The sequence below is a fragment of the Xiphophorus couchianus genome, chromosome 11 (genome assembly GCF_001444195.1).
Source record: "Xiphophorus couchianus chromosome 11, X_couchianus-1.0, whole genome shotgun sequence".
Lineage (NCBI taxonomy): Eukaryota > Metazoa > Chordata > Actinopteri > Cyprinodontiformes > Poeciliidae > Xiphophorus > Xiphophorus couchianus.
In genome coordinates, this window is record NC_040238.1 from 2,890,161 (window position 1) to 2,962,249 (window position 72,089).

The following is a 72,089-nucleotide window of genomic DNA, read 5'->3' on the forward strand; positions in this document are numbered from 1 at the left end:
GGGCCCATGGGAGGGGGGGCCCATGTTTCCTCTTCGGGCTGAGCCCGGCCGGGCTCCATGGGTAAAAGCCCGGCCACCAGACGCTCGCCATCGTGCCCCCCCTCCAGGCCTGGCTCCAGAGTGGGGCCCCGGTGACCCGCGTCCGGGCGAGGGAACACCAAGTCCAAGGTTTTCCTTCATCATTGGGGTCTTCGGGCTGCACTTTGTCTGGTCCCTCACCTAGGACCTGTCTGCCTTGGGTGACCCTACCAGGGGCATGAAGCCCCAGACAGCATAGCTCCTAGGATCATTGGGGCACTCAAACCCCTCCACCACGATAAGGTGGCAGCCCATGGAGGAGTATTGTGAAATCTTGACCATAAATTAACTTTGTTTGGCATTGTTTCAGTTCCACACGTGGTGTATTTAGCTTAGGCCTAATGTTGACTGTAGCAGGCTACCTAGACTCTGTTCAAGGAGGGACAGAAGCCATAGCGATAGCAATTTAGACTAAATTTAACGAATATAGGAAAGGCATGCAAGTTCAAAACCAGGTTTACAGATGCCAATAAGCTGCATTTCCCTCCCAATTCTTTTTTTCTTTTGCATAATGACCAGTTGTGTGCACCACCTACTGACTGTAGCATTGACTGATTCACTGATTTGTGAAGTAGAGTAATCGTAACAGCTCTTTTTCTTCATGTTGGCCGCATTTTCTGTACTATTTATTTTTCTCATTTTCAGCACTGACCTTACTTGAAGGGAAAACTTGAGGCTTACAAAAACTTTGTATTTTCTGTCCTGGAGGGTTTACTAAGAAGCTGGTTCAGTTGTAAAGCAGGTTAAGTTAACCTTGTGCTATAGGTAAAGCACCTAATTTTCTTAACTAAATGATGCCTGCAGGTATATCTATTAGCATGTTTAATTTTGCCTGCACTTGGTTGTGTACATTATTTTAAGTGTATTTGACAAGTTTACCAAAATATAAAAAATGTCATTCAAACTGCAGTTGCTTTGTTTTACTTTTTACTTGTACTTTTCATTACATTACTTGAGTACATCCATTTTTACAGTAATTTCCATACTTAAGTACAAGAAGTTTCAGATACTTTAAGACTTTAACTCAAGTAACATTTCAGTCAGTGACTTCGACTTTTACCAAAGTCATATTTTGGAGAGGTACTTGTACTTTTACTTGACTCTGAGATTTCAGTACTTTATACAACACTGGGTAAAATTATATAAACTGTTGCTGGTGTTGGTTAACATGTACTTTAGAAAATCTCCAAACAGTCCCATTAAACTGTCCACTGACTTGCATGTAAGTGCTTTGGGGGTATAAGCTTTCAGTAAAAACGTACAAGGACGTTCTTTATTGAATCCTAACAGCAAATAGTTAGATCAGTACTTCCAATCATGCAGCTAAGACCTGTGTGGTTCTGTTTGTTAGAGGTTAAGTAAACAAACACAACTGTCAACAAAAAACAATTCAAGATCAGATATTTTATATTTTGGAATATGCTCAACAACATAGCAGCCTTCTTGTTAATTATAAATTAAATCTTAATTCAACCTTTCCCTCCACGAATTTACATTGCTTTGTTTCACAAACATCCCAACTCTTACTTAACACACATTATGACTTCAGTGAATTTTCTTTCCTTATACTGCTTAACAATGCAGATAATGTTGTGGAAGGAAAACAAACAAACATTTGTTTTGGTGAGATGGCAGGATCCATCCATCCATTTTCTGTTCACCCTTTGTCCCTAATGGGATCGGGAGGGTTGCCGGTGCCTATCTCCAGCTACGTTCCAGGCGGGAGGCGGGGTTCACCCTGGACAGGTCGCCAGTCTGTCGCAGGGCAACACAAAGACATACAGGACAAACAACCATTCACACACACACACTCACACCTAGGGAGAATTTAGATAGACCAATTAACCTAACAGTCATGTTTTTGGACTGTGGGAGGAAGCCGGAGTACCCGGAGAGAACCCACGCATGCACAGGGAGAACATGCAAACTCCATGCAGAAAGACCCTGGCCGGGAATCGAACCCAGGACCTTCTTACTGCAAGGCAACAGTGCTACCAACTGCGCCACTGTGCAGCCATGAGATGGCAGGATGATGGTACAATTTACTTCAGCAGCCAAGGTTGGGAAAATGAAAAATTTAGCTGTTGAAATCTCTTTGCAGATAATGGAATAATCCATCACCATTGCTCTCTCTCTTCATTGTCCTCTCTCTCTCTCTCTCTCTCTCTCCCATTAATGGGATCAGGCCCTAGAAATAGACTTGACAAAGCAAGCATAGATAAGAGGTTGTATTGTGTAGCATGTAAGACTTCAAACATTTATTAAAACATTAAATTCAGAGGCGTTGTCGTTATGTTTTTTTTTTTCTTAATATGCAGTTAGCCAGGTCTGGTTTGCCACTTTGTATTCATTTTTTTAACTAATTGGTCAAATATTCAACATTTTTGTCAAAATTTATATTCAAGATTTTTGAGTTTTATTTTTTTAGTAAATATCTTGCTTCTTTTGGTGATTTGAAATGTTATTTTTTTAGTTAACACAGTTTTATGCCATACTGGTTTCAGCTACTTTTGTGCCATACTGGTTTCTCTCTGTTCACACATGCTACAGGTTTGGTTCACACCACCTGCAACTAGTCAGCTGTCATTCTTCCTCTGTATGTTATATTTCATGTTCTGCCTTTGTTCACTGTGAGATTGGTGTGCCTCTTCTGGCTGTCATCCTGTCAAATTTATTTGTACCTTCAACCTTTTTTCTCTTTGATTTTTTCTCCAACAGCAGCATCTTTGTTCTTCCTCTTAAAAAAGCCCAAAGTATCTCATCCACCTGCCTCCTGGTTTTGAAACATGCATTTGGGTCTTTCACCCAGATGTCACACATTTGATTAAAGTAAAAATAAATTGTCAACAATTTATTCAATAGAAGGAAGAGATGATTAATAATTAACTATATTTAAAAAGGTAAATATCTTGGGCTGCCATATCAAAGGGATCATTAATTTGGTGATTTGGTTGCTTCTGAAGTGCCAGACATTTTACTTTACGTTACTTCAACATCTGCAGACATGGTCTAAGAATCAGAGAAATAAAAGCACTTCTTTTGAATAATATCATTCTGTGTCTTTCTTAAACAATAGAAGAAAATTACAGAAAAATGTATTCAAAAACAAATTATCATTTATAATTTTTGTAAAGTTGCTGTAACACCACTGCCACACTGGTGTTTCTGAAATGCTTGTTATCTTTGTTGAATGTGAAGAAATCAGGTTGGGGTAAATGCAATATTCAACAGACATTTTGTGGACGTAAGAGGAATGAGATGATCTCAACCTGAACATTTAAGCTATGGAAGCAGCAGTATAAATGCAGGAAACTCATTTAGAGCAGAACATAGTTTTTACATGCATATTGTGCATCAGTTCTCCTACTACACCCTACCAGAAGTAACTAAATAGACCAGCAGTGATGCTATCTTACTTAAAGAACCCTACTCTACCTCATTAAGTGTGTGTGTACCCCTGTTATCTTCAGAAAAGTCATCCACACAAGCACTGTTTTTCCACAAAGATATTTATAAGACAAGCAGAAGACTTTTCCATTTGATGAGGAATATACTACTCCCATGGCATGTGCTCTCTTTTAGATAGGCCCCTTTTTCAATAATTGTTTTCACTTTGACACCAGGCATATTTCCCTGTAGGGCAGGTTCACAACAGTCTCATATCAGTTGTAATCCTGATTTCATATCAGATGCTCCCCACACTGACCAGATCCTTTGTTTTTCTTTGTAAGTTTATGCTCCTCTTCCTCTTTGCTGGTCTAAATGGAATCACACAATGAACTGGAGCTACCATTTGCACTAGCATTAGCAGCATTTACAGCAACAAACTTTGTAACTGTATTTTAACTGTTTCCGACTGCCTGCAGCCTGAACATTGGTAATTGTTGAGTCAAAAATGATATTTTGAACAAAAACCTATTTGAACAAAACAAGAGTCCATAGTTAAATGAACAGATCAGAATGTTCCAAAGTGCCCCTGGTGTGCTGTTTGTATTTCTTGTGAACAACAATGAGAGAATCTGAGTGTTTTCCCTTCATATCTGGTATAGACTCAGCAAGTTGTTGTTCAGTTCCTGATATTCAGGCTTGTGGTGAGATGAAATAAAAAGACAAGAAAAACTCTCTGTTAATAAAAGGTTTACAGTCTATTAAAGTACTCCAGGTGAGGACTGTATGTGTTCTAGACGACATCAGTGCACCAACCTTCGTTTATGTAAAAGCAGATTCCACTTCCTCTCTTTTTCCCCTGAGAGCTCCGGGCTGAGGATCAGCTGGAAGTGTGTGGTCCAGGGTGTGTTTTCTGAAATAAAACACTTATTGGGGATGTTGAACAGAGAGACAACAGTACATAAAAACAAACAAACAATGGAACAATTTGTAACAACATGAAAATTCTAATCTACAAAAATGAACATGGAAAGTAACATAAAACATAAAATGTAAAAAAAAAAAAAAAGTGGGATAAAATATAAAATAATGGCAGGCAATAGAGGAACTTTGCAACATTTTACACCCCAGTAAAATGGAGCAGACAGCAGAAAAGAAACCTACTTTAAGCTTTGAAATCTTTTGTTATCCCTAGTGTCACTTCATCTCAGCAGCCTCTAAACACAGCACCTCTGCAGTTGTGAAAGTATTTAAGGATTATTTTGATGGCTGTGTTCCCATCTCAGGTATACACTTTATTTTTTGCAGTGGTGAATGAAGTAACCACTGTAGGACTCTGTTTTTAGAACTTTTAGATATTTGTGTTTCTAAAAAAGGATATTTCCAGTGAGATTGATATGACAGCAAGTGACATAAAAATAATCTCATCATTTAACAAATTGTCAGGAAAGTTTTAGAAATACACCTGTAATTGTATCTGATAAAACATAGATTATTTTTGATTTTAATCTATTAAAGTCAGAAAAGGATAGTGATATTTCAATATTTTATTTCTTAATTTTTGTTTTATTATTGAAAGAGACCTTGCTTAGTATTTTCTTAACTGCATCTTCAACAGCACTACAATCTTTTGGCATAGTATCATAGTTTATCTGGGCTCTGTCATCATGCAGACAAGCAAGTGTAATCAAAGGCACTTCTGAAGAAGAGCAGTTGATTTAATAATCAGTTTGGGCAGGAAGAGATTGCTCTGTGGAAAAGAAAAGAGACTAAGGAGTATACGTTCAAGGAAAGCTCTGTGGTTGTGTGTGTCGCTAAATAGATGGAACAGTGCAAACAGAAGGAGGGAGAAAGCAAGACCTGAGGGATGCAAAGGTGTGTCGGGCAAATCAGGCTTAGAGGGGAAGGAGAGGATATCGGGATCAAGGACTGAACATAGGAGGAGAGGAAAAAATGGAGGTTAGGGTGAGTGAGAAGGTGAGTGTCAAAGGAGTTGGAAGCCATTATCTTCCTTCATGATGTTACAGGAGTCTGTTTAGCTCAGTGCTGTCAAGATTTATCATTCAACAGCAAAGAAAACAGCAGGTTTTTTCATTGTGTTTTCAGAGAATTGACAAGTAGGCGTACGAAGCAGCAATATATATACAGTAAGTATTATGGCTGATGCTTATAGTCTGGTACTATCTGACGGATAGCTGGCAGATTCCATTCCAGACAGGAGCAGACAATTTTTTTTGACAGTTTTTTGTGGAGGAGCATTACCATTGCAACAACACAAACATCTGGGCAAACTGGCCAAAAGAAATTCAGCTGCGTTTTCTGTGCCAACACAGCTGAGATAGATGTCCTTAACAGCTGCAGTATGTCACTTTTCTGAAAAAAATAATAAATATATAAAAAAGATTTTTACATATTTGTTAAACTTATCCTTATGTTGTGATATTATAATATGAGACAGAAGAAATGTGAAAAAATTGAGCTCCTCTGAAATAAACAATTCAGAGTAAGGAGGAGCGTCTTAGCGAGGTTAATCACGTTTGGTCAAAGCCCCTGTATGGCTTTCTGCTACACTACAGCTGGTTCACTTTAACATAGCCTGCAACGATTGCTGAGGCTAGTTAGCATGGGTAACCAATGATGGCAGATAAACAGTGGTGACAGTTTTAACAAATATGGAAAAAACATATTTTTGTAAAAGTTGCAAAAATATTAACCATTAGTGACTCAAGAGCAAGAAAATATTACACATTGTTCTGGAGACTGCCCACTTTATCCAGTTTTGGGGTTTTTATTAACTGGGCTAACAGTTTCTTAGACTTAATGCAACATTGCCACAAAGAGCTAGTCTAAGGTACTTCTTTGTGTCACAACAACAGCATTTAGTATTAATGATTATTGATTATTCTCTACTACAAAGGGACAGTACAGGTTTGGACTGGTTGTATTAAATCACAACAGTTATTAAAGAAACAAGCAAAACAAAGTGAAGGAGGTTTTAATCTGAGCTGAAATCAAGGCTTATTCTTTCCAGGACTCTGTCACAATATTGCAAATCTCCCTTATGTTTTTATGTCATGTGAGAATCTAAAGCTTCAAGGAAATAACATTGTAATGTTACAGCACTCATAATTTAAACTTCTGTAATTTAGTCCATTTTTAAAATAAACAAATATAGTCTCTAAAAAAAAATAGTTTAAATTACATCACCTTTTGGGAATGTGAGCTGAATTTCATTTATCCTGAGTTCAATCTCTCAGGAAGCTGATATGGTGGAGGTCATCTGCAGCACAGAGTCCCCCTTCAATAAGGTAGGAGGAACAGACTAAACTTTGACAAACATGTGCTGTGGTGGCCTCTGCTTGGCCAAACTAAATCACTTGATTTAGTAATTCTAGAAAGGGCTTGAAAAACCGGAGAAAAAAAAATCGGAGAAAATGAAAAAAATAATTTAATTTAAGATGAAACGTCAGTATCAGCCTGGAACTCAGTTTTCCTGTTTATTGTCCAAAAATATTTCTTGAAGCTAAAGTTAATTTCTGCTAAGGATATTGTCAGATAATACAAGTCTCACTTAACCCATCATTTAGCTTAACAGCAGATTGAACCTATTAGTATTTTTTTTGTTCATATATGGCTTTTTCTTCCTGCTGCCTAAGAGGCTTATGTTTCATGAGATCTATTGAATCAGCCTTTGCTGATCTTGCTGCCAAGATTTGACCGTCTTGTGCAACAAGATTAACAATACCAATCACTACACTTTGCATACAGTGCCAATAGCTTTGCCTGTGCTGTTGAAATTATTTCACTCACTAAGTTTCACATTTTCCTGCTTTCTTGTGTGAAAATCTTGTGGGCAAACAAACCCGAGGTGCTAACCATACTGATAGTTAAAGTGTAACATGTTTAAAATTTGCCTGAAGCGCAAACATTCCCACAAACATCAGCACAGACATTTAAATAAACATGTTCAAGCAGGCATGTGGTTTAGCAGATGTTAAAAATGGCAACACAGCTGTGTCACACCCTTCCCCTTCAACATGCTGTAGTTTTCTATTGTTTTACACAGATTTTGCACAATTTTGCAAGTCCTACATTTTTTAATTATCTGTGTTTATTTTACATCAGGCTTAACTTTCTGCATTAGACCTTCGTTACATGTTTACCAAAAATAAAAAATAAAAATCACGAGTCCTTCGTCTTATTTCAGCCTTCTACTGTTGAGCTTGTTAAATCCTCATTCTCATGTTACTCCCACAGCACATTTTGCCCCTGATGTTTTGTTTTTGTGTGTAAGGGGCTTCGGCGTCTTGTTCTCAGCTTATCGCACTGGATTCAGGAAGCGATGGAGAAGCTAAAGATGCAAAATGTGCGGGCAGACAACAGGCTGAGAGATGGTAAGCTGCTTTTTGTTTTACTGGAAAGAAAAGAAAAATTGAGGGAACAACAAGGAAAAGAACTAGCGGGTTGCAAAATTGCAAAAAGCATATAGCTTGCCTCATATCTCCATGCTCTTGCCTCATAGTTACTGCTTCTGCTTCTTTTTTATGACAAATTAGTACTGCAATACTTTTTCTTTCTTTTCAGCACTGGTATGATGATAAATCCAGCAAATCCAAAGGTTTTGCTTCCTACCTCTTTAAACAAATACCTCTGAACTAATCTATTGCCTGTATTGTAGATGATGAAGGTATTGAGAGTTTTTGTTTCTAATCAAAAAATGGAGCTATAGGATTCAACAGCCTCTAAATTTGAGGCTGCTCTTTTTCTGGTTATTTCCTCTAACTTATTCTGGCTGTGCTTGATCATGTGCTTGTGCTTTACAAGTACTATGATGTCCCTCTAGACATCATCAGTGGATTTATTTGTGGCCCATTACAGCCAAAGGCATGCGATCTGCGACATAGCTGAAATTGCATTTTCTTCTCAATTGCCCTCAGACAGTCGTGGCTGTAAATGTAGAAATTCGTTATTGCATGACTTTCATTGATGATGTTTTTGCAAAGAAAAAATAAAGCAGGACAAATAAATAAAATAATGCTATATGTAGGCCTCGAGTAGAGCACACAATAAGTCCTCCTTATATGAATCTGAAACTTTTGACAGACTGAAGCACTGTGAATGACTCTAGGCACTAAACACCATTATTAGGCCAATTACTGTGCTAGATGGGAACAGGGCAAACAGACTCAGCACGACAGCAAGACTGAACAGCAAAAGTGACACCTCAGGGAATTCATTTACAAAAAAATATTGCCAAAATCATGAAGTAGATTTTTTCTTCCACCTAATATGGAAGAAAATAGTTGGCAGTAGGGAGGGAAGTCTGCGAAAGATGTTAAGGAATTCTTTTTTGTGTTAAATAATTCTTATTTTTTTAATATTTGGTTCAGGTAAGAGTTTCTTTGACATGAAATCCTGTACATAACAGCAATTTGCATTCAAAATCTTTATTTTAGCTTTTATACTAAAGTGAAAGACGATGGCTCTTTTATGTCTGCAGGGATTTCTTGCTGTGCTTTGGGGAATGTATCTAAATACCCAAAATTGAAGCTTATTTTTGAATTTTGACCTTCATAGAAATATTTTGTTGTGTTAATTTAGCTTTTCATAAATTCTATGCTTTCCAACAATTCAGTTATTTTTAGGTGGATTTCTCTTTTATATTAAAATTAAAAATCAGTTATAATTTTAACCTTATTTGTGTATTAAGTTTATGTTCCTGTTCTTCTCTCTGACACTCCGTGGTAAAACCTGTGTTTTACCACGGAGTGTCAGTTTAAATAAACAATATAGAAGCCACTGATCCCCAATAAAAAGTTTCTAATGGCTCTGTTCAAATTAAAAAAATAGAGTACAAAGTAGAAATGGTAAAATGCTCTCATTACATTTTTCTTAAGGAAAGTGAAAGAGATGCCAATATGTGTGGCAATAATGGTTTTGTGAGAACAACTGAATGCATGTACTGAAATTAAAGGTTGTAATTATACTACTGCAGTAAAGGAAGGTTTCATTTGAAAGCTTTTTATATAATTTTATTGGGAGTGCTAATGAAGGTGGAGGGTGTGGGTGCATCTTCTAATTTTAAATACAAAGATACACAGAAAGATATTTCGATTTCAAGGGACAAGTAATATTTAGAGCACCAACATCACCGACAATAACAAGCGTTAATCTAAAATGGGATCTTTTTCGTTAGGAGATTAATTGTTTTTGATCTTTTCTTTACACCTGTTTTGTTTTTGGTTGCTTTCAGAGTTTATTTTATGACAAAGCTGGATAAGGATTGTGTGGATTTTTTAGAATCACAATCTTTTGTTGAATGTATATATAACAGTAAGATTGATTTTGATAATTTTATAAGACGCATAAATGCAGACTTACCGGTTCTGGTGTTTAGAATTTCTTTATTTCACACTGCTTGACTTCCTTTGGTTTGCAGCTTGTTTCGTGCCACTGCTGTGCTTGTATTGGATAAAGAATCATCTATGTGGAGCAGAATAAACTCCCTCCACTCGAGTGACATCTGCCACCCTTTCTTTGCGATACAGCCAGACACTCTTGAAATGAAATGCTCCTTGAAGGCTTAGAAAACCATCAGATGGGAACAGAGGCAGCCAAATGGCTGTAACATAAACAAAGGCAATTCAACCAATTTTTTAAACATAATAAATAGAGCACTATTCCTCTAGGATTTTACTTCTGTTCACCTTCCCACCTGCACATGCATCTGCTGCTAAATAAGTGCTAACTGTTAAATTCCTCTCCAAGCTCAGCTGCTTGAGAAATGATTTGAATAAGTTTTGATTTCTTTTTCTATTTCCTGCCTGATCCAATTTTCTCTTTCTATGAAGGTCTTGTACATTGTGGCATACCTCACAGCTTACTTCATTGCTCAGGTTTCCAGTCTATTACATTCAAAGACATTCCCAGCTTGAGAAATTTTAATTCCAAGATTTACCCGGAGTTGTGCATTTGTATGTGCCATCCTTTATTAAGGCAACAGGAAAGATTTATATATTCCCTCTTTGCCTGATTCATTACATCAAGTGCATGGGGAATAAAATATATAAAAATTGCTTTCACTCTTGAAAACTCAAATGTAGCAGCAGTGGAGTTTTATTTATAGTTGTTTAGAGTTTTTAAAGCTGGAGATGTTGGAAAAATACATGTGACATGTGACTTCAGTCTGTTAAGTCTCAAGAGTCCTTGTTATTGTGCAAGAAGAAGAGCAGTGCAATAAAATGAATCACTGCTGTCATCACATTAACATTGTCTGCAGTATTTGCAATAGCATACACTGCTAGGTCTGGATGTAATATATTGTCATGCAATAAAACTGTGTCTCCCCTCATTGATTTTTGCCACTTAAATAGACCTTTACTGTCCTTTTTACCAACTTCTGTATATATATAATTGTCAAAAAGATCAGAAAGGTTAAGGAGAGTCTTGGAGACATTGCTATGATGAAAAAGGAAGATGAAACTGGGGAAATGGGGGTAATTATAAGCAATATCATCAATATCATATTCAGCATTAATAAGTGATGCGCAGTCCTAACAGAAAATGTTCACTGTTGGTGATTTAAGTATTTTCTCTCACCATTGAAAAACAGCTCTAGTATGCTGTTAGCTTGGCTTGGGCTGCTATAAGAATTTCACAAAACCTTCAGCCACCAAAAGTAAAATGTAAAACATGATCTAAGTGCTTTATTAAAACAGAAAATATGCATAATAATATGACATCTTAATTATTTCAGTAACAAAGATATTTGTAAACTTGCTTCTATGTTATTTAATTTTCAAACAGACTTAAATAACACATGTAGAATGATACTTGCTAGTGTTTCTCTCTTACATATTTCATGATTTTAGATATGGAAATTAATATAATGACTGTAAGGTACAAGGCCAAACACAATAACAAAAGCTTGTAAAATACTTGATTTAAATATTTTAATCTGCTCAGGGTGTGGTCAGTCCAGGATTATATCAGCAAAATAATCAAACTGGGCTGTTTTTAACTGTGGTAACTTTAGAAACCGTATTAAAAACAGATTTTGCATGAAGTTACAGTTCATGTCAAGAATATCATGGCCTAACTGCCTGTGTTTGTATCTTGAACCTCATTTTGGTGGTTTGCAGAGACAATTAAACATCATTTCTGAGAAGGGATTTATTTTTAGAGGTGAAATTAAAGGGGATTGAAGTGGTCACAAGAGCAGGCTTCGGTCACACTTCAGACATTAGTTCTGCATACCGTTTAAGTTTTCATGGGAGCTGTACACCCATTGTCATTAGTACAGAGCTAATTAAAATGAGATAGGAAACCAGTCCCATTGAAATATCAAATATTAACTTGACTCTGACTTGCAGAATCCATCATTTGATAGACACCATAATTAAGATAATGAAATTTGAATGTGTTAGCAGTTCTATTTAAACCACTGATACTGAGAATGTTTTGGGGCAGCAGTCTAATTTAATTATATGTTAAGGGTTTCAGTTTTGTCATCATTAAAGTGTTTTAGGAAATTTTGACAATGTGCACATTTGGAATTGGAAAGAAGACATGTGTTAACAGAAGCAGAGGTGAGCCACCCAAGTTTCCAAGTTTGTGAATCTTGAGCAGCGTCCTCCAGTTCTTTCTGTGAAAAAGATAATTGGAAATCCAATCCTTTCAGAGATTCTGACGTTGTCCTCCAAGCCTTCTTCCCAGCTGGCTGTGCCTTGAATACGTCTCAAGAACAGAGAACATAGTGAATCCTTATCAGGTTTCTAAGCCACCTGAACTGATGTGACCTGCAGAGCCCCATGGAGGAAGCCTCCCTCGCTGAGCTGTGCATTGAATTCTCATTTATGAAAACAACAACCAGGACAAGAAAGACAGTGGGGCTTTCATGAGTCTGGCATTAATGCTCAACAGATCTGACTCAATGGAAACGCTGCTTTCTGCATTCCCAAATTAGATTCCACAAAATATCCCAAGGTATTAAAATTTCCAGCTTATGTTTAAACTGCAGTAGCAAAGTCAAACTGGTTTTTATAAAAAGCTCTTCCACTTTACTTTAAAACTGAACAAATATCCAAGAGTATGGATTGCTGACCACAACAGGGAACAGAGAAATGACATCTGACAATGGAAAATAGATTTCTTTAGAGTTAATTTTTTTAATATAATAAAGTATCTTTTTTCCTCATTATTGAAATTCTTTAATAACTGAAAACAATATGTCATCTGCACTATCTGAGCACTGAAGAGAAAAAGGGGATGACTGGTGTGAAAAATGTACTGTAAGTGGGTGCTGAAAATTATATTACAATTTCTGCTGAGGTGGGAGGGGGGGAATAATGGAGATAATAGAATATACATGAACTGCTAATGTGGAGACACTGAGAGCCAGATTTAGTGGCAATTATTAAACCGAAAGCGGCACGAATCCGGCACATTAAACAGTTCCGTCTCTGTGATGCATCCAAAACAATTTCTTGCCTGAGTAGGCATACATGCTTGTTCGGCAATCTGATTAAGATGACTCTCGGTCAGGAAAGAGACAGGAGATCGTATCTGCCTGCTCTCAGTACACCCCCTCTCCCTTCCCTTTTTTCTGTCAAACTTCATATTCCCACTAATTTTAATAACTGTCATCTAAAACAATAACTCTGAAATTTAACTCTCCATGCGTGTAGTGTTTTTCTGAAAAACTGGGTATTAGAAATGCATGAAAACTACTACCATAGCTGCTTTTTTAAAAACTGAGATTAATGGCAAGAAATATTTGTAAACCAATTTTAATTGGATATTTCCATAATGCATGAATGTATGAAGGGACTTTGAGTGCATACAGCATACTGTAGTATATAGTGAAGATAAATGCATTGACTCTAATCTAAACAGTCCTCATTTGATCTAACTCTAAAAGCTTTCACCACTAGGAATTCAAAAGTAGGCTGAAACCTAACATGAATGTCTAAATAGTTGACCCACACTTGCAGCACTACTCAAAGCAAAAGTCAGACCTGTTGTGCCTCGAGGCAATTATGGAAGTGACAGTCTGAAGTTACAGATGTGACTGTTGAATGTAATTAAGTCACTTAAAGGGAACTGTTGTTTTCGAATGACCTGCAGGATAAAGATACTAATTGCTTTCTTTGAAAGTCCATCAAAAGTCTGTTACTACTTTAACATTTTTTCATAAAGAAATTTTACTCAGGAGGGAATGCCTAAGTAACTGTCTGAGGTGATCAAAATGACTCAAAGATTTTTAAACAAATAGGAGAGTTTTACAGTGTAATGAGCAAATGAGACTTTTATAACCATCTGGGATCATGTCTTTGGATTTACATCAAGAAATTGTATCTCAAACAATGTTCCTAATTGGGCCTGAAGAGAAGCACTGCCGCCAGCCTTTACAGGCAGATAAATGGTATCATCACAGGAAAACAGTTGAATGTAATGTGCTTTTAAAGTAAAGCCAGCCTCGGTGCAAGAGCATGATTATATAGATGATCTGTAGAGCTCTTCTGTCTTCAGGTGAGTTTAGATGATGCAGTGAGAAACTTGACTCCACACGTTACTTCAGCTGATGGTGTGTTCAAAGGTGATTACTTACCCTTGAGAGACTCTGTATTTCCAAGAAATTACATATTGCAACATGTGTAACAGAACTGCAACAAGAATTCAACAGGATGTTATAAAAACAGTCTTACTATAAATGGCTTACATTACTTTTGTGTGTAGTTCAATTACAGGTCAGTGTTTTTTGGCTCTTATTTATGCTCTCATACCAAATGATATATTGTAATGACTCCATCTATTTTACCTTCTTCAATTTCTGAGGCTTTACATTGCATACAATGTGCCCTTTGTTACACTGTCATGGATCAGTAGGCCACATGAATTGAACTGAGGCCTCATTAATTGTAGGTAACACATGGATCTTTATTATAGAGACAAGTAAAAATGTCTTACTAGAAAAAGAGACATCATATCTCCAGAAAGGAAAAGTAAGCCTACTTGAAAAATTATTGGTTTCCAGGTATATCATTGGAGCCTTAATGTAGCCAACAGATTTAATGACATTTACTCGGGTTTTATATTTTGACTCCAGTCCAATTCCGGATTTTTTAAAAATGTGCTTTGGTATTCCAATTTTTTTGTTTGTTTTTTTGGTATATTCTACGTTGCTGAATCTTTCTCAAGTGTCCCACGTTTGCTGAAGGAAAAGGAATGGCATAAACCTTGTAAGGGCTCTACTATGGTATAAATTATGGCAATAAAAGTCAAAATTCTTGCAAAGCAGCTAAGATGAAAATTGTTTAAACATAAATTTTAATACTGCTTGTTCTAAATTTGATTTCCGTTGTTTTAACATTTGTCAGAGAGTCTCATGAATGATGTTCTTAGACCTTATACTGGAAATTGGCTTGATCTTAAACATGACCAACTTAACTTTTGGGTGTTTGTAAATAAATATTTCAAGTGGAAAAACCACACCAATAAAAATAATGCTTTTTATTGGTTGACAATGAATAAAGGATCTAGTGACATAAAATTTACTGCAAATGTGACAAACCAAGCAATCTACACAGACAGGGGAAAAATACTGAGTTCATAAATTAAAGCATAAAAAATCTTGACTACACAGAAATAAATCATACTTTGCTGGTTTATGGTGAAATTATGTTGCTTCTATTTCCAAATTATGGACCAAATGAGAGTAACAGAGGTTTAGAAATACATCTATAACCAATACTGTAAGTATGTCCAGACCTTTGTCATTATGTCAAAGGTCTAGAAATAGCTCGTTGTCTTTATTCATCTTTTTTTAATCAATTTGTTTCTCACAATACCTCAATAATGAAAAACCTTTTTACAGACCACCAATTAGGACTAAAATGAGAAATACACATTCTAACATGGTGTGTATTTATTTTTTGTACATGCAAAACCTGAACAAGAAAAATCTTACTAGACTGATATTTTAATTTAGTGGCATCTGGGTCTTGATAGACAGACATGTCTTCCTTAATTCAAATGTTTCATATAAAACAGCAGCTAGTTTCAAATGTTATGTTTATTTTTCAATACTAATGCACTTGGCTCTGATCCAGTGACAGTGCTGCAAGTACTTTACTCCCACACACACATGCACAAATTCACAGACTTTCTCACTATTTCGATCACAGAACTGCACACAGGTCCTAGATATTTTCTATTTCAGTGATCATAATTATTTGATGATGAAGCTTCTAGTTTCTCAACCACCCCTTTGTACACACGATCTAGCTGTGAATAATTTAGCATGAGGAGCTAAAAAGGTGGGTCCCTTAAAACAGCAGGTACACTCAAACTCTGGGGGCAGGACACAGAGCCTTTTTCATTCTAACTCTACATCCACCCACTGCTTACACACGGCTTTTCATCCGGACTCTCGTCCACCAAGCTGGAAATCAGTCCAATATTTTAATCCATCAATCCACACAGCCATCTCACCCCAAGGCAGCATCGTGTCAAACTAGTGCCATTCTACTCAAGAAGGGTTTTGTAGATGGACTGACGCTTTCTCCTCACCTCATCCTCAGTCATCTGCCATGGAGGAGTTTCAAAGGAAGCTGAACCAGCGCTATGAAGGCACCAAGCCCAGAAAGGCAAGTTATTTATGGAACTACTTTCTTCCAGCTTTATAGGTTTGAAGTGCTGAATCTGTCAGAGTAAAAAATAAGATCAACTGATTGTTATTTTTTCTGAAAAATAATTTAACAGATCTAAAATATCAGTGAAAAAAAACTTGATATTATAACTAAGAATGAATTTCTTAGTTTGTATCTGATTTTGACAAAATGCTAATTGGAACAGAGAAATGAAGCTCAGCCTTGTGTGAAAGCCCAGACCCCCCTCCTTCTTCAGAGACCAAACTGCTTTTTTTTCACTCTCATATCTTCTTCTATTTTAAGGCTACCTCTTGTTAATGCTGCATCTTTTTAATGTCAAAAAGCTGCTGAGCAGAGGAGCATAATCATACCTTTTACTCCCTGAAACTGTAGGTGAGGTTCAAGCTAGCATCCTCCTACAGTGGTCGGGTGCTGAAACACGTGTATGAGGACGGTCAGGAGCTGGAAAGTCCAGAGGAAAAATACCCTCACAGCTTTATCCACCGTAAAATCCCACCCAGCCACCTTGAGATGGAGCAGTTTTGCAGCTTTGAGGAGACTAATAGGGACGAACAAGGTGGGTTTTATTAGTGCAACATGTTTATGACTCTATTTTAGTTTGCTTGTAAACCACAGATATACTGTTTAGTTAAAACTGTTTTCCATATGGGAGCACATGCAGTACTTGCAGTTGGATTTTCATTTATTGACCTTTTGAATGATGTACATTCACATTGTATTTAACCTATAAACAAAATATTCACTCCCCACTTAAGGTAGGCACACTTGTTCAGATGGTTGTTAACATAAGCATTGATTTATTAACTTAAATGGCTGCTCTTCAATGTATTTAGACATCTAGACTTGGCAAAGGCAATTTTCCAAAGTTCACACTGAACTGAATGGAAAAGAAACGGGATTTAAGTGACTTTGAACATAGCATAGTTGTTGTTGACTGACTGTTCTGATCTGCTGGGATTTTTACACAAAACCCTCTGTTGGATTTATAAAGCTTGTTCTAAAAAAGAGAAAATATTCAATGAGCTGTTGTGTAGATCAAAATGCATGTCAGGGGTCGTCGAATGGAGCAGTGGATAGAGTGGATGCTCTGTCTACAGAGGCTGCAGACCGATGCGGCCGTCTCAAGTGGGAGTCCCGTCCTTGGTACCTTTATTACATGTTTTTCTTCCCTTAGCTCAGCCTCTTCCCTGTCAGATTACTGTTGAATAAAGGCCACTACTGCCAAACAACATTCTTTAAAAAATAATAAATAAATAGATAAAATGCATGTCAGATGTCAGAGGATATTTGACATACTGGTTCAACATGATTTGAAGGAAAAGTAGTTAAAACTACCATGGGAAGGAAAAACCACTTCTGGGATAAAACCTTTCAGTGAAGCTGAGGCTACATAGCAACACAGGCTCATTGGAAACAGATTGAAAAATCTTACATCATGTATCTATTCTACATTGTGTCAATACAGACATTTGGAAGTATCTCACAGGCCGAATATTATTGTGCAAGCCACATTTGGCTTGCAGGCTTGGGTTTGACACATACACTTTTAGAGCAACATTATGTTTGCACCAGAATTTGCCAGCTGAGTTTTGTTCATCTACACTTTTCCAGTTCAAGAATAATTCCATGTATCTGTGATCAAATTGTGTAGACTCACACCAATTTAAATCCAATTGCATGGTCTAATTAAATCTAATTTTAGTGAAAAAACAACAGTCAGATTCAGTCGATCTTAAAATACTGATTATTATTGCCTCATAATAATACTTTCAGTTATGCCAATAAACCAATTAGTCTCAATCTATCAAAGATCTGTCAGACTCATAATATATCAATTGATATATGATGATTAGAAGGATCAGTTATCGATATTTTTATTGAGCAATCTCAATAAAATAAATAAAAATCAATTAAAGAAAAATAAAATCAGGATAAAAACGCAACATCTGCAGTAAAAGTTTGACTTATTTACAATATTTATAGGTATGTCAATTAAGGAGTTTTAAAAAAGTTTTTGGACTTTTAAATGATTGAAATAAGATGTGAGGAGAAAGGAAGACAAATTACATTTGGTCAAAACAAAACAAGGATCTAAATCACGATTCCACTTCTGTGAACAGAGTTTTGCTTTGACCAGACTTGGAATTATCTGTGGAGAAAGAGAGTAGGCTTATTCAGATGTAAACTTTGAAATTATATATATACTGTATATGCCAACATAAATTGCTGACATTGCACCAATCTCACATTCTGAGCAAGCATCCCATAAATCATTTGGGAAGCTAAATGCTCCTAGCTCTCTGGTCAAAACACTTCTGGCAGTCATTTTACACTTTCTATGTTTTGCTTAATCTGCATATTAAGTGCAGCAAAACTTAAGACCTAATAAATTAATTCTTATTTCAGTTGGAAAAAAAGTAAGTAATTAAAATGAATCAATGGCAGTAGTTAATCAAATTCACTGAATCGCAAACCATGACAGTCAATGAGAATGTGCTAAACAAACTGTCATCACTTAGGAGAATTATTTCTTACTGAAGGAACACGAGAGAGAGAGGCACTCGCTCCCTTGCAGCTCTGCATAGACAATACATGGAGGATGGATTTCATCAATGAATGAAAAAATATATAATTTGTCTGTTTTACCTGTAGTCTCAGGTTTCTAACACTAAAACTATGTGATCAACATACACATACACATATGGATCTTGTATTAATAAACTTTTCTGAAAAACTGAATGCATTGAGTTATTTCCTTTGAACAAACATGGAGAGAGCTGATTTCACCATGTCATTAAATCTGCAGGCTTCCCTCATACACAGGAATGCATATGGCAAAAGTCAAAAGGAAAGATGACCTTCAGCCTTTAACTGAGATGGACAAGTCACAACCATCTGCTGTGACTGACTCAGGGTTCAAACTCTCTATGTTCAAGAAAATAAACCAAATTTATAGCAATAGTGTCTCTTCCAGATAATTAATCAGATAAGCTCTGAGCTTGTAAAATATTGTAAAGTATGAAAAACATGATATAGTTACAGGTAAAACACCTTCTGCAAATTGATTTGAATGAGCCAATGAAGGAAATCTAAAAATAAGAGAAATATGACCTCTCAATTATATTTGAGTTGTCAGTTTATTTTGCTTTACATGCAAATTATACTAACAGTCAAGATAAGCTCCTTACATTTAAATAGAAAACTCACACAAAAGGTGATCATGAGAACATAGCAGCAAACTGAGAATTGAATAATTACTTTCATATTTGAAATTGTTGATTTTCATGTTCCCTATTACTTTATTCCAAACCAGAATGCCACACACAGTTTATTAAATACAGTTTCATCCACTTAAATGAACAATATGGCTGTAAAATATCCCATTAGTTGAGTCCAGGCTGATAAAATTAAATCAGATATTTTTAAAGGCGGGGCTGCACAGTGGCGCAGTTGGTAGCACTGTTGCCTTGCAGCAAGAAGGTCCTGGGTTCGATTCCCAGCCGGGGTCTTTCTGCATGGAGTTTGCATGTTCTCCCTGTGCGTGCGTGGGTTCTCTCCGGGTACTCCGGCTTCCTCCCACAGTCCAAAAACATGACTGTCAGGTCAATTGGTTTCTCTAAATTCTCCCTAGGTGTGAGTGTGTGTGTGCATGGTTGTTTGTCCTGTATGTCTCTGTGTTGCCCTGCGACAGACTGGCGACCTGTCCAGGGTGTACCCCGCCTCTCGCCCGGAACGTAGCTGGAGATGGGCACCGGCAACCCTCCCGACCCCATTAGGGACGAGGGTGAACAGAAAATGGATGGATGGATGGATTTTTAAAGGCTAAATAGCAAGAGGCAAATTAGGATTTGTGAGAGGGAAGTTGTATTTTTTAACTCTGAAATTTCTGATGCAAGTTGTCAAGCTATGCTAAGATTTTCCTTTGTTTTGTTTGCTTCACTCAGGTTTATATCCAACAACAGGACTCATTGCCCAAAGAATAAATGTATACAGAGGGCTGAGAAACTACAAGCCTGCAGGTGGCCAGACTGTGGAAACAGAGGGTGACAGCAAGGTAATAAAGCTTGCTGTTTGGGATGAGAAAATGGAAAATACATTTCTTATTTGCCTGAAAGTCTAAAGTTTTAAGCACTTTCTTGATTTATTTTTACTTGCAGGAATCTTTCACTGCAGATTTACCTTTGATTGGAACTTACAAAAGTTTCTTAAGTGGTTTTAGGCATTTTAATCAACGTCCAATAAAATCTGATTTAGTTGCGCTAGAAAATCAACAAACAAACCAACAAAGTAGAAGTATTGTCACATGAAACTTTTTTAGAATGTGTTATATTGATAAAAAAAATATGTATAAAGATGATGAAACACAAAGAGCAGGGAGGAATACATTTTTCAAAAATTATTTAAAAAAATTTGACTCATGTACAGTGCTGTAAAAAAATTCTAACACACCTTGAACTTTTACTATATTACAATGACACACCTCATTTTATTGGGATTTTGTGTGATATACAAACATAAAGTGTTGCTTCCATCAGCTTGTAAAGATAGAGACTCACTCTTTTGCCCAGTATTCTTTGTAAAATAGGAACAAGAGCATCTGTGACCATTAATTTTGGTGTCTTGCCAAAAGTTCTTCAAAAGATTTAGTACTGAACTTTGATCTACACTAAACTCTAACACATCAATAACCTTTGAACTATTTCTTTGTACAGTTATGCATGAATACAGTCAAAATTATTCATATATTTGGCAGATGTACTAGTTTCAACAACATGATTCTTTGAACTGTAAGTAATATTAATGTTTTGATGACTGTGATATGTCCAAAGCTTGGGATAGTGCTTTATAACCTAATCCTGCTTTAAAACTTTCTATGATTTTATCCATGAGCTGTTTGCTTGATTCCTGGTTGTCATGATGCTATTAATTTTTCAAATTGGAGACTATTTTCTTTTTATTTCAGATTTCACATAAGTTGGTTTGTGTTCTGAAATCTACTGAAAATAAATTGAGATTTATGGTTGTAAAGTGACAAAATGTAAAAAAAAAATGTAAAGGCTATTTATATTTCTACTCAATCCAAATAGTACATCAGTTGCAATCTTTATCTGTGTACAAATCTGCATTCAAACTATTCTTAGCAATATTAAACACTTTTTTAAGTTAATTTTCTAAAGATGACTGAAAAGTCACTTCATGCAAGTTACTACAGAGGCTACCCAAAAGAAAGACAAGAGTAGACTTGCCCAAACAATTTCAATAGTCATCAATTTCACAATTTTACAGAGAATGTAACTCAGGGACTGTTAAAACTAAATGTTTTTGAGCAAAGACAAGGTTTTCTTTCTCTTTTGTTCACTTTTTATTTCTATTTTTCAATCGGACCAGTTTTACTGAGCTGCTGAGGAAAGCAGCTTCATTAGTGCATCAATCCGAAACAGAGGTCAGCTACAGTGCATTGCCTGCTGGATTCATGTCACTTTCATTGTTTCATCTTCCAAACACATACACACACAGATCCACCCAGAGGCCAACTGACCACATCGGAACTGATCTAAAATTGGAAGGCAGAACTCTTACATTATGTTATTAGTTTAGAGCATTACTGAGCTGGCATGTAATGACTGTACGGCAATATTTTTTAAATGCTTTAGTTGTTGTTTCATAATGAGATTTAGAGAAGATAATGTAAGAACTTTAAATGATTTGTAATTACTGAGCCTATGTTGACAAGCAGGCATAAAACCTTCCACGCAACACAGACGTTTCCCTCTTATCTCTGAATGTTTATTCCCCGTGACAACATAATATGTGTGCAGCATATAGAATAAATAAACAACTTTAAAGATATAAGGATCCAGCATTGTTGTCAGTATTAAGGATCAAAGGTTTCCTCTAAAATCTAATTATACTGCAGTAAGGCTTTCTAATAGAGGATTACTTGCTTTTCGATTTACCAAAAGCCTCATTAGCAGAGCTGCAGTAACAAAGCTTGTTTTGTTTTTGACAAGGGTGTGACTCTTCTGCCTCTTAGAACTTTTAATCCTCCTCTGACACAAAAGGTTCACATCATTGATGCTAAATGCAACTTTCATTTAGAAAATCCAATGCAAATTGTGTTTTTATTGTAGTGTCTGACATATACAATTGAAACCACATATAAACACACAGCTGATAAAAAGACAGACGACCATTTGTAAATCAAACTAAACACTTCCTGTTTTTAATCATTCATAATTACTATAATTATTTATATTTTCTAAACGAGATGATGATAATTCAGAAGACATTAAACATTATCTTAAAATACCTCTGATGATGATGTTGTGACTTTGTAAGCTTCTGATAGCTTAATTTAAAATATGTCAGTTAAATTGAGGCCCACCTGTAGATATATTTTAAAGCAACAACACACAGCATTCAATTTATCACATTAAAGATAAATTAAAATTAATGAGGCAAACTGTAGAACAATATGCAGGTGCCGGAACGGCTCATGTTTATTTGTTCAAACAATTTTATAATCAACTTAGAAATGTCTCGCCATCATATTGTTCAAGAAGGACTTCATTTTTTTTGTTTTTTTTCTCAGTGTTGAATCTTAGTGATGAACTATACATAGCAAACTAGCCAAAATGAGTCCTGTATTGACATGGGCTGAAAAGCCGCTCAGCAAGGAAGAAGCCACTATTCTGAACGTCCCCTAAAATAGCCAAATTGCGGTGTGTAAAAGTACTCCGGGACAAAAGTTTTAATTTTCAGAGGCACGAATGTGGTTTAATTTTAGAAACATACTTTTGTGTTTTTATGCAACTTTTTAAATTATCCAGTAATAAGTTGACATTTCTTCAGTCCTCAGTTTTGGACTTTGGCAAAATAATCATCTACACCAGCAATCTTCGCATAATAAGAGCACCACCAAAGAAGCCTGAAATGATGCGGCAGCACTCCATCCCTCCAGTGGAGTTGGAGGGATGTCCAAAGGCCAGGGATAGGGAAAGTCGGAAGAGGGCTAAAGCTCTTAAGGCCCAGGAGGATCTGGAAAAAGAGGAGAATGGGATCGAAAATGAAGATACCAAGGTAATGATGCATGGCCAAGTCATTCTCAACAGTGTGGTTAGGTTTTTAAGAGTCATTTTGTCTTCAGTCTCACTTGTCCTCTCTCTTCTTATCAATTCTCACTTTATTCTAGGTTTTCAGTAATCTCACTTTAAACGTTTACCTACAAAATGTCAGCAAGTTTATCTGTCGACATCACATTCTTACCTTATAACAAGAATATTAGTAGTATTGCATTTTCCCTTCTTTTATGCCGATCTTCCTGCTGCAATAACTGTTAACCAATTGTCCCGCTGTTATCTGTCTACTGTGAACACATAGTGATGAGTCCACAGTTTTCTTCTGCCCTTGCAGCATCTGCTTACCACTTACAAGCCAGCAAGGAGACCCAACTTGCTATTACTTCCTCCCTCTCTTGGCTGATTACTGCTCTTTCCCCCACCGTCTTGCTCCATCTTTTGCTCATTGCTTTTGTTATTGCCACATTTTTGCTGCATCTGAAAAACGTTCATGTTGTGCTTTATTTGTTTCATAGACCCAAGATAATCTTCTATCATTTTTATGTTTGCCCAAGTTTGAAAGCTGTTAATAGTTAACAATTTATAAAGAGAAATGTTATGTCATGTAATTAGACTAATTGTTGTCTAACATGTTATGTGACATGTTTGGATCGTCAAGTGATAATGACGCAAACATTAACCAATTAGAGGGCAGCGCCTGTGACTCAAGTGACCTGAATGGCCCCTGAAATGACTTCAATCATCGTATTAATGTGGTTGTTATGACTACAACTTATAAGCCTGTTACTTACAACCCAAATTCAGAATTGTAAAAGTCTTTCAGACAGGAAGCATTTCTGCAAATGAGGCCACAATAATCCATCCATCTCCCACTTAGTTCTAGACCCATTTGTAAACAACAAACCAAGATCCTTGAACCCCTCCGCTTGAGGAAGATATTAATCCCCGACTCTCTGAGGTAGCCATCCACTCTTTCCCCAGTTGAGAACTGTTGTCTCAGACTTTGAGCTCATAATATTTATGAGTAACATGCAGGTTAAATATGGAGATTGAAAGCATGACTTCGAGCATGACTTGCATTATAAATTTTCACAGATGATACCACTTATCCCAGCAAGTTTTGAAGGCATTTCATTGACTATATTGTGCTGAATAACAATAGCAGGGAGTATTTTATAATCTTTTTGTTCTGTTTGTCAATCTACAGTACATGGATACTTTTCATTTGTTCAATATTTGCTGACAGTGTGGCTGTAAGTAAGAAAATTGCTATATAATTGTGCATTTTCCTAACTCGTACCTATTTAAGACAGACACTGATTAAAAATGTGGTTGGAAAAATAATCTCATTAAGTCATTAAGTTTCCTTGAGTTTCCCTGAAGGCAGGCCACTAAGACTGGGCAGTTGTATTAACATTTGTTAATTATGAACTGGCCTGGGGTTGGGATTAATCCATTTTGAAACAGCTGTAAAACAAACTGTACAATGTAAAACTATAACTGTGTCAGTTCATGGAATGGAGGACAGATGTAGATCATTGAAAAGCATTAAACCATAGACTGAATTCTAATAATTAAAAAGCAGGACCACCACACCAAGTTCTGTAATAAAAACAAATCATATGGCATTGCCCTATCCTTGATCTTTCAACAATCTCCCATTTTTTGCTTCTGCATTGTTTACCTGCTTCTTATTTTATTCCCCCATCCATCCAGCCTCACCCTTTGCCCTACCTCACAGTTTCTCTCTCCCACCTCCTATTTTCTCCCCTAATGTGTTTGCTCTGTCTCCAGGAGACCGACAGCTGCCAGCATTGTGGTGGTTCAGGCTGTGCTCCGTGCTCCCTGTGTCATGGCAGCAAGCTGTCCATGCTAGCGAACCGCTTCAATGAGTCCATCAGTGATCTACGTTGCCAAGCCTGCTACCCCGATGGTCTGGAGAGGTGCCAGTCCTGCTCCAGTAAATAGCACCATTTGGCCAGTACCCATGTCTGGCGATGAGAGTGCAGCGCTGAGTGTGTGACCGATGCGCTATCGCCTTGTCAGAACTGCCTCTGTCGCAACACTGCTTTAATCCAAAAATGTTATTGGGATGTTTCAGAGCTCTACAAGGAACCACAAGCCATGAGAAGACAAGGGAATAATGTCTGTTCTGCAGACACAAAAATCATAAAATAACAATTACTGTGTGCAGTGAATGTTGCATGAGATAACATAAAAACATAATCCCTTTTTTGTTGTCTCTTTTTTGCATCTGTGTGCCTATTCTCTGTCAAACCTGGCTCAACAACCTTGTTATAATTTTAATTAATATGAAAAATGTGGAGGTTAAATTTTCTTTTTCCCAGTTTATTAATCAGAGAGAATGTAACCTTTATCATGTCAAAATGATGTATTCTTCAAAGCTAATTACTGTTCATTTATTTTAAACGGGAGAAAACACATAACACTGAAAATAAGGATGTAGTGTGAAAAAGTTATAGCGTGAAAGAAAAATGTTTTCTAAATAAGGTATTGTAGATTAACTACTTTTAAAAAAGAAAATTTTGTAATTCATCAAGTTAACAGTACACATGGTCCATGTTCTATGTTCAAAATGCTGTTTTTATACTACAATAGCACTATTTCATACATGAAGTGCAACATGCCCATTTACTGCACATACAATTTTCTTTTGCTCATGCAATTTAGCACTCCTTATTTGGAATCTTTCTTGATCACAACCTAAAACAAAAATCACATTTTCTGCACATGTTTTTTAAATTTAATTTATTTATTAAACTATGTGAAGTGAATGTCATATTATGTCAAACAAAGCAAAATTTCCAATATATAATCTAGATAGCAGTTAGCTTACTAGGCACTTACTAACAATATCACTAGGGATTTCACAATGTGCAATATGTAAACAATTAAAAGGGCAATAAAAGGGAGAAACTGTAGTTTGATGTAGTGGTTGGTGACTGATGGGCCCCAAATCTAACGCTGCGTTCAATCCTCAAAACAACTTGAGCCTGTTCATTGTATTTCTTGTTCTGCTCTGAACAAGAAATACAATGAACCAATTCAGGAGGATTCTGCATTGTTGTTTTTTATCATGTTGAAGATGGAGTGGGTAGAAAATGGGGAAAAGTTAACATATATCTTCTATGCTGTAACAATTCTCTCTTGGATTTGAACCTGTAGACAAACAGTTTCATATAAGTGAATTATTGTATAAAGTATTGCTCCTTTACCAAACTCTGAGGATTTTTATTCATCCTGTACCTCTGCCTATCCTTATCAACATTCAATAAAGACTAATTATTGCTGGTATCTATTAGCAGTATTACCAGTAACACGAATTCTGCACTGAGTAATTTATGTATCAGTAATGAGTTTTGTAAAGAACAAAATATTCAAGCTGATCAAACAGAACTGATTTTGCAAACATTCTTTAACACATGGGTGGAGCAAAAAAGTCCAAACATTGCAGATACCACACAATCATTAATAACAGAGAGCCAGCAGGTTAACCAAACAAATTCTGGCATCAGAGATTACATTTGATTTTCCTTGGTATGGTCACCTTTCACTTAAAAATCTTCACAGCTTTAAATGACTCTCCACCAGATTCTTGTGGTGTTCTAAATTAATTGCCTATATTCTAGATAACTAATAAAGAACTAAAATTCAGATACATTTTTTCATTATAACAATATGTAACTTTTATTTAATGGTTGCAATTTATTTTGTCCCCTTTCACTCTAAACTTACTGGTAAGAAATTTTCACATTCATCAAAACATATATTCCATTTTAAATTAAGCAATCCACTCTTACGACTCCTGGCTAGCAAATAATACTCTGAGGTACAATGTCCAGTGAAAAAGTTAAAATGTTTTCTACTCATAAGAGCTGATGCATATGATATGATGCATCTGTTTGATGACAAACAGATGCATCCACCCATGTCCAAAGTCCAGTAATAAGTTCTTACTCATCAAACTTCAGCAAGATAAAGAAAATTTGTATTAAAGAAACAAATCAATCTTTGTCAGTCGATTTTGCTCAACTCTTTAGATGTTACTGGGATTCTAAAAATGGAAAATAATGTGGATGTTCTCTGCTGTTGTTGAGATCTTCTGGGATGCATAGAGTAAGCTTTGCACAATCCATTAGAAATGATTGAATCAGAGAGTCTTGCAGCTGTTTTCAACCTAATACTTTAGTAGTGGGATTACTGTGGCTCATTGGTGACAGAGTAAGTGGGTCGAGTGCTGCGTGGAGGAGCCTACCTGGACGCAGTAGAAGCTTATCATTAATGTATGGTTTGCATGCACCTGTGTTACTCTGACATCAGAGAATTTGGAGGCAGATGAGCCAAGGGCTACAACCTAATTACACCTACACAGAGCTTGCTGTTTTACAGCAAAGCCGATTTATTGAAATGCATCGTAATTACAATTCATTTTGGCTCTAGAACCCAATCTAGATGCAACAACAATGAGTTCGCCCAGCAGCTTTATCAGTATACATTCTGAAATCAAACAGAAAAACTTTGATTATGCTTAAGTCCCTTGCATATGGAGATTGGTGGTCACCGCACTGCACATAGTAAAGAGCTCCCAGCTGGGTAGAAAAAAGCACACCTCTAAATTGAACATAGACAAACAAAAACAAGTTTTTTTAGGCTGCAATTCAAATGCAATGTCATAAAGAACAGAAGCAGAGTGAGGAGGAAAAAGAATGAGTAGCAGCTCAGAGAGTTCATAACTTCCCAATGGCTACAATTCCTGAAAGATACACGTCCTGCAAATTGTGCAAAATAACAAAGTCTGCTGTGAGCTTCAGCTGCACAGGAAACCCTCACACTGTTAGTATCCTGATGAACATGCTGATAACCTTTCTCCATTTTTGCTCTCACACTGAAAGTAGGTTTTACAAATTCAAAGAAGCTTTTTGATGTTCACGGATAGGGATTTAGTCTGTATCAAAATTAACACTGTTACAACACAACTTCAATGCTTGCAAATATTCAGCCATATCCTCCAAATGACTGACTGTTCAGTCTTTTAGTTCCCATGTGATATTACACTGCCTTTGAAGCAGATTTGCCACCTTGGTAACCAAATTCCTAAAGCTGTGAGATTTAGGACAGAGAACATCACATTTCCATCACTGGCAATATTTTCAGAAGCATTTAAATATAATTAAAAGTTAGTTTTCTTACACACTTAAATTATAAATTGCCTAAAGATAATAATGGGATTACAGGCCAATAATTACAATCATTTTACAGACCTCCAATTTATATGCTGTTAATTCATGGATTACTGCTTTTCAACTTGTTTCAGAGCTTAATATAAAACTTTTGAACTCTTTACTATTTCTTTTTAACATACATGATACCTCTGTTATGCTCTAGCATCATGATCAAATTTGTATCATAGTGGATTATAAACAATAAGCAATAGGCTTAGATTTATTGTTGATCTTTATACATTTGATTTTCTCAAGGCCTCCTTTGAGTCTGAAATGTCAGTTTCTATCCGTAATCTGTATTCAGCAGTGAGAGATGCATCATAAAGATAACAAAGAAAGTTTAATGATAATGCTCAATATGTAATTCTGGAATGTTTCTTTTTTATGAAACATTGTATGAATATGCTAATAGCTTTTACTATAAATGGCACACAACCACAAAAGAATCACTGAATAATTACATCTAATTACACCTTACCCATTCCTGCTAAAATTAGAGGCAGTCAATCATATTTCTATTGTATTCTGGGATTCTTATGAGAAATTTTTTTTATGTTCTTACTATGTTTTCATACCTCCATATCTCTGAGGCAGTTATGTATTTTCTCTGTGGTGAATGTTATGTTGCCAGGAGCCATCATAAACCGAAAAAAATACGATTTAAACATCAGTTGATGTTATTAGTCACAGAGGACTTATTTTTTTAGCCAGAGGCTATTTTCTTAAAAGTTACACAAACAAGCCAGGGCTAAAATTTGTCATTTTCAGTATATAAACAACATACAAACTGCACTGAGCTGAAATGAGTATTTTTTTTTCTTTTCTGCATCAAGATAAAAGATAATCAATCAAAAACGGTGCCTAAATAATTATTCAATGAACTCCTCAAGGCTTCCATGTCACAACCCTGAGCTGACCAACCATCTGGATGGTTTTTAAACCCATTATCCTCACATTACTTGTGGACCTTTCCTTGCACAGGTAATTTTCATTTTTACTTTTATTGTGTCACCAAACCCGCATTCTGATATGGAGCTAGCAATATGGCCGAGGACATATCTGGTCAAGAGCTCGAACAAGAATCAAATTACAGCGGTACAGGAAGGCTAATTCAAAGACCTTTGTTTTCTTTTCCTTTGACCTCTCTGCTCAGACGTCTTCTAACAGTATGGACATTAAGGCTGTGCTTTTGAACTTTTTAACCACCATTCTCACTCTTTATTCCACTGGGCAACCAGGATGGTAGAGAATTGGGTCACAAAACTGTTCTTGGCCTCTCACGTCCTGTGTTGGCCCAAAGGGATAAGGGGGAAAGGTAAAAGACACTCAAATGTCAAACCAAATACACTACGCTTGCTATACTTAGAAACTGGAACCTAAACTACACAACATTTTTTAAGTTTATTGAATTCTGTCACTCTAAGAATAAGGTATACACAAATCTGCGTATGCCTTATATTTTCTTTAATTAGAACAGAGTAATGCAGACCTGCATTCATTCATTTCAATATTTCTTGTTCTTTTTATTTGTGTATTGCTGACCAGATTTATGCAATTTTCACATATATGGATTCATGCTTTAGAAAGCAAGTCTAGGAAAATGCATTAAATACCCACAGAGCACATTAAGCACAGGTTCAAACACATGACAATATGAGAACAAGAGCTTAAGAGAGAATAAGAGTTTTTATTAAAGTATAATCATAAATTTATTATTGTAAATTTGGGGGTTTTATTCTCTGTAAACCATTATCGGAGTTACTAAAACTAATGCTAATCTCTATATACACTGCTCAAAAAAATAAAGGGAACATTTAAACAGGTGTTTAACACTTAAAGTGTTCCCTTTATTTTTTTGAGCAGTATATATCATTTAATTTTCTGAAATGAGACAAATTACTGTAGAACTTCATGATATTCAAATATTTTTAAATGGACCTGTGGATCACTGCACATGTGATGGTAACTACATTTTCAAATTTGATCTGTCCCAGCAGTTTTTTGCTTTAACTCTTTCACCCACCTTGTTGGAACAAACTGTCTATAATTGCAACACAACACCCCTGAGTTGGTTTGTGAGACAGTTTGTGACTACCTTGCTCGATGTCTCAGATGCGTAACAGCAGCTAATTGATTTCAGCAGTCAGCACACCTTCATCCAATGCACTAGGCAAAATGGGAATGCATCGACACAGGCTTTTTATAAGTGGCAGAATGATGTTTCAGAATATAAACTTTATGTCAACATTTATTTATTAACATTTGAAACCCATCACTATACACTCCTTCTCCATAAGAGGCGCAATAACAGTGTGACTGCAACTTTAATGTTGCATTATTTTATTGAAAGAGAAATAAATTCAGGTTGTTTATGAAAGCACAAACGAATTGCCCTGAAAAGTGCTGCTTGTGATGTGTCGCTGGCTGGATTTGTGCTCTATAATTATGCATTGGTAAATTAAGTCACACAGCTGAGTGGTTGACAAAAAGTGATGAAGAGTAGCACCACATGCCTGTCAGTTGTACAAGTACTTCTGATAGTAGATAAGATCAGTCAACTTTGTTTATGCATAATAAAAACAATACATTAAGAGGAAGCATTATGCTGTTAACCTAAAGTGTGTTACAGTAATTTGCCAAGCACAAACCTCTTAACAGATCCATCTTATTGTTCTACAAAAATAATTAACAAAACTTATTACAAACTTCATAAATTAATTGGTGGATGAACACAATCTTATAAAAAATACATTGTCTGTTTGTATGATACCTTTTTCAAGTTATTTTGAGCTTTGTCTTAAATACCATCCTGTGCAATAGGACTAGTAGCAAATACAGAAAGCTGGGTAAAAAAGGTGTGAATTAATAAGGGAAACATTCTTGCAAATTACAGCATCATTGTTTCTTATGCTATATAAATAAATCTGTGATGATGCTTGTTTGTAGGAGCAGGGAACTTACATTAACCATAAACTTTTCTTCAGGTGCCCAGCATTGCACCAAGTCATTTAATCAGAAGTCAGTTTTTCAGCTGAGACTGCATTTAACAAAGGATCCTTGTGTCTTTATTTCAGCACTTTATTTTCTCACTCGTACTCAATTAGAGTAAAACAAGAGTTGTGAAATTTTACCATTAAGCAAATATTTTTTGAGCATATTATAAAATGTCACACTTGGCCTTTTTCTGCTCTTTATAGCAGGAAGTGTAAGAATTGTCTAGCAATTAGAGTGTGTAGTAGAGTCTGTTAAAACCTCCTCAATGCAAACATTGATGCTGCTAAATTGACATTTAGCAAAAGGCTCAATTCTCCACCATTTCTTGCAACCTCCAGCAACAGCAAAATTATTTTTCATAAAAAAATATGTTTGCTCAGTTTTATATGTAATATTTTTCCTGTGTTCATTTAAAATGGCCTGTAACTTAGTAGGCCGTTTTTATTCTGAACCTTACTGGTGAAGGCTATCTGGGTAGGCAAGCTTAAACTAAGTAAAATGGGATTGTTAATGCAATAACAATATTGCATTAACAATGCAATATTGTTAATTTGTGATGGTGACTGTTTTGTATTCTTTATTCGTAATATTTAGTTGATTCTGCTTTTGTTCCAGCCTTAGATGTTCGCCCTTTTGAGAGAGAGCAGCTTCCTTCCACTTTCTGAGAGCTTTTCTGTGTTGTAAGAGTTTTTTCTGCTGGTGCTGAATTATCTGGCCACCCTCCCATGACCTCAACAAGGTGTTTCAATCCATAGAACAGTTTCTTCAATGCTTTTCACACTTTCCTGAGTACAATCTAAGAAATGATGTGCATCAAAATCCCCAGAGATGAGCAGTTTCACAAATGCTCAGAGTAGTCAGTCAGGCACCAGAACTAGCACCATGAAAAAAAATTTTGATAAAAAAAAATATTTTGAGATTAACATTAACCGATGCTTCTGAAATTGTCCCTCTTTGCTCCTGCTACAGAATGTGATTAATGTATTGCATGTTTAGAACTGTGTATAGCTGTTTATAGACATAATTAGACAAAATAAAATAATAGTGTTGTACATTTGTAGATCCATACAAGTAGAGAGTGTTAAAATATGCTATTCTTTAATAACATATTGTGGTCTTAGTTCAAAACAATGCTACAATTAGGTTTTAAAGTATAAGTTAAAATTTTAGATACACACGTAACTAAATGTGATTATTTATGTGCATGTCCTTTTGTCCTAAATGCTGCTAGGGATGTACGAAAGGAGATCCTGATAATTAATTTCTTGCCTAGTGAGCTAGGCACCAGCAACGCTGGGACACTGCAAGGGTCAATATGTGTCTTCTATGACTGTGACTCAACCAGAAGATAGACAGACAGACCTAAACAAAACCCCAAAAACACATAAACAAAAAAAGTGTTTTCGAGGACTCCTAGAGCCTGGCTGTAATGTGATCCCAAGCAACACATTCCAATTTCTGCAGTGTAAATATTAATATGTTATTTACACATATCTTGGTATTCCACTTCTACAAACATGACATTACATGCTGAATTGTCAACCCCTTACAATAGAAAAGAACAATTCCTGACTCTCATCCAAGAAGTTGTAAATATTGTATTTGGATGCATGTGGGTGCTTTGCCATCCAGCCGTGTTCTGCTATTTTCTGCAAACAGCAAATGAATAGTCATAGACATTTCTCTAGAACAGAATATTGAATATTACGTTGCCTGTGCATGTATTGTTTTTATTACATGTTAAGTTTGTTTAAAATAAAACTAACTGAATGTCAGGTTTGGTTAATGACCGTATTCTTGTAATTAAACTATTTTTTTTTAATAACGTATACTAAGTAGAGTATCTTGTTTCATTTGTAGATCCTGCTGTTACCATGAACTGAAAGTTTACATATTTTAGCCTACACTGTAATTGCAAACCAAGTTAACATTTTGTTTTCTGTCTAAGATGACCATTTCAGTATTTGAAGAACATTTCGTCTTATGTGTCCAAATGTTATGTGTGTCCTCTATCCTCTTTTGCTACCTCTGATTGAAAGTGGATCAGAATATTAAGTGTGAAGTCTTTTCAAAGTTGCTGCTGTCTTATGACTTTTCTTGTAGTTCTAAAGAAAAGTTGTTTTCTACTCCATATGTCACAATATCCATAAAATATGAAAAAAAAAAAAAACACGCAGCCAAAGAAAATCCTGTCCATATATTTGACTTACAATCATTGTAACAACAACAAGAAACTGTAGATAACATATTTTTCTGCATGTAAACAATGTTTAATATAAATTATATGGAGCTCTGTTTTCTCTGTTTCTGTTTCAAATTCACCAATTAAACTCTGACGTCTCAAGAGAGGAACATTTCTCTGGACACCGGGCCTGATAATGACTTGTAGATTGAATTCTATTGAGTTGTCCTCTATGCTATCTCTGGCTTAATGAGAGAAAATATGACATTTCCTTGCATATTTGTATTATCAGAGATTTATCACAGGCAGGAGGGATATTCCACTGAAATTGTTACATTGTAATTTTGCAGAATAGACCCAGCTTCTGCGGCTGCTCTCTTGTGCATATAAGTTTACCATTTTATGATTCAGCTGGGAGTGTGGCAATTTGCACTATTCTGTATAGAAAATACCTCAAAACACACATAACGCCGTCATACTGAATACAAATGTGTATACAACAAGAGATATGATCACAAAGTGTGGTTCGGTAATAGGAACGTGAGATGTTGCAGTAGTGGAGGGAGAAATTCATCAACCCAAGCAAGACTGTGCAAGCAGCTACAACAAATCACTTCGCTTTCAGGGCAGCGTTTCTTCAGAACACGAAAACTGCTTGTGAAATAGCTATGATTTGTTTGTATATGACTGTCAGTTGAATATGTGTGTAATGTTTGCAGCCTTACTGGTAAACAGCTCAGAAACAGCTTGAATTTTCCCCCCGCTTTTTATAACAATCAACTTCCTGTTGGTATGATGTACAATCCTAAGCTATAATTTCTGGTTGCATAAAATTGGTCTAGAAAAGAGAACAGACTATTAGTTTAGGCAAATAAAGGCTCATTTTCATAAAAAATGTGTGTACTAAACGTATTAAAAATGACAATTTTTAATACGTTTATAAAGCATTAAGTCCTCTAGGTTTTGTTAAAAGCATTAAGTCCTCTAGGTTTTGTAAATTTAATCTTTTCAACATCTTCATCACCTTTTAGCTAGTTTGCAAATGTATTTCAAGCAGATGAGGGTGGGGCATTTTCTGCCTCTTTCTAACATTCAGCAGCAGAAAATTAAATGAATAACTGTTTAAAAGTGTTTCCTTTCGGACTTTGAACCCTTAGGTATTCTATTCTTTTATGCAAAATTACCATCTAGGCCAAGTTCTATGATTGGCATTAAAACCTTGAAACCAATCAAGCCTCCTGTCCAATATAATATTTTGCAATGACAAACTCTTTTTGATCTATAAGACATTGTCATTTTGAAGGTTAGGAATACTTAGCTTGCCAGTCAAGGACAGATTCAACAGGGAATCCTGAATTATACAACTAAATTAAAAAGAGAGCAGTCAAGACAGCTATTCGCATCATGAATATCAAGCCACTATAACGTTTTGTACTTTGCAAATCTTAGTCTAAATTTTGTAGTAACCCCTCAACATCCCTGATTCAACATAAGTACTCTGGCAAAATTTCTGAAAGTTAATACAGAGATCTAATCAAAATTGCTCTTAAAATGCCCTCTGCTGCACAAGATGACACTTTGTACGATTTAAACTAAATTAAAAAGTGGAATATTTTAAATCACATATGGAATGCTTTGGAGTTCCCATACAGCTTAAGGCAATATGGTGTGTCGATTTCCCAGATAATTGTTGGAGGAACCATATGTTATCCTTTCATGTCCTAAAATACAGCAAAACTACACAGAAAGACTCCTACGATGTTCTCTGTGCTGCCTTTGTTTCTTTGAAGTAGATATTCTTTCTTTGCTTCCTTGTTTCTCCTGTCAATTAAATTTAACTGAAGTGAATTTTCAAGCTGCTCCAGCTTTCTGACTTTATAGCCTCGAGACTTCTTTGGTGGGCATCCTTAATCGAACAAAGAGCTTTCTAAAGCAGAAGTGACAGTGACTTGTTTACACAGAAGAATCACTAGTTATCCTTGACACTGCAGACTTTATTATCGAGCAACTCATTTGGAAGGTAATGAAATGGGTTGTGAATCATGATATGTGTGAGAGAAACGTCTGCTCTACTCTTGAAGACCAAAGCTGCCTTCATAGACACAGAAAGGGAAAGCATTAAAATGGTTCAATTAGCTTTCATTTTCTTATTATATTATTGTTATGACTACTTACTTATTTTTTTTATTAATCTATTCCTGGTTATAGTCAAATTGCCAATAGCTCAATATGCATGTAGTATTACACTCTTTTTTATTTTCTATGACTAGGTATAGGGGATATTTTAGAAATGCCAAAATAAGCTAAAGGTTCAAATATCTGTAGGTTTCTAAAATGAAAGCTTCTATTTTATGGAGACAGTTGTTTAGAGTGTCGTAATTAATCTTCTAACATTTAACCAGTTTATATAGGTTGGATGCTGGACAGATGTAGGAGGACTATGGGAACCATTTGGATAGTTAGAAACTATTTTCTTAGTACACACTGGAGACCCATTTTAGAGTCACATGCTGTGTCAAACTGCTTTTACCTGATTGCACCTGTTCCACCTTGAGGTTTCCCCTCAACAATCCCACTGATCCCAGGCACACTTCATTTGTATCAAACATGAAATTCAAAATGTGTATGTGGCCTGAACACACAATTGCATGGAAGGCAACTGACAGTCAGCCAAGCCCAGTATCAATGAGAATGCAAGTGTCTGTGTTTAGCTGTAGTTTGATGCATCCTTTGTTTAGTGTAATTGAGCTTAATCTAGAAAGAAACTGCTGGTACTATGGTTTAAAATGTGCAAACAACAGCTGTAATTCTTTAGTCCTTCCTCAGGTTTCTTACTAGACTATCTTTAAATAGCATGATGGTTTTATTTGGAAACTTTGTCAAATTACTTAAATAGGTTAAATAGGTTTAAATAGGTCCAGCTATTAAAAGAAAATTACAAATAAAATGAAAATAAAATATTTCTGTATCTTCACATCTTCTCTCCCCCTCTTCCATGAAATTATAATTCCAATGCTACTGCTAATGGGTTCATCCCCCTCGACCCGGAGAAGGCACTCTACCCTTTTCCTGCTCAAGACCGAGCTTAACTTGAGACTTCAATTTTTTCAAGATCGTTTTAACTGACTTAGGTTGAAGGCTTAGATCTTAGAATTGTGACGTAGAACTAGTAGTAATTGGTCATCAAGACAACTCAGTGATAGTAGCCATTTGGTGGAGGAAGGGATACACACTTCTTCTGCTGCCTAAACTGAGCAGGGAATTTTACACACCCACTGTTTAATAAGCAGAGTAAATGGTGCAGAGTCTCAGATCATAATGATAATGATGTGGAGCCATCAAGCTGAGTTAGTGTAAAGCCTATCGTGTGCCTAAAACAACTCAAACGCTTCTGAATCAGATGGAGAAATATGAGCGAGTGTTAGCCAAATGGAATCCATAGGGAATCCTTAATCTGTATCAGTGACTCAGTGCAGGTCACTATTTTAGTATGTAATAAGATCCTAATGTTGGCAAAAATCAAAAATGTAAAACTTCCTTACATAGTTACTTAGCACAGAGTTCACTTCTGAGATAAATTACTCTAAGTAGTTCCTATAGTAGCATTACACTTGAATTGTGCATCCATTAGACCTAGTAGTGTTTGACGCTAGAGCTCCAAGTCCTGATCATTAAAAGGAAGAAAATGACAGAACATTATCTCAGCTCTAACAAATCATTGGTTACAGTGGAAACAACACTGTGAGCCTTTTCAACCAGCTTAATTTAAATCATTTTTATACTTACTAGGATGTTTTTTACACACCAATGTCTTAAAAACCTTCATAAAAAATGTAATTTATAGCTACAAGGAATTACAAATATATGCTTTTGAGCATGGGCCTATGCTGTTGACATCTGATGCATGGGACAGTTCTTTTAATTTCTTCAGTTTTGGGTTTTGTTAGTAAAGTCAGGCCATTTCTGGTGCAGAATCAGTTTGTAAGACAGCCCAGATTTTCTTTGCCCTTGAGACTGATGTTTACTTCAGACTTTGTATTGAGGTTTAACCCTATTGCTGAAACTGTCTCTCTATCAGTCATTACTCCCAGATTGCCCAATGGACCGTTGTCCTAAATGAAAATTACAGGACCCATTTTTTCTTGGAGTCAATTTTATATCTTAAAAAGAGAAAAATCAGCCTCTCATGAGACATCATTTTGTGACCCGAGTTGTAAATTTGTCCATTCGGTCCATTTTGTCCACCGTCATTGTCTAATATGCCATCAATCTCTTTTCAGACTTTTCAATAAAATTACAATTAAAATCTTTAAAAGTAAAAATAATACCATTTGTGTGGTTTCTAAGAAGTGAATTTGCTTTATGACTGAACTTCAGTTCAGTCTATTAAATAGATCACATCTAAATATTCTATCCTACTTGAATGACTTAAATATATGCAATAAATACTTTTGCTGATTCTTTTATTTCTAGGTTTATGATCAGATAAATGCTCCAGAGCATTTTCAATTTGCTGCTAAGCAAAAGGCATTGCCAATTTTTTATGTGAGAATATCTTTGCCAAAAATGTGTGTAAGATTTGTCTAATTGTAAGGTTTTTATATTAAAATATATTCATACAGTAAAAATAAACAGCTACTATTACAGGTTAAATTAACCAGCATGAAATCTCGTTAAAGGAAGATTGTGTAGTTCAGTTAATGCAGTAAAGTCAGTTTTATTTGTTCAGCACATTTCAGCAATAACACAGTTATAAAACACAATTCAGAAACTAATTATGAAACAAGCAATAAACATTAAATTCAATACTTGCAGATATAATCTTTAGATTCATGACCTTTAACATAATATTGGAAGCAGCTTGATATATATATATATATATATATATATATATATATATATATTCTGCATGACTCCAAGAATTGATCTTAGTTTATATATCCTATATATATATAAATATATCCTATATATAAACTGTACAAAAGGAAGGAGCATATAAGGAGTATTTTTAAAGCTACAGCACATTGCCAGTGATTGTGTAATTCAAGAAGTTCTCAAATGCTTTCTATTTAGGAACTAAATCAAATTTCAATTGATTCATAGTAAATAGAATGGTCTGTCTGATTTTGATCGCATTCCTATTTTAGTGTTCTTTATCCTATCTGTTTCATTTAGAATCTCATTCTGAGAAATGAACACATTATCCACTCTCTGCCTGGGTGCATCAGGCTGTAATTTTCCAATACCTTTGCAGAACTGATCCTTCCTGCTTGTCGCTTCTCTTTAATGCAAACCTCTGCTTGAAGCAAATGAAAGCACAGGTGATCAAGGAACCACTTTGACCAGTAGCACAATGGGGTTCATGTTGGTTGTGGTAGCTCTGATGTGTTTATGTGTGAAAATAAAAGCTGTGAATGTGTATCAATAAAGCTAAACCAAAGTAATGTCTAAACATGGAGAATAATTACTGTGTACACATTTTGAAAGGTGTAACTGATGACCAAATAATGTTATAAACAAGTTAATTACGTGGGTATATTTGAGTGTACTATGGCTGCCACAGCAACCTATAGCTATTATAAACAACTGACAACTGCATAAAAATCAGAGGGCCCCAGTTTGAATGTGTCTGGAAAAGCATCCTGCACAAAATGTTTGCCTAGTCTGTGTTCGGCATGCAGCTGTGGAGAGGGGGATGCTATTGTGCTGTGGCAGCCCCTTGGAGGCATGTGCCAAAAAGACAACAGCAAAAGTCTTATGTAATATTCAAATTTCCTGGGAACCAGAGCATAAAAATGAAACAAAATAAATGACTGAGGTATATCACTTTATCTGTACTAATTTTATAATGCATACATTTTAGCTGAGATTGAGATTAACCTGTTTAGTTTAGTGATCCTACTGTATGCACTGTTGAGGACATTTCTACCATGATAAAACTGTTGGACTAGGAAAATATCAAACAAAAATATATACTGCAGTGTATAAATGGTATACTGCATATAATAGATCATTTGAGTCCTTTGAAGTTTGGAAAGAAACTTCAGGACATCTTGCTTTTTTATTTTTGTATAAGAAAGAGAGAACAAGAACTCTGCACAGTGAATTGTCAGCAGAATGTGTTCTAAGACTTTTTCTTGTTTCTGGAGATGAATCTACAATCGATCAGTTACCCTTCGTACCATTTTCTCCCACTGTATCGTGATTTTTGACCCATGCTGATCACATATGCTGGAGACTACACTTACTTGATGTCTTTCTGTTCTCTTATATTTCCTCAGTATGTCCTCTCCCTATGACTTTACCCAAAAAACTCTGGAATGCATAATTTATTTGTGACATTATTCACCCCAGAACTGCAGAGAAATGGCTGTTATTGGAAGAGAAAACCTCAGTTATCATCTTACAGGAGTCCAGTATAATCACTGATATCAGCAAATTCACCTTAGGAGGAGCACTTAACATACTTTTCTGTAAGATCTGCCCCTTGACAGGGACAATCTAGATTCTAGATTGTAGTTGCTAATATTTTACTGGTTTACTTACATTAATTGTGTCATAGCCTTGGATAAAATGTCAAGCAATGTGAGATAAAATACCGGTAGTTACTATTTAGTATGTGTAATAACCAATTGCTTCTAGCACTCACCATTTCAGACTGACTGGTACATTAAGAGCTCCATTTATCTTGGAACACTGTACAAGTGTTGGTACATAAATGAATGAATTCATATTCATGAGCAGGTTTTAATGTCTCTTTGCTCATGTGGGTGGATGTAGATCTGTGTTCTCATTTTCACACGTGGGGCGGAACGTTGCCAGGACTGCAGCAGCACATCAAAAAAATCAGACATTTATGGTACCAGAGTTGATGGTTTCTCCTATGATAGAGGCTTTGAAAAATTGTATTTTTGACTGAAATACATTTTTTTAATTGCATTGTTTCAAATGTGAACATAGTTTATTGCTGATATGACACACATCATGGACATTCTTCTATTCTTTATTATAGCGTTGAATAATGGAATATTAATCAAAACAAGCAATTTATCCAATTTTGCCTACGGTCAACATACTAGCATTTTTTGTAGATTGTTAATTTTATATATCTAATGTAATTTTTGCTTGATTTTATTATTGGCTTTTATTGTATAGTGTTTAACTGTATAAACTTCATCTTTTTCATTTGTAACACTTTGGCCAACACCTGTTTTCTGAACATTGCTTAATTGTTTTTTATTTCATTTGACTTCCATAAATGCTCATGTTTTAGCAATAATATATCCACATATTTTATGAATGATTTTATGGTTTTGATTTGTGTTTAGACTAAAGATCATTGTCCTTCTAATAATTTGATCTTGTAGAAGGACCACTGCAACTAACTAGAGAAAGCTCACAGTGAAAGAAACTTTCTTTTTGTAATCTCAAAGGTCCGTTATGTAATAGGGGATGATTCTGCATTTAGTCAATAAGCGATTAATAGTAAGTGTTTTGTTATTTAGATTGTAAATCTGTTAGGCATGGTTGCATGCTGGTCCTGTTTTTAATTGTATCATACATCATTCAGACTTGGCTGGGCTGGAAGGCTTCAAGCTGCACCCTCATTGCTACTTGCAAATTTCTGTGCACAGGAAAAAAATACATATGGAAATATGTAGCAAAATTACGTCATGGAGTCTAACGCTTGCTATAATACTGAAGCCTTTATGGTTTTTATTGCCTATGATTTTCAAATGCCAAACATACACATTCTGTAAACCTAATAAGTGGAGACCTAAATTGTAAAATTGTAAGAGCCAGCTACTTAACTCTAAATGTTATTTTATGAAGATCAGGAAAAAAAACTGCTCATTAAAAAGTTCAACATTTTTGGTCATATTTTTTAACCGTAATATGCCTTAAGAACGACATTTGGACTGATATAAATTAAGTTCAACTGTTTTGTAAAACTGTTGCCATTATCAATTACATCAGAGTCTGCTCTTGAAAAGCTTTCTTGTAATATTTAAACATCACTAGAATTATTGATAAAACCACCAATAAATCATACAATGTATTGGTTATTGAGACATATAAAGACATTTTTTGTTGCCTGAGCAACAGGCTAAATTGGGTGATGATGGATTTGAACCATTTATAGACATGTAGACGTTTGTAGACAAGGTTTTGTGTTGAATCTGTTTTTTTTTCTACATTGGTCAAAGATGTAACCCATGCATATTTTTAGAATTTATTTGAGACAGTGTAATGGAGCAGAGAAATATTTCAAATAAGAGCTGAGATTTTGTCTCAGAATATTGAAGTGGAGAACCTTTCTCCTAAAAAAATATTTTAACCTAGTTGAGCTTAACTAGAATTAGCAGAACTACTTGTTATTTGGAATGATAGGTAGAACACATGAATGCATACAAATGTTTGAAACTTATATACAATTAGTTGCCTTATTATTATTCACAGTAAGCCACAGTAGGACCAAAGGTCTTTAACTTTCAGTGATTCATAACGAAAAAAGTTTAAGAGAAACTCTGTGCTGGTTCAAAATTGCTCTGTATCTGAGCCTATGGTGAATCCAATAGATGAAAAGTGAGGAGTATAGCTGCGCTCCAAGTCGAAGACTGATCAAAGGGCAACTTTTATCTGACACATTACTGCAATTTGAGCAAGGGACGGAACGGCTTACAACAGTAAGGATGAGGAGAAGCCCTGAAGAAGATTGAGTGAAGCGGAAAAAAGATTAAATATGCAGAAGATAGATCTGCAGTCAGAGAATGAGTTGCACATTAACTCATAGAACACAGACAGAACAGAATTTTATATCTTGGTGCTCCAATTCTTTCTGTTAGAAGCTCTGATGTTGTATTTTGCTTAAAATGCCAAATAGTGGCTCAGAATCATAATATTTGAACTTTAAACAATTTGCTTAAGGAGAACTGAGTAATTTATGTGTTCGTAGAATTTCTATAACACACTGTTGATTAAAACAAACAAAAAATAAATATCTGGGTTCTGCCATGTTTCTCCTGCCCTGATTCAGTGATTAATGTTAGCAGTAGGAACATTTGACATATTCTGCTTCACACATCTGATTCTACCATTACGTTCACAGCTGTTTGATAATCCCAGCAATATCACAATTACAATTTTACCACTATGTGAAAATAATTCTTGTCAAGAAAAATATTTACATTTTGCATAAATATAAGCGTTTATAATTTTTCTTTTCAATTTATGTCAAGAAAAACTGTAATTTAAAAAATGTGATAACAAATCTAAGGCTTTAAGTACATTTTATGTCAGACTCCTTTGCATGGCTCAAATATAATAATAAAATAAGATACAGCAACAACAGCACTCCAGTAATCTCTCCTTTTGTTACATAAATACTTGCTTGTTTCTCAACAGCAAGAAAAAGAATGAGAAAATAAATGAATAATTTTATGAATGAATTTCACCCCATATGCCTTATGTCACAATGATTTTCTTTGCACTGAATATTTGTTCAAGTACACACACATCCAATTTCTTGATGTTGCTTATTCATGCATGTTTATCTTTCTGGTTTCTTGATTACCTTCGCCATAAATGGTTCATTAAAAACACCTAAAATGAAAGCCTCTGTTGCTCATGCCTCAGTGAGGGGTAATTTGCAGGAGATGAGTCTACAATTCTCTGTGTCAACAGGAAACTAATTGTTTGTTTGCTTTCTCTTTTTTTAAATGGCTGTGAATTCTTCCCTCCAGCAGGGCACTGGTTGGTCTGGTAGAGAGGGAAAGTGAAATACATATGCAGCAAGAGCAGGAGTAAGAGATAGGGCAAGCAAGATTACAAAATTGTCATTATTGTCTGCACTAATGAGAAAATAATTATACCACAGCTGACTGTGCAGACTGTAGTGCAAGGAGCTAAACATAGGGGGCAACACACAGCGCCATTTTAACAGTTCCAGGAGTTTGGGGAAGATGTGGTGGTCTTATTAAATAAATTATATTTAAATTGGAAAACAGATTGGATTTTGTGACAACATTGAGGGAGTGATTAAATGAAAAACTCCACACAGGTAGTTTTCTTTAACATCCTACGAAAGATGCACTCATGCATAAAGATGTTTAATATTTAATCAATATTTTTAGCCAGCAATTGTGTTTTCAAACTTCCAAATATTGTGCAGCCATGCCAGAAAGAAAATAATAATGCCTGAGAGGATTAGGTTGTCAGCTTTGCATTTAAGATTTGCCACTAAAAAGAGAACCGCGATGTTTGTTGGCAGATTGTCATTGACTCAGCCAGATTTACACACAAAGATGAAGACTTCTACTTTTCATAATCACTGGATTCATTGGAAGTATAAGTGGAGTGGTTCCTGAACTTTATGCTTTTTAAGCCTTTGTGTATACAGTAATATTCAGTAAATTAGTAAAAGTCCCAATGAGGATTGTTTGTCAGATTAAAAGTACCTTTTGAAAATAACTACCTTTGAGCAGGTATTAAAAATACTTTTCATCAAGCCCATATTCCAGTTTTTATTCATTTATTTCTGGTTCTAATTTTAAATGTAATGTTTTCATTAGCTGTAAGTGGAAATATCACAATTAACAGATACAAATGGCTTCACTGTAATTAATCTACAATGTATAATGTGTTTCACTTAGTAGTACATTTTCTAAAACAAATGGACTTTTCAATAATATGCTAATTTATAGAACAAGTCTGCATATATTTGTTTTCAAAGCCATCTTTCTTTACTTTAATCTGCCATGGAAAAGAGGACCAGACAGGTAATGAAACTGCATCTGCATACAATTTCTTGCATAAGTTCAACAGGGTGCACCGTCATGTCCATGGAGAGTTTGTCAGCTATGAAGGGCTTTCCCAGTAGACCTGATATTCAGCTAGATGACCAAGTCGTCATGAGGCGAGACCAATGACTGTTGCACGCTCTGATGGTAAGTGCCATGGCTAATTTAGCTTTCATTATAAGATTACAAAGAGGGAGAGCATGGCAGCAGAGGAGGCAAATCTGGATAGAAGGGTTGAAGCAGCTTGATATATTAAATATATATGATATGATGGCAAAAGAAAGTGAAAAGAATAAATATGGACTACAGTTTAAGGGCAGTACAAAGGCTATATGGTGTAATAGGAAAGAGCAACAGATCAACCATGATGGGCACAGCAGGTGAGCAAAAAGAGATACTCAGCCCTCCACCTAAACTCAGATGATAAGATTCTAAATGCCGAAAGCGATGGCAGATTATTGTTAAAAATGCCTAGAAGTATCTTAGCTTTTACCAAGGTGGTACTTTTTGTATAGAGCTTTCCAGCCACTGTTTTAAGAGATGAATTGCATGTGTAGTGAGACTTTTACATGTGTTGATCTCTTTTTCGAATCTGTAGTTCCAGCATATGTTACCATGGTGACAGAACTAGGTAAATTGTAAACATAATCTGAAGATGTACTTACTACTTTGTGTTATAGGATTCAGCCAAAGCTATTTAGACAAACAAATCAGTTATTCACTTATCTTGATAAAAACAAGATTGTTATACTACTGAGCTAGAAACAGCTTAGAAATAAAAAAATAACTAAGCAGGTTTACAGCCAACATTTCTATATTTGCATTTTGTTAATTTTCTGTGTATTGAACTGTTCTCCATTGGTTTAACCTTTTATTTTAGAATAGCTTTTTCTGTTTTTTTCCATCTTCTTGTTCACCATCTGTTCAAACTCCTCTGTTGTCTTGTCTTTATCATCACATGTTGTCCTATTTTGGAGATGGTTTTTGCTTCCCTTTTCTGCTTGCCTTCCCTCCCTCTTTGTTTCATCCATTCTTCTATTTGTTCTCAGTGTGTGTATAGTCTTGTCTCACCTTCTGTGCTTTGTTAGTCCATCTGCTTCCCCGTACCCTCATGTGGTTTTACTCCTCTGCATGATTCTTGCAGTCTCTGTACAGTCCCTGAGTCTTAGTTTGCCGCCCAGTATTTTTCTTTTATTATAGACCATCATTTTTTTTACTTATTTTTTTGCTCTACCTTTTGTGGTTTTTATTATTTGGAAGAACATCAGTTGGTTGACTCCAGAAACAACTGGAACCAAGTTATGCATTACTTGCTTGTTTCCTATACTACAAGTGAACTATACCCCAACGTGCTGCTGAAACTGGCCAGAATTAGAGTACACACCTGTCGACTGATCTTCTGCAGACAGCACAGTTATTATAGATCTACATAAAAGTGGTCTGAGAGACAAAAGCAATGTATTTTCCAGAAAGTGTGACGTTGAACATAATAGTTTTTTTTTTCTCTCGTGTGTAATTTCCCTCTAGCTTTTAAATCCCACAACCTCTGAAATACCATAGCTTCATCCATTGGGCGTTGCTTGACATCCATTCAGACAATCAATCTGAATGCTGAGAAACAGAAATCCAAAAATGCAGCATGCTAAAATGGGAAAGAGAAACTGACAAACATCCACTTAACACTACCAATAAAATTAAAATCCAATGCAATTGTATGGAGATGTAACAAAATTATGAAAACAGTGGATGCTCATTTTATTCTACTAATATCCTCAATTGTCCTATTACTAAGTGACAGAAACAAAATAAATAAAAAGTCAAATTAAATGTTGTAGGCTATTTCATTTCATTTAAATGCCTGGCCCACATGCATGAACTCAGAGGAGGTCAGAAGAAAGTCTTAAAAGGTTTATTGAAAACAATGCTAAATAATATAAAGCTCTTGATCTGAGGAGTTTTCTGCAGACATGGGACAGTTCAGTCACTGAGGAGGAGAGGAACTCTGAATGGTAGGCTTACTGGTCGATGCAGAGGGAAGACGCCAGAGGGAATGAATGGTTACCAGGAGGACAAGTCCTTGTGGAGGTGGTAGTTGTGGAGAGTGATGGTGCTCTTGGAGCAGAGGTGGAATTGTTGGAGGGCGGTCAGGTTGCATGGAGGATGATGGAGATATGGATCCTTGTGGTTGCCAGCAGTAGGAAGGTGATCAAGAGGCTATTACTATAACACTAACATACTAGTCTGTGAAAAATACATCTCACCAGGAAAGCATCCATAAATCAACTCAAAACAATAAGAATACAAATAACATAAAATTTGGCCCTAAAAATGGCAAATGCTATGTTAAAAGCTTGAAAAACAATATTTTACTAGGCAACAATACATGTCCCCATTTAAAGAGTTATGGTTTCAGCTTACAAAATGTGCCTCTATGGAAAGCCAAACACATCTTAATCTATTTTTTCCTTTTGTCACTTTAAGGTGGCGTTATTTAATATTTTTTGTGCTAGAACTGCAGTGGTGGCTCGCAGAAGAAAGCCTTTTGCAAGTTGGCATACACTTTCTCTCAGCAATTCTGATTCAAACATTTATTCAACTCTTCCTCTGCTTTGAAGCTGACGCTGGTTAAAAAGCTCTTTGGGTTTACAACATCATAACTTCATATGTGGACTTTGAACTCTACTGGTAGACTCACCCTTAAACAAATGGAAAGTGCTACCTTCTATTCTATGACTTAATTAGGCAGCTGTAGCATCAGACAGAAGCTAATGTCTTCAGACTGAGGAGGGATTGCTTGCTGTTTGGACAGGTGGCAAATATTAAGATAAATAATTTATATCTCACAATCCTGTTATCTTTTACAGGGAGTTGGACTGTTTTCCCACAAACAGCTGGACTGAGGAGAGATTTGCTGTTTCTTTGATGAAATTACTGGCAACAAAACAACTTCAACAATAATAAAACCAATCTAAAAGGTAAAATGGCCTTACACCTATTTGCCCATATCTGAACCGAGAAAAACAGAGCTTTGCAAACTAAACAAAGCAAGTAGCTAAGAAAGACAAAAGTACATAAGTAACAGACAAACGATTTTAAAATTATAAAGACTCTGGAACACAAACATACAGATGTAGAATAATAAAAAAATATTTGCGATGAGTTAATATCACAGGTCAAAACCTATATTAACTTGTTGGGGCTATGTGTGTTATTTTGCTGCACTAATTTTAATCAATTATTGGAGTAGGCCTTGGTTTTGGGAGTTAAACATTTTTAATGATTCTGATCTGTACCAAGGACAAAAGTCCTTGAGCAAGCCTAAGATCAAACATGATGACATGTAGACAAAACAATAAATTACAAATCTCGACACACCATTGTGTAATTTATCATTTTTAAGGGAGGTTAACAGAAACTTTGGTGCTCCTTAGAGTTGACGACAAGGATTTGAAAAATAGCTTTAATATATATTTTGATCCAAAAAATTAAACCTCGATCTATTGCTCCAAAGAGTTAAATATGCTCAGCACGGTATCCAGTGAATGATGAATCGTTTCAGCAAAATTCTGCAAAAATACCTCTCTGTGTTTTCAGCAAAGTTCAGACTTTATTTTCTCTGTTTACCCCCATAATGTTTTTCACCAAACAATCTAAATATGTTACATAGAAAATATTCATTCACTAACATTCTAAGGCATGAACTAAAGCATGCATTTTACAAAGTCCTGATTTAGCCACATCCTTTTGTAGGTGCATGAATGCTTAAATCTCTGATGAAATCATCAATAAACTTTTATTTATTTATATATAGTTAGAATAATTTTCAGGCTGACAGAAAATTGATATCCTGTTGTGATGATTATTTCTGCTGATTGAGGCAGATGGGTGTAATTGTCAAATCTACTTAGAAAGTTGTTTACCAAACTACTAACATCCTTACATGTTTAACATGTAAAGATACATGTTGTATCATTTCTCCCCAGAATCAAATAAGACACAGTTGTTAGCATTATAGGTCCAAATGATGTAACTACTCATAATGGGTAAATATTTACATCCTACATTAAGTAGAATTTAAAGTCAAAATCTGGTCATGATTAGCATAGTGGCCTATGAATACAAATGTCTCTGACCTGAAATTTTCTCCAAGAACAGAAAGACTCACTAACAAAAATATTTAAAGTGATTCACTTAGCACTTAACTTAAAGGCCAGTTTTAATAAGTTTACCAATTAGTCAATCAATCAATCAATTGTAATAAATATTTTCTTCTATCACAGGTGGTCCAGGTGGTCTCCACATTCATACATCATCTGTTTTTAAGCAGGAATAATTGGGGACATTATCTTCTGATTACAGCTTAGTGTAATAATTTACTGCCACATTTACTTTTTTGCGTTGTGATTTGCAGGACAATTGTGCAAGGATCAATCAAGAATAAGAGGTTGATGATGCGATGGGATAAGATGTTGAGAGAGACCCAGACTAAGTAAGTGATCAATCAAGAAGAATTGAAGGAAATTTTATGCATATTATCTAAGCACAAAAAATACTGAGAAGGAAGGTGCAGAACAGCAGTTCTTCTGGCCCTGAACAAAACCTGCACTTGTTTTCATCATGCTGGAAGCTGGAGGTAACTTGTAAGTCAGAGGACCAGTCAAGTCTTTCAGTACAAGTATGTGAACGCGGTGTGTGTTTGTGTGCTCCGACAAAGAATGCTACGGAAGAGCAGACACTCTTTGTGTGGGCTGACACAGCGGGCAGGCAGGACTGTGGAGTCAGAGAACATGTTTAGTCTCAGAAAGCAACCCTTCTCTCAGCATACAGTCCCACTATTATAAAAATGTTGGTCTTTGACTTGATTTATTTTCCATTTTCCAAATATTTCTCTTTTTCTTTGCTATTGTGTAGCTCAGATGCCTTTCATTCCATTTAAATGACCAATTATTCAATCCTTGAACATTTTGCCATAACACTGTTTTAATGTGTAGTTTGATGTGTGATATTAACTGCAAGTAAAGTTACCCAAAAATAAAAGTTCCCATTAGGTATGACTCACTTTCAACTCTGAAGATAAGGATTTATAGAGTCTAGAAAATAAAGCGTCTTCCATGTGTGGATATTTATGGGGAAAGAAATAAGTATGAAAAAATATTTTTTGCCTGTCTCTCCACCCATCCATGTTTCAGCTTGTTGTTTTTGTGTTTAAGACCTGACTGAACATACATTCTGAATGTTTACCCCAGATGTACCAATACAAGACTGAGATTAAAATGATTGAAAAGTTGTGAATGCATCCTGTGAATAGGATTGACACACGTCTTGATTGAAAATTATTCTGTAAGCCTTTGTATGGTTTGAACATGATTCTCTAGAGTGTTGCCACTGCTATCAGAACATGGAGAACAACCTAATGCTGCATTTCCTTTTAATATGTTAATTTTACCAAGGGCAAACCGAAAAAAAAGGGTTTTGACACTCAGCAATATGTTTTTTGGCTGAGCAGACAGAATTAGTATACAATTAATGGAAGCATTACTTAATTATAACAAAAGTAGCTGTTTGAAGGGAGCAGAATCTTTCTGTCTATGCCGACCTCCAGCTGAGAGTCTGCCTGCATGGCTAATCAAAACTGCTGAGTCACATTTAGCAATTGCAGTGTAGTTCTAAATGCAGAGAATTGTTTAATTGCTCAATTATATCCACTAGATTAATTACCAAATGGTTAAAAATTGTGCAGACATGCAACATCTACAAATTACATTTGAAATCAAAGTTATGGCATTTAATAAAGCATGTTGAACAAACAACAAACTTCTAAACCCGATCCTACAACAGAATGTGTTTCACATCAATTATGGCATTCAGAATGTGGTGTTTTAAAAAGTGACAGCTGTAAAATTACAGAACCAGAGATTTTTTGTTGTTGCTGTTGTCTGGCCTCCTCATTTGGCCTTTGAATGACAATTCAGTTTTGCTGTTATAAGGGGGTGCTAGGTTTAATTTGTTCTTTTTACCAACAACCAGGGTAGTTTGACATTTGAAAAAAGTTACACTGAGTGGCATAAGGAACAGAAAGTTAAAACGTGTTGCATTAAACCAAGATCTTAAACATAACTTTCAAATTCAGGATTTTTGTAAGTTTTAAGGACAAATAATATGCTTAACTGAGTTAAATTACTGTAAAAAGTCTTGATAAGGAGTAGTAGACTCTTACTTATTAATTGAATTTTATAATTTGTATCACCAGCAAGAATTTAAGCTTCTTTGGTAATTTGAAACATTGATTTGTGACAATACAGTAAAGGCTGACAAAATTTGTGAGGCACTTTTTCCCAGCACTGATTGTGATCAGTGACGTGATTGTTTAACCTTCCTGCAGTCTTAGTGGGAGGGACATTAGCAGCATTCAGTAAGATTTGTCAGACTGCAGGGAAATGTTTGTTATGTATACTTCTTGTTATGTTTACTTCTTAAACATGATTCACAGCAGTCTTTATATGTTACCACTGAAATTTTCTTGAGTAAACATTCTCAACACTAAAACATACAGCAACATAATTCAAAAATCACCTTTCAAAATATTTTGTATAATATTTTAGTAGAATTTATTTATCACAAACTGATGATGGTTATGAGAATTACATTGATGTTTAATTATCATGTTTGGTTATGAAGGATGACCCAAAGCAAACAAGAGACTCCCATGATTGTAGTAAAGTAAATGTTTAATAAGAAAAAAAAATAACATAGACTGGAGCAGAAAACCAATATCCTAACAGAAGAGGCAAACAGAAAGCATGAAAAAAGGGATAAACCACTGATAAGGAGCAGAAATAACTGCGTGGAAAATGGTAAGTAGACCACAGGAGGATCCAACCATGGTTGACTGATGAGCATAAATACTGAGAAAAGTGATTACTGATCTGAAAATGGATGAGTCATTGGACTGATTGAAAACAGCTGGGAGGGGAACAAGGAGCTTAAGGCAACTGAGGGAAAAATAAATCAATAATGAAAAGAAGAAAATGACACAGGAAGAAGTGAAACAATAGCTAAGACAAAATGGAGAACTAAAAAGTCAGAAATTATGAAAATGCACTGAAATTAAACCAAACAGTCCAAAAAAAAGTGGCAGCTAAACCAAAGTTCTAGAGGTCATTGCAACCGCAGCCTGAAAGATTATTTCATGCCTTACCTGGATTGGGCCAGTGGCATGTTATTCTCAGTTAAATGGTATTGACCAATCTGCCTCTGAAATTTTGCAAAACCTTTAAAATGGTCAAGTATTTGCCCAGCAGAAGAAGTGAGAGTTCTCCTTTTGGTATTGTTGGTGTTGCTCTGGGACATGCAGCAGGTTTCTTGTCAAAAATCTAAAAAGTGAATCTTGACTTGTACAGAGAGGGCAGTAGCAATGTACATTATTTATTTGCAAACCCTAAAACTGCGTACACAGCTGGCAGGTGTTTTTTTCTCTATTCACACAAACTCAGCTTCTTCCATCTATTTGTGATTTTTGTGAAATCATATCAGGAAATGCAAAATATTCTGACCTATATTTTTTAATAGATGGATATAAATTACATTACAGCATAATCTTCAACTTGAAAAACTTGTTTAATTTGTAATTTTTCATACTAAGCTATTATTATGATGAACAGCTTGTATGTAAATTTTCTCCATTTGCAGACCTGGATATGGAAGTTTAGTTTCTGTTTGACCTTAAAAGTAGGAGTCTTAATGGCTCTATCTTTTACAGCTGTGAAATTCCTTCTGACATCATGCTGGCTGAGTCAGGCAGCTAGATTTTTTTGCCTAAAGCTTGTAAATGTATCTCTTACTATCTTACCATGAAAAAATACACAGTTTACCAAATGAATTGTTCTGTTGTCTTGCTTAGACTTCATATCCGAGACTAGAGAATCAAACAAAAAAAAAAGCCTGCATGATTCAAATGGTAACCCAACCAATTATGTGGTGTAGAGGACAATCACTTTTTAACATAGTGTCCATTGGATTTGCATAGCCCTCTTTTCCTAAAACTTATAATTTGAAAACTGATTTTTAATTTGCAAAGGTAATGTTTGTTTTTGATGACCTGACACATTTAAGTGTGTCAAAAAAGCCCAATAAATAGATAAACAAATAAATAAATTATAGGGTAAATATCTTAAGGCTGTACATTGTTTATTTAATTTATGGTTTTACATATTTCTCTAGCAAAACGTTTTTGCATCCATGCTCATTTTGTTTACATTGTTTGTTCCCTTGTTTAATTATTTTTTGCTGTGGGAAGGGGATTTTCCTAGTTGGGATCAATAAAATGTTCTGATCTTATCTAAGTGACGGAGAGTGAGAAATGGTCTGCCCAAAACAAGAGTGCAAAAAACAGTTTGTTTTTAGAATTCAAAGCATATTTTCAGTTCATTAGGAAAAGGCAGGACAAATCAGAAACAGGAAGCTTGTCTTTCTCAAACATCCTTTGACATAGTGAGTGCAAATGTTTGTACACACCAGACAGACCTGATACTTCAGATTCTTCTAGCACAGATGGAGATGGTAACAGGAATATGACTTTACATGCCTTCTTACTGCTAAGATGGGAACACAAGCCTTTTAAGCAAATGTTGGGACTAAAATATGCATGCATGTGTAAGTCATTTACATATCTAATGTCTTTTAGTACTGAGAAATGTATCAGGAATTCAGTGCTGTCTTCAGCTCTAGATTGTGTTTTTCCAGAAACAGCTTTTCTTTTTCAGGTATGCATTCGCTAGATTCAAGAGTTATGGAAAGATTTAAGAGCAATGCTGCAGAACAGGAAACGAAACGATGCTGTTGTCTGTTGGAGGACAGAGGCATCCATCAAGCTGAGACTGGAATAAAGGGCAGCAATGGGAGTAATTATCTGTGGTAAGAGACAATGATGTGTGACTCTGCAGTAGAAGCTCAAGAGCTAAAACACCTCGAGCTAAACAGTTTTCAGTCGCTTAAATTTACATGAGTCATGTTATATATGTCATATATCTATAAACTTATGAAAAAAAAGTTAGGGGTACAAAAAACCTTAACAATGTAATATTTTATTTGTAGAATTTTTTGAAATTGTGTGTTAATCATTTCAATCAAAATCTGGGGATATATGTGAATTTAAGAAATACCTTTTTGCACAAAAATGTTATCAGATTTACTCATTTCATATATATATACAGTATTAAGTAATTGTTTAGAATGCATTTGTGTATTTTTAATGCTTACATTGATCTCTGACTTTGTGTATTTAGGATAATTGACTTTCATGCTTTTGCAGCCTCTAACAAGTTTACTTCCAGGATGTTTTTTTATTAACTCTGACTTTCTTCCCACTCCCTGCTTAACAGAGGCATCCCACAGCATGATGCTGCTTCCACCATCTTTCACCATAGGAATAAATGTGATGCATTAGTTTTCCATCACACATGAAGTTTTTGTATGTGGGCCAAGAACTTAACTTTTCTTGTAACATCACTGTATATGAAAATGTTCACTACTTTTGCACAACACTTTAACAAAACATGTTTCATGGAGGTGGATCATCTAAGGAGATACAGATGAAACTTAAATGGCAAGTAAAAAAGGAAGCAACCCAGACTAAAAGGGAGAAGAAACAGAAGAAGGTGTGTCTATGTGTGAGAGTCTTTGTTTGCAACTGGTGTTTCACAGGCGATTAGGTCATTGTGGGTAATTTGGAGCCGGAAAGATCTCATTAAACCATCACATTTGTGGCTTTTGATCAGCCTCCGGACTGAATGTAAAACTTCTATGTGTGCCGAGGAAGAGGACAAGCAAAGTGCTCAGGAGACACAATTTCTGCTTTGTGCCCCTGTAATAACATATAATGATTGATTGTAATGTTCTCAATTGAGATTGACATGAGTGTAGCATTAAGGCTGATGTCATTAGTTCTGACATTAAATTTCCACAATTACACTGGTGGCTAAGGAGAAAACTATTTTTGAAGCACATGCTGACCTTAAGCTTAATCAAATTAATCAGCCAGATAGACTTTAAACTGTGCTAAAAACTGAAGTCTCATTTTCTCAGAATAAATTATTCCAGTAAGTATGGTTCCTGCTGGATAGGTTTGAATCATACCTGCCTGCTGAAAGCACAGAGTACCCACTTTCTGTTGAATGGAATAATGACTCCTTTCATTTGGTCGATAGCAGTAAGAAACATCCTGTTATCTGCATGTAAAATAAATATAGTAAATTTCACTGGTAGTCATATACCAGTAAACAGTAATGGTGCAGAAAGCCTTTTCTTACTGGTTAATTGCTATTGACATAACCATCAACATGCTGACTTACATGCATTGTGCAAAGGACAGCCAGAGCACAGAATCAGTCGGTATCATACTTTGGTTAGGTCTCCACATCTGTCAGCCTCAGTGTGTGACGGACTTTCAATTATACCCAAAACTTTGTGTCTGACAGCTTGCCATAAAAACTGAAGTGTTCCAGTTCTTCTTCATGACACCGATGCCAGCTGGAATCTTTATCTGAAACAGCGAAGCTCCATGGTGGAAACAAACAAAATATATAAAAATAAAAACAATGAATTAGGCTACCGCTGTGAAGCTAATACAAGTACAAAAGATGGGAAATAAGCCCTTTAAATGTCGAAAAATAAATAAAACCTTTTTGTGTTTGAAATAAAAAAAATGCACGTTTTCTTTCTTCTACCTAATACACTGGAAAGCAAACCTAATTCAAACGTGCAATGGGAACCATATCGATTTAAAACCATTAAGGCCTAATTTCCATTTTTCAAGTGAATGAATATATTTTATATGCTCATTTACAGTTAGCGAGTCTTTGGATGCTGTCATTGCCTGTCCTGAATAAAAGTTCCAATGTGAGCCATTTTCAGCATGCATATCATTTAGAGTACAATAACATGTGCATAATTATTTGTACTGAAGCCTGAATATTTTCCATAGCAAACAAAACAACTTCAAGGAAAGAAATCCATATTTTATAGCTATTGTCATTTCCTGTCTGCTTCACAATTGCTGTGTGTTCAAGGGATGTGAATACTTTTACAAGACACAAACTACAGTAACAGCTTTACCTTGGCTAGTTGAATAAGTTAACTCGTTTCCACCTTTTTTTGCATCAAAACACTGACAATATCTTTAGTTTCAAATGATGCTTTCCTGTATATCCTTGCTGGCAGACTGAAATAAAATAAAAGTTTCTCCAATAGATTTTATTCATGTGTTCTTACTTTCCCCAGTTATGTCTTTATGTTTTCTGATTTTCTTTTTATTCACGCTATACCTCAACACATATGACGTTTAGATTTTTTTTTTCCGATGAGATTTGTTTTGTTCAGATGGGGATATCAGATTTTTTATTTATGCTCTGACTTTCCAAATTCCAGCTGTCAAGCCTTTTTAAACATAAATGGCTTGCATTTGACTGTGCATAAATGCTTTATTACTGTTGAGATGGTTGTCTTCCCTTAGGTTAGCCTATCTCTCTAAAAGATGCAATATTTACTTTAGCTGCAGTTCTTCCTTTCCTTATTTAGTGGAGGAATGTTATTCTAAAGATCTGTGTTTTCTTTTGTTTTAGCCATTCTTTGGCTATACCAACAACCTAACAAGAGATATACAAATCTATAATTTTTGCAGCATAAAAAGGAATACCTTTCTAATCATTTGCATTACTTTTCTTAAGAAAAGTTTCTAACTCTACATGTAGTAGCAGCATCTCTCAAGTCCAACCTCATAGCACAAAACCTGAATCCAACAAAAGGAAAAAACTTCTAAAAATACTCGTAAAAATAGATTTTGTTTCATTCAATTTATCTATACCGCTTTATATTTTTAGAGTTTTGCTTTAATATCAATCTTGACACACTGAAACAAGTTAGAAATGTCAAATATATAAAAAAAACAAGTTAGATTTTAGTACATTGCTCGCAGCTTTGGACACCCCAGTGGAATTACAATCCTGTACACATTTATCTGGATTGTATTTTATCGTCTCCACACCACCTGGACTGACTTCTTTGTAGTTTTCTCCTTCTATTACTTAGGCATCAAGACCTGTGACAGGTGCTACTTCCCTCCAAAGTGCAGGTTTGACTCACATCAAGTAAAGTAACATCTTACTTCACAGATATGCTCCTGACCTGAGAAGCCAGCAATGGTGTTTTATTGTTTATTTTTGATTGTGCATGAAATGACAATAAAAAACTTTGTGTCTTGATTTGAAGCATCAAGGGAGTATGCATGTCTCAATCATCATCTGTCCTCCATAAATTACATTAACATAAGCTGACTAATTAGGTTTGATTTATCAAGGTCACTCATACCTTATTTTTACAAAACACATCAGCATGTACAGTTATCTAATACTTAGACATAGTCAGTTGCGTTTTAATATAGAATCATTCAGTCACATGGCAACAACTCAATGTACCTACACATCTAGTACAATGTAAGTAATCATCATGGTAAAGATGATTACTTGTATTTTAAAAAAGGTGTTAGGTCTGAGAAATAACCATACTTCACTGTCTTTGAATACTGCATTGTTGTTGCAGGCAGGTGATTTCACTGGTTTGAAAACACAAAAGATCCAGAGAGCTGTACGTATGTGGACAAAATGTTTTCCTAGAAGTTCGAAAAAATGGGCAGATTGATTGGAGATGATCAAACGGCAACAGTTGCTCAATACATTTCCTGTTACAATTGAGGTATAGAAAATGCAATATGTCAAATAATTAAGAATGTATGTTACAGCAATTGAAGACTACACCAAAATATGGTTTAATATGGTTTTGTCTTTTTAACTTTATTTATTTATATACCATTTTATTTATAAATATGTTCAAATGTACACTTTATATTAAGGTTTTTTATATACTCTCATTATATATATATAGGCTTCTTGAACTATGGCCTGACTCCAAATGCTGTACTATATAAATTTGAGTCGGTATGACAATAAAAAAAAAAACCTTGAATTCTTCGGTGTCACTCCTGTTAGCCAAGATCAGCTAACTGAAGCTATCATTTGTGCAAAGTCAACAAAATCAGGCAACAACCTATTGATAAAACTTTGCTGGGTTTAATGAATCTTGATTTCCAATGAGTTATCCAGGTAGGAGAGTCAGAAATTGGCAAAAAAAACAAACATAAAAGCAGAAATCCGATCAGGTTAAAACATTTCTTGTTCTATGCCATAAAAAGTGGCCAAGCCATTGCTAACAACATGTGCCTGTTAAAGTGGTCAGTGAGTATGTGTTAAATGTTAGTATATATGAAGTGAAAATGTGTAATTTTAAGTCTTTTAAAACTTATTTCTGACCCTCAAGAGTCATATCTCAACATCTGGCATCATGCTAGACAACTTTAGCCACTTAATAAAATCTGCTGTCTCTTGCTAATTAAGTATTCACGGCTTGTCTCGTGTCTTTCTCAAATGTTCTATTACATGAATCATCCATATGAGGAGAAAGTTATGGAGTATTTGTAATTGCCTTTAACAGAAACCCTTTGAAACTCTCACTGGTACTTGTTATGTTTGGAATCACACAAGTACACAGTACAATAATAAAGGCTAGTGTTGCAATGAAATGAGGCTTGCTAGTGTTTCTTCTGCAATTAGTAAACTTAACCAACAGCTTTGTGAACTAAATGCACATTAGTATGGCTGTGGAGTGTGCCTATTAGTGATACAAATACAAAAAGCACATTTACTTGTGACAATTTAAAAGATAAGTTTTTTGTCTTTAACCTTTCAAACTTTAATGTTAAAGTAAAACATCACTATGAATAAAAAGAACATATTTAAGGCTAGTGCCGAGTTCTGGTTAATGCAATGAGCAATGATTCGTAATTGCACATACAGATGGTGGAAAGACTTCCCCTGCTAACACCTGCTGTGCATTGCAAATCAACACATTTAACAGTCACACCTCCTCCAAGAGCTTTATAAGATTATTAAGGCTTCATTTTGTTTTCCATTTATATATATTGTAATCATCCATACTATACTGCTTTATATTTGTTTAAAAGTGTTCTCTACTTTTATGCAAAATTTCTCTGAACAGAATGAAAGCAGATGCTGTTATTTGCAGAAGAAGGCAGTAATTTTGACAAGAAATCAAATATCAACCAAAATAAATCACTGAACCATTAAATAAATTTGACTACAAGTTTTCCTAGGCCCTTAAAACAGAGGATTTTCAAAGCAAACGTTAAAGTAAACTGGACATAAAAATGTTGCATCTCTGGCTTAAACTTCAATGTTGTTATGATTATAAAAAATGGGACCATGATAAATAATTTCCAGACCTTTTCCACCTTTGATGTGGTACGCCCTGGGTATGTGAACCCTGGTACACATATTCTGGAAAATTCCACTAAAAGACAAAGGAAGATTAAAAAAGTAAGTGTGTTTAAGAGCAAAACCCTTACAATAATACCTTTTCTTTTTTGCAAGTGATTATAACCATGCCTTATATTCACTGGGCAGATTTTGGGAGACATTTGTCAAACCTTGATGTTTTACTTGGAAGAAAAGGCTTTTTCCCATCATCCCTAATAATTAATCCACACAATTGAAGAACAAATGAGAAGGCTCTCCCATGTAGAGCATTAGTGCCAAGCAGAAATTTCTGAGGCTCATTCATTGTTACTGCCACAGCGTTGGCAGGCTTTTTGGCCAGTTTCTGTCTTGTCATTTATCAATTTTGGAAATGTGTTCAGTTTTAGTAATGCCACTGTCATTCCAGAATTTCTTGCAAGCTTTTTCCAGTCTATTTTCTTTTTATGATTGCTTTTATCATCTGGTGAATGATAAAGGATGCAAATGAGCAAATTCCAGAATAACCTGCTACGGAAGCTAGCGTTTATTATGGTTAATCAGATTCTCTTTAATTGATAGCAGATGTACATCCCAGAAGACTAAGTATAGAACTTTAATTAAAAGTTCATTCAAAATAGTATTAGTTTATAATTATGCAAATTTTTAAACAAATGTGCATAACTATAAACTACAGATTTGTTTTTCTGTTTAAAATACAGCATAGAGTATATGTCACATTAAAATGAAAAACATTCTGAAATGATTTATCTTAAGCAAGTTATGTTAACATAACTTTTTGTATCCATACCGCATTCATTATGCATTTCATCTAAACTCACACCAGTCTTTCCTGCAAATAAGATTCTAATGTAGGTCTATTTTCTCTTTCTAATTTTGTCTATCTTTGAAATCCAGGATGTATTTGAAATCCAGGATGTATGTATGTAGTATTTATGCATTAAATTATATTAAATGAAATGAAAACTTAATCCTGCTCTGACATAAGCTCAGTATTGTTAATAAATCAAAAGGCCGGCAGCAAAAACAAAGAAATAAATAAACTATTTACAAAAGGAAGCTAATTACTGAAATCAGCTGGTGTAACATTTGGTGGAATTTAACCTGGGATAATTATGCAAAATGCCAAGTCAACACATTTCTAAAAAGAGCTCTGCTATTCTGTCATCTGTGGGGGAAATGCTGCACAGGCGTGAAGAAGATTTACCATTTTAGGATCATAAATAATGCCATTAATTAAGCCACACAGGTGTCTCTTCCACATGTTATTTCTGTGGTAATTTACGGCACAGTATGCAAGCTTTCTGTCATTTTCTCAGAATAATTTGAAGGGTTTGCACTTGGTTTTTTGCAGCTGAGTGTTCATTTCAACCTATTAGGTGTAACATCCATCATTTGAGGTTGGTTATTTGGGGAAAAAAATCTGCTGAGATGTGAATTTGAAAAACGTCTTGGGTTTGAAATGGACAGCACTCCAACACTTTTACTAAGAATTTGAACATCCCTGCAAATAGCAAGTCTGAGTAGCTCTTATAAAATAATTCTTAAAAACTGTCAATAGAATAAATGGTACTCATTTTTTCCTTCTTTCTTTCACTGCTAAGAGATTGCATTTTAGAATATTTATAGACAGAATTTTATGATTATGTATAAAACCTTGGATTTAGAATGTATGACACTATATTGTAACCATAATATGAATACAATCAAAAAACTATTCTAAAATGAAGAAGTTATGTGTGCAGAAGCAGATGTCAAAATCAATCATTCTATAAAACTAGATTTATAATCATTTCTGCATATTGGTTTTATTTCTCGTTAGGCTGCTGGAGTGATGAATGTGTTTAACTCAAAAATAATTTGTTGATCCCAAAGAGAAATAAAATGTTGCAACTCATTAATACAATATGCTGATGTTTACATTCCACTATGGAATATTTTGAGTTTAAGTTGAATGCACTGATTAGGTTATGTACTTACAAAATAGGCCCAAACCATCAGCTTTCCACCACCAAGTTTAATAACTTTCGCAATATGACAAAATAACTTTAAATGTCAAAGAATATGAATACTTTACATTCATATCAACTATCGAGATTAAAAAAAAAAAAAGTTCAACTGAACAGGCCATTTGGATATTTATTTTCATTTGGTCACTAACAATGAACATAAGGATCTATCTGTAAGAAAAGCCATGCATGCAATATAGGCGGTGGAGCCACGCTTGTGACTCTCCTTGAGGGAAAACAGTCATCAGAAATCAATAGTTCCTTCTGAGAAGCACACCAAGTGCATTCAGTAGTTTGTTTCACTTCAGTTAGTTTTTAGTCCACAGAGACAGACTTTCTGAGCTGACATGCATCCCACAAAGATCAAGAAAGGCTCATCCCGCAGTGCTTATCAAACCACACATGTAAAACCAGAGGTTAATAAAGTGTGGGTGTGGCTTACTGACAGCTGTGGTCTCCATTTCATTCTATCAGATACTACTGAAAGATTTTCCAAAGCAGAAAGCTTTTAGAATTAATTTAAACAGTTTTATTCTTATTATGCTTGAGCTCTGTGAGCAGACCTTCCCATAAAATGGGTTCTCTAATGTAAAGACCAAATCTCCCTCCGCCACAAAATGCGACTGCAGAATGGAGAGTGGGGAAATATTACCCAGAGCTCAATGGTTTTGTAGGTAAATATCAAGTCAATAAGTCTGAGAAATATTTAGGAGACAGGTCATATTGAGTGTGAGTGATGGGATTAAATTCAAATACTAAATTGAAAAGGAAACTATTCACATAATGAGTTTGTATTGCAATGATCACTACTTAATCACACTTTGTGCTGTGGAACATTGAGTTTAGGAGATCAAAAAATGACCACTGTTAAGGTATAACCAGGGTTGTCAAAGCTCATATAATCTTTTTCTTCAGGACTTATTATATTTTGATGGAAACAAGCTAGCACAAATCCAAAAGAGTTTAAAATATGCCTTCAATTTCACATAAACAATTTCCCTTGAGGTGGCATTATTACAGTCACAAAAGAAGCAAAATGTAGCAATAAAACAAAAACGGGCTACTCCTTTCTTGCATTAATAAAAAGAACACAAAGGGTTGTGTGGAGATACTCTGAGTTTTAGTATTCATTTTTAAAGATAAAGATTTCAATTAAAACACAGAGGAAATTGTGAATTGCTTTTTTTTCAACTTTTTAACTGCTCTTAAGGACTTTTTTGACTGGTTGGAGAGCTAAATAAGTAGAAGAAAAATTCTGCCCACTGTTAACTTTGCAATAAAAAGAGAACTAACATTCTAGATTGGCCCAGAACCAAGACCCGGATCCAATTAAAAAATGTGTAGGGTTGACCTGAAAAGAAGTGCAGTATACAATGACAGGCCTCTGCAGACTGTATTTTAGTTTAATATACATATTGCCCGTTAATTTTTTGCAGAACAAAAAAGAATTATGTAGATGTACATATTTTTCAAAAGTTGAAATATTATTTTCCATTTCAAGCCCATTTTAAGCCCTAATACACTGTGAGGAAAATCCAGCAATGTGACAGCAAAAATAATGTTCCGTACGGCATTCAGATTCAAAGACTCAGAGTTTTTATTATCCCTAAAGGGAAATGTATTTTACAGTGGCATTTAAACACAGCCAAGATAATAAAAAATAATAAAACAATAGAAAGGAATGTACTTTATAGTGTGACATAAACTTATGGGAAACCAAACCTGGATTAAAACAAATACTGTGCTAAAAAGTGAAAGTGCATTCAAAGCAGTGGGAGTAAATTCGTACCTAACAATGTTGTGCAATCTGTGATATTGTTTTTAAGGTGAACTTCAAATTAAATATTATGCAAACACAGTATTTTAATGTTATGTTTGAGTGATATTTGAGCATAAATAATGGGGCATCTGAGCAAGGACAATAAATCAGCAGAGGAGAAGTAAAACAATATAAGAAGGTCATAGACACCATTCCAGTGATTCAACTAATGAGAGCAGTAAGAGTTCAAGTAAACAGCACTCTGGCTCCCTTCATCTCTCCGAATGGAAATTTAAAGGTCTGGGAGGGGTCACATTTGGTTGTTGCACTAGATATTTCGTAGGATGGACTTTTCTAAACAGTCTGTTGTCTTGAATATGCATATGCCTTAGCAATACTGCATAAGATACATGAATGGTAACATTGATTTTATTTACTCTAAAAATTAGTCTATAACATTTATTAGGAAACATATTTAGAACTGAAGAGATTTTGCTGATGGTCAGAAATTGCGAGAGCCTGCAGAGGTAAACAAAACAAATGCATGCATATACTGACCTGTGTTGTACACACATTTGCAAGAACAAATACACAAAATAATCACAGTCTGTGTTTCTGTTATACATTATCTTTATCCCTAGAGCATTTCAAGAGGAACCAATTATTGTGCTGTGGTACGAATCTATTACATTATGTAGTCTTCAATATCAATGCAATCTCATTGCCCAGAGGAGAATGAATTGGACACTATTAAATATTGTATTTGTTCTGCTACTTCAAGTAATCTCAGCATATAATGCAATAAGGAATAATTCAATCTTTATTTATTCCCCATGAAATCCCATTCTTTGGCTAAAGGGAACCACAGTAAAGTTATTGTTTCTATTACCACTCATTTCTAAAAGAAGGACCTATGTATGAAAAAAAGATACTTCATATTCTAAGATGATTGACTATAACTTTCAAAACTATTTAAGTTTTCAAAGTTAACTTCATGTGCTAAATTAATCCAGTTAGACCTTCAGTTACATAAACCACAGTACAACACAAACAAGAAAATCTACAAAAATTACCAGGACAAAGTGGACCACTCAATTGATTCCGACATTGCTTCATTTTCTGATTTCAGTAACAATTTATTGATGGCCATTCCACACTATATATTGATCAAAGTGCTCCTTTTATCGAAACATAAATATTTCATTTGCTGTCAGATGGATTTCCGTTTCTGACGTGTACAGAAACGTCGTAGATGTTGAGATGATGAATGTTACTGACTTTACATTTTTTCCTGATAAATGCTATGAAATAGCTTGTTGTTTCATAGTTGAAACAAAAAAATGCTAAGTCTAGCCAATGATACAGAGTATTTGGAATGTACACTGCTCAAAAAAATAAAGGGAACACTTAAACAACACAATATAACTCCAAGTAAATCAAACTGTCCACTTAGGAAGCAACACTGATTGACAATCAATTTCACCTGCTGTTGAGCAAATGGAACTTTGTACAGAACAAAGTATTCAATGAGAATATTTCTTTCATTCAGATCTAGGATGTGTTAATTGAGTGTTCCCTTTGTTTTTTTGAGCAGTATATTTCTTTCAGTCTAACAAGTTTTGTTTGGTATAGGGTCCTTGCAGCTTTTATTAGAGAATCACAGTTTTCCTTTTTGCCTCTAACAGTACACAGCACAGTATCGTCTGTTAGTTTATCACACTGATCAGACAACATTTTGACCAGCATGGACACCCTGACTGGTCCATGCAGCAAAGTATACACACATAACCAGCAATGTGCGTCCTTTAGTCTTGGCTGCCCACAATCCTGTTCTTGGTTCTCTGCTGTTTCCCTCTTGGAAAACTTGTGACACAAACTAAATTCTGTAGACTGGAACCTTGCTCAAATCCTTATTTTTATCCCATTTTCTTGTTTCAACCCATCAACCTTGAAGACACTTACTGTCCTCAAGGTTGATGGCTTACTGTAAATCTCTGCTTATTATAGCTACACTTTCAACACTAATTCAATATGTTATAATGGCACATTCATTTCACAGGAAGAGATCATTCACAATAGTAGGTTGACAAGACAAAATCAGGGTTTAGTGTAATGTTTTGGGCAAAACTATGAATCTTCTTTTTTGTCTGTTTTCACAAACAGTGTTGAAGTTCCACAAATAATGAATTGCTTCATATAAAATGATCTAGCTTAGATTTGATCCATCTACATATTTTAGAATTTGAAGAAATGTTTAGTCCACATTAATTAAAAAAAGTGAAATATGTGGGAAATAATACTAACTTACACTTACTTCACCAGAAGAAGTCAGACAGACAAACTTGATGATTTTGCTGTTAGTATTGCAAAATACAGAGTTCAGCAATCACATTAGAACTCCCAAAATTGTCTAAATCTTTTTTTTTTTTTGTCTTTTTCAGTTGAAGATATTAAATTTTCACTCCCAAACAGAGTTAGGGAAATAAATCCAGTAAGAAAAAAGATTTGGACATAAGAGAGGAATAGATGAAACTTGTCTCCCCCCAGTATTGTCATAAAGGAGGACAAATGACAATATTAAAAGTTCAGCCTAATTTGAAAAAGTTCTACCTACTATCTACTGCTCAAATTCTCTTTTGGCCTTAGACACCCCGCCGACTCAAAATCTGCATCCTTAACTACTTTACCATTTATTTCCTTATTTAATACCAATTATTAGAAAAATCTGCAAATTCACACAAACAACACCTGCTGAGCAGAGGGATCCTGCTGTGAGTGCACACATTGTTCTATACCAAGAAACGCGAATCTGAAAACATTGATTGCTCTGATCCTCCCCCGGACGTCCTTGCAGTCAACTCAGCAGATCATGTTTGCTAGAAAATAAATTCTAGTTAATTTTAAAGCTTATAATAAAATGATCAACATTGTGTTGGATATAGATGAATTAATATTCAGACTGATCAAAATGTGAGCTTTAGGATGGAAATATTTAAATGACAAGGCTGGAAGTACGAAGAAGGACATCGATGATATTTCTACAAGATGAAATTCCTATTCATTCTGGCACACAACCTCCTCCCAATCCACTGCGACTTTTAAAGCTCTTTGCAGACAGTTTAGTTTGAAAACAGAGGATATTGTAACACAGGTCACAGCACCAATACTTTCTCTCTATCTTTTTCTAACTCTGAGTCACAGATAACCTGACTAATCAAAGGAGACATGAAAGAGTTGCTCCTTTTGAACGAGAGTCATTAGCAGCCTTAACCTCAGGAACTGAGTGTCATTGCTACCAGCAGCCCTGCTTAATCACTGGGATAGCAGCTAGATTTAACCAAAATCAACAGAAGTCTGACAGTTATGTGAAGTTATACTCTTAGGATTTAGTGCAAAGGACTGTGTGGCCTGTTGATGTTTCCAGCTGCATAGTTGGCTAAGATCACAGTCCTGTCCTCAACCAGACTGAGGCGCTTTCTACCAACAAGACTGTGTTAACCATTTAGTAAGCTGTCAGAGGTTTGGACAATAATCAGAAAAGGCCTCTGCATTCATCTGAACTACATTTAGATATTTGAATAGCCTTAAAACATTGCAGTGACATAACTTTACACTAAAGAATTCAGAAAAAACACAGGCTTATTTGCAGTACATTTATTCAGTGGGGGAAAAAATCTGACAAGCAATCCAGTATGTTATTTGTAATCATTCAGACCACAATTAGTGGAATAAACTTAACTCAAGCTTTTTATGGTTTATAGTTATTTTTATTTAATAATCCCTATGACCAATCGCTGTTCAAAGCTGAGCTAAAGACACATTTATTTAGAATTGCATTTAGTATATTGTAGTATTTTGTCGGTTTTATGTTTCTACTGTTATTTCATTTTGTTTTAGTTTCTTCATTTATATCTGTCAAGAACGGTGTGTTGAGGTGGTGGTGAGGCAGACGCAGCAGACCCAGGTAGGATGAATAAATCATTTTAATAATGAATGTCCCAAACAAAGTCCACACAACCAGGCAGCACGACTGAGCAGAAGCCAGGGCTCAACGCCGGCAGAAAATGGTAAATTGAATGGACAAGACGAAGGACTAAACGCACATTCGACACCAAATGAGACGAGGACCCGACAGAGACGCAGAGACACAGGTGACACTAAATACACACGGGGTAATTAGGGAACGAGAAACACCTGGGAGTAATCGAGGGGAGAACAGGACAACATGTAGACACAGAAAACTCGAAATTAACACACAGAAAACACAGAACATGACAATATCCATGAATTAATGGAAAGCATTAAAGTGCTATGTAAATAAAAGTGTATTCAAATGATTATTTGTAGACACTGAAAAAAGCACAGTTCAAAGAATAGTATACCATGTTCTTGATGTTGTCATGTTTTGAGAAGTTTTAGAGGGCCAGAATGCAGAAGTGAGAAAAACCTGATTGATAAATACTAAAGAAAGAAAAATATGTCTAATAAAATATCCATCATAAAAGTTTGAATCAGTGCTACTACTTAAGGGAAATAGCGAATTCCGATTGATTTTGAAACTCTTTAGTCCAAACTGAGACGTGGGTGGTGGTAGACAGTCTTTTCGTTCAGTGTCTTTGAGTCAGGCTTGGCCACTGATGTTCCTTACAGTTTCATGATAATTTAATACTTAAGGTGAACAAAGTGAGCTTATATGGCACAAATGGCCTGGGGATTCCCAGTCATCTAGCACTGCTTGTCATAGTAAGTAGTCAATGAGATGGTATTTCTGTAATTTATGCCTCCTATACCGCTACAGATGGTTCTTTGAGGGTGATTTCTATCCAGTTAGCTACAAGAGCCTCATATAATTGCAATGATTCCCCTTGCCATATCCTTGTTATTGGCATTTAATTCAGAGCTTATTCCCCAATAGAGTGATGACGCACCGTTTTCGTCAGGTCAGATCAGCTTCTGTAATTATATTAATCATTATGGTTCAGAGTGCGAGTTCAAGTTGCTGAAGTGGTTTCATAAGAGGGATCAAGAGTGCTGCTGCAGTTCAAGGTATTTCCAGTGTCAAATTTGTGACTATGAATTTAAACTCCTGTGTCTGCACTGCAGAGGAGCACTTTTAAATTCTATAACTCATTTGTAAGGATAGTTAGATACTATTATTAAAAAAAAATTGCTTGTGATGATTGACGGTAACCTTTGAAATAACAGTGAACTTTCATGTGAAATTATTTTTCACCAATAAGAGGATTGCACATGCTTCATAAGTAGCTTGCAGAGCATTGTTTAGTGTTTCTACAATTTCAAAGGGTCATAGAAAATTCATCCAAGCATAGGTAAGTACAATGTCCTTGTCAAGAAGAGCAAAAGGAATAAAGACTCATAAATCCCAGCCTACAGGGGTAGGACAATGATAACAGAAACAGACTAGCCGTAGGTATTCTTAATCATCAATACACATTATTGTGTGATCAGAAACCATAAATGGTTCATTGAAGCTTAGTCTTAAGTCCTCCAACATGGACTAGAACCAGCACAACTCTCCACATTAACAACTTTTATCAGCTTAATTGTGTCACCTAACATTGCTAACTATATTATCTAGTAGTGTTTTATATGTTATAAACATTCCTACCTTGTGCAAGTCCTCCAACAGCCAGTTAAGATTTCTAATTCTTTATATGTATATCTACTGATATGTTATTGTTTATGTAAACTTTATGCATCAATACGTGGATTTGGAAACTTTTTAAAAGACAGTCAAAATATAACTTCCGGCAACACAGAACAGGTCTTTACTGCATCCTTAACACTCATTAATAGCTTGTCTCAGGACCACATTTTGGATGACATTCAAGCGAAAGATATGATCACCTGGAAAATAAATTTTCCAAAAAGAAAGAATCTTTCTACTTGCTGAGGATGCACAAGCCCTTTTCATCCAAAGTGCCACAGCAATAACAGAGATGAAATTCATAACAAGTTTTTTATTTGGTAAAAAACCTCCCACTTATTATAAATTGCTCCATACAATTTTTTATTAAATTGCACTTATCTGTTGAAATTCTTTCTTTCCAAAATGTTCCTCTCTGAAGGGGGAATTTCAGTCCTGCAAGCCCAAGAGTAAATATCAATATGTTCAAACTTTCTAGACTTCCAGTTTTATAAGTTTTATAACAAAGAATGACAGTCACTATTTTTTCACCCAGAGTAGCAAGTTTCTGGTCCTTTACCTGTAGGGTGTCAGCTTAAAGATTTGCTTTGTGAAATTTCTTTGAGAGGTAATGCCTTCTTGTGGGTGTTCACATGGGCCTGGATTTTACAATCAGAAAAAAGAGGTGAACATTAGAATTAGTAGTTTTTTTCCATCTCTATATGTTTTCTCCCTCAACATCATTTTTCTTATTTTAAGCCAGTAAACATAAACTCACAATACAGACTGTGTTGACAGTAAAGGGCTGTGAAAGTGTTGTTGGTGACCTTTTCCTTTCTAATTTGGCTTTCATACTGACACGACTCACTGTGCCATTTCACGCTGCAAAATAACACAAAGACAACCTCCAATGAGTCAAATGAGTCTGAAGTGGGCTGCTCTTTATGTGCAGCGGCAGATTTCATATGAATATTCTGTTAGTTTCTTGAAAGCTGTTATGTGGATATCAATTAAAACAAATAAGAAAAGGTTGAAATGTAAAATCTGTTGCTTTTTTAAGTTTACAAGTTGAGTCATTTATTTATTATATGGATCAGACTGTCTTATAGTAATGACCTGGATAAACAGTTTCTTTAGTTATCTACATTAAATTTTATAATTGGTTATGAATCAGTTATACATAAAAGAAAAATAATCTTCTGCTTTATTTGAACTCTACTTCATGAGCTGAGTTTATAAATAAAATGGGTGTCGAAGTTCCTATGGAATCCTGCAAAAGTAAGTTTCTCTTCCCACATTTTTCTAGATTTTCTGCTTATTTTGCCAAGATAATCTTTTCAGATTTTATCTATGATTATATTGTAATTATACCATACTCAACAATCACTTCAACCCCAGTATAGCAGAAACATGTAAAACTCTAAAAGAACTTCATCTTTTACTGCAGCAGCATAATTCTACATTTTAAATAAAACCAAAATAATTTTGGTTTTCTTTACAAGACTACTTGAAAAACACTCAGTGGACACAATCAAAAATTCTAATAAAATAATCGCTATTCTGAATGAATACAAGTGTTTTAAATCAATCATGTCTAATAAACAATTTTTTTTTTCCTTGTTGTGTGTGTGTGTGTGGGCATGTGTGTGTATGTAAATATGACACTACACAACCCATTACTTGGCCAAAAAGCCACCAATCCCTGATGAAAGATGGTAAAGGAAGTTAAAAAAAAGTCCAAGATTGTCATTTAGTATCACAAAATCTCTATAACATCCAGATGCAATCTACATGCTAACTGGTTTTTAGGAGTGTTTCAGAACATGTCTTCCACTCATGTAAACGTGTGTAATTTGTTAAATCTACAGTGACTTTAACTGACACCATGTTCTTCAGTCCAATGAGATTAATACCCTCTCCAAGCTATTGCGAATCTGGCTTTTATTTTAAAGGTATAAGGTATGAGAAACGTCTCCAGCACATTTACTAAATAACATTCTGACTATTTCGTGAAACTTTGTAGAGGATTGAAGTTTCATTCAATCAGTTGATCCTCTAATACACAGGTGTCAAACTCCAGTCCTCAAGGGCCGCTGTCCTGCAGTTTTTAGATGTGGCACAGGTACAAAACGCGGGAATGAAATGGCTTAATTACCTCCTCCTTGTGTAGATCAGTTCTCCATAGTCCTGCTAATGACCTAATTATTCTATTCAGGTGTGGTGCAGCAGAGGCACATCTAAAATTTGCAGGACACCAGCCCTTGAGGACTGGAGTTTGACACCCCTGCTCTAATATGAAAAAAAAAATCGAAAATTCTTCTTCATGACACCATGTTTAAACTGATGTAAGGTAATTTTATTTATGTAGCACATTTTCAGCAACAAGGCAGTACAAAGTGCTCATGTAAGTCATCACGACGCCATACATAGAAATAGAGAATGTGACAGTAGCATTGGATTGGAGAAAACAGGCAATGGAAACTCATGTCCCCAGTACGGCGGCGAAGGATTAGTGTTTCTCTTCAAAGGAACGTGGTGCATAACTTTATGAACTATTTGAAATGCTGAGTCATTTAATAAGTCTTCATGGGCTGTTTTAGCATGATAACACTCCAAAAATATTGCCAAATCAACATAGAAAGGATTCACCAGACACAATTTCAAATTTTTTTGATGGCCTCAAACCTAAATATTAAGAAACCCCTATGGGGTGAGCTAAAGAGAGTACTAAGGAAGATGCAGGACTCTTGATGACCTATACAGATTATGCAAAGAAGAATGGTAATAGATCCTTCTCTCTTTATGCTGAAAGTATCGTTGAATGTTAGACCAGAAAACTAAGTTTTGAAATGGTATTCTTAAAACTAAAGTTTTCCAAATAAATTTATTAGAAATAACTATACAAAATCTGTAGGATGCTATAATTACTGCTATAAAGAACTTTATTGTAATGCTTTTGAAAAAAAATTTTAAAGTGTGAGGAACCATGCATATTTGCATCTGATGCTTTTGTAACCTTCTATATAAACCACCATCATAAATCAAGAGTGCTCTCATAAACTGGTATTATTGTAGGCGGAGCATTATAAATAACACTGTTACTTAAACTCCCACATAATGACATATGACATTAGGCTAGAGGTGGAGCCCATTAGCTCCATATTGTGGTGGTACGTGTTTCATACAAAACACCTACCACATATTATCATCTTTGGTCTATTACTGAAGATGGTAATAAACTGAAGAAAGAAAAAGAAAGATGTGGATAAAAGGAAAATATAGTTAAAGAGCAAGGTAACGAAATCAGAATAATTAGCAAAAGAAAAACAGAACCAAAAAGAACAGGGGGGAAATGGAGTAGAAGTAACACAAAGGCAAGAGCGATGATTGATTGAGAGCGCGAAAGAGAAGGAGACAGGTGTTCGATTCAATGCTTGTATGGATTTCTCCACACTAACAGACTACCTGGCATTGCCTGTCTGAGGGCTAAAATCTAGTAGATCTTTCATTTATTATCAGGTGTAGAATGGCAATCAATATTTCCTAATTAAAAGAGTTTGTGGTTTAGTCAGGCAGATCTAGTGGGTCTGGACAACTTAGAAAGCCATGTTGGATTTTAAAAATCAGTGCAAATCTGTGAGTTTCCACTTATGCTATTTAAGTTCAAAAAGAGCACTTAACATTAGTTTTTCAAATGTACAGTTTTAGAATGAGTCATCTTCACTTAAATACACACAGCTCAAAAATTATGTAGTGAGTGATTTTTTAAAATTAATTAATTCAATAAGCTTATTTATTTGGGTCCAGTTCACAACACAAGCCATCTCAATGCACTTTACAAATAAAGAATGTGATGCAAA

The 72,089-nt window shown here is 35.2% G+C and overlaps 1 protein-coding gene and 1 long non-coding RNA gene across 10 annotated transcripts in view; both read left to right on the forward strand.

Annotated features, from left to right (window-relative positions):
* Window positions 1-4,638: 4,638 nt before the first annotated feature.
* On the forward strand, window positions 4,639-26,556 carry grxcr2 (glutaredoxin and cysteine rich domain containing 2). 9 transcript variants are annotated; one of them, XM_028032403.1, is made up of 10 exons: window positions 4,639-4,751; window positions 5,288-5,442; window positions 5,572-5,612; window positions 7,760-7,859; window positions 13,996-14,062; window positions 16,047-16,112; window positions 16,509-16,692; window positions 20,081-20,190; window positions 22,989-23,216; window positions 25,010-26,556. In XM_028032403.1, the coding sequence occupies exons 5-10, from the start codon at window positions 14,048-14,050 to the stop codon at window positions 25,181-25,183; spliced, it is 777 nt and encodes a 258-aa protein (XP_027888204.1). In that variant the 5' UTR covers window positions 4,639-4,751; window positions 5,288-5,442; window positions 5,572-5,612; window positions 7,760-7,859; window positions 13,996-14,047; the 3' UTR covers window positions 25,184-26,556. The 9 variants fall into 9 exon arrangements, with proteins under 9 accessions (XP_027888204.1, XP_027888208.1, XP_027888211.1 ...); XM_028032407.1 differs by having other exon boundaries at window positions 7,783-7,859; XM_028032410.1 differs by lacking the exon at window positions 13,996-14,062.
* A 40,525-nt stretch (window positions 26,557-67,081) lies between these two features.
* LOC114153397 (uncharacterized) overlaps window positions 67,082-72,089 on the forward strand; it is a 24,130-nt gene continuing 19,122 nt past the window's right edge. Inside the window, exon 1 of the long non-coding RNA XR_003597318.1 lies at window positions 67,082-67,096. This is a non-coding gene — a long non-coding RNA (uncharacterized LOC114153397). The remainder of the gene's footprint in view (window positions 67,097-72,089) is intronic.

What these genes read in the sequence shown, in the direction of transcription:
- grxcr2 (XM_028032403.1), top strand. An exon ending in AAGGCACCAAGCCCAGAAAG is followed by an intron (nt 16,113 to 16,508) that starts GCAAGTTATTTA and finishes CTGAAACTGTAG; the next exon opens with GTGAGGTTCAAGCTAGCATC. An exon ending in AAACAGAGGGTGACAGCAAG is followed by an intron (nt 20,191 to 22,988) that starts GTAATAAAGCTT and finishes ACATTTCTTCAG; the next exon opens with TCCTCAGTTTTGGACTTTGG.